The 68,252-nt window shown below is 56.4% G+C and overlaps 4 protein-coding genes across 6 annotated transcripts; 2 read left to right on the top strand and 2 right to left on the bottom strand.

Moving 5' to 3' along the window:
- Nucleotides 1–764: 764 nt before the first annotated feature.
- Nucleotides 765–2,647, bottom strand: Jund (JunD proto-oncogene, AP-1 transcription factor subunit). The gene has a single exon (XM_047531032.1). It carries the CDS (start codon nt 2,492–2,494, stop codon nt 1,454–1,456), a length of 1,041 nt encoding a protein of 346 aa, XP_047386988.1. The 5' UTR covers nt 2,495–2,647; the 3' UTR covers nt 765–1,453.
- A 442-nt stretch (nt 2,648–3,089) lies between these two features.
- Nucleotides 3,090–26,120, top strand: LOC124968510 (uncharacterized). 2 transcript variants are annotated; one of them, XM_047531033.1, is made up of 4 exons: nt 3,090–3,986; nt 20,071–20,360; nt 21,430–21,600; nt 24,820–26,120. In XM_047531033.1, the coding sequence occupies exon 4, from the start codon at nt 24,935–24,937 to the stop codon at nt 25,901–25,903; it is 969 nt and encodes a 322-aa protein (XP_047386989.1). In that variant the 5' UTR covers nt 3,090–3,986; nt 20,071–20,360; nt 21,430–21,600; nt 24,820–24,934; the 3' UTR covers nt 25,904–26,120. The 2 variants fall into 2 exon arrangements, with proteins under 2 accessions (XP_047386989.1, XP_047386990.1); XM_047531034.1 differs by lacking the exon at nt 3,090–3,986 and adding an exon at nt 12,315–12,365.
- Nucleotides 17,152–30,457, bottom strand: Lsm4 (LSM4 homolog, U6 small nuclear RNA and mRNA degradation associated). The gene is made up of 5 exons (XM_047531035.1): nt 30,343–30,457; nt 25,673–25,714; nt 22,944–23,042; nt 19,683–19,866; nt 17,152–17,639 (listed from the first exon to the last, which is right to left on the bottom strand). The coding sequence occupies exons 1-5, from the start codon at nt 30,343–30,345 to the stop codon at nt 17,548–17,550; spliced, it is 420 nt and encodes a 139-aa protein (XP_047386991.1). The 5' UTR covers nt 30,346–30,457; the 3' UTR covers nt 17,152–17,547.
- A 9,778-nt stretch (nt 30,458–40,235) lies between these two features.
- On the top strand, nt 40,236–65,445 carry Pgpep1 (pyroglutamyl-peptidase I). 2 transcript variants are annotated; one of them, XM_047531727.1, is made up of 5 exons: nt 40,236–40,368; nt 42,536–42,588; nt 57,204–57,320; nt 60,046–60,278; nt 61,320–65,445. In XM_047531727.1, the coding sequence occupies exons 1-5, from the start codon at nt 40,335–40,337 to the stop codon at nt 61,510–61,512; spliced, it is 630 nt and encodes a 209-aa protein (XP_047387683.1). In that variant the 5' UTR covers nt 40,236–40,334; the 3' UTR covers nt 61,513–65,445. The 2 variants fall into 2 exon arrangements, with proteins under 2 accessions (XP_047387683.1, XP_047387684.1); XM_047531728.1 differs by having other exon boundaries at nt 60,160–60,278.
- The last annotated feature ends 2,807 nt before the right edge of the window (nt 65,446–68,252 follow it).

A 68,252-nucleotide genomic window follows, 5' to 3' on the forward strand; every position in this document is an offset into this window, starting at 1 on the left:
GGCAGGGGAAGTGGGCTGCCTGGGGTCCAAATGTCCCTGCACAGCCCTCTAAACACGCTGACTTGAGTCACTTGTTCAACTCCTCCGAATCTTAAGTTTCCTCCGAATGGGAGAACAGGATGTTGGGAGAAGGTCGTGTTTTGTAAAATCCTGTTTGTAAAATCCTGACTTTTAAGTCCATGTGACCACACCTCCAGTTCTAGAAGCAGAACACTTGGGTCACAGGCCACACCTACCACCTTCCTCTTGGTCCTTGGGGCCATCAGGTCGCCCTGAGTTGCAGAACCTTCACCCGCTTCCAGCAAAGGATAATAAACATTTACACTGTGCACCAACCTCAAGCCAAGCACGCTCTGAACGTTGACTCTCTAAAGTCAGAACAATTTTAGGGAGCAAGATCATCAGTTGTTCTACCCATTTCACAGACGGGGAAAGAGACCCACAAGGTTAAAAGTCTGTTTCCTCCTTCCCATATTGGGCTGGAGCAACCCACCTCCCAAGCTCTCCTCCCAACAAAGGAAAAGAAAGGGTCTGACCAGAAACTGGTCAGAAAAGCTTAACTTTCCCCCCCGCAACCCGACATCAGCTGGCCCCCAGCGCCTAGGTGGCGCTAGCTGTGCGCCAGATGTGCAGGCCCCTCCCAGACGCCCACTCTCTGCTCCCTCCCCAGGAGGGGAGGAGCCGCGAGGGGGCGAGGGCAGCGGGCCAGGCTCCGCCCAGCCCCTCAGGCCCCGGCGGGGGAAGAAGGAGGCGGACTGCGAAGCTGGCGTAAGGAGACTTTACTGAAAACAGAAAACCGGGCGAACGAAGGATTACAAACAGGAATGTGGACTCGTAGCAAAACAAAAACAAAAACAAAAGAACAAAGGGAGGGGGGTCGGAAGGACAGAAGGGGGTAGCGAGAGCGAGGAAAAGGAGTAGTATTTTTTTTCTTCCCATTTCTTTAAAAAACCAACACAAGGAAACACACACGCACACACAACCGTTTGTTCCCGAGTAGAAACATAAATAGGGCAGAATCGAACACTCTGTTCTTCTCTCTTCCAAAGGCAAAAAAAAAAAAAAAAAAAAAAAGTAAAAGAAAAGGCAGGCTGGAGGCTGCGCCCCACGCAGCCCCCTTCCGCAGCGGTGTGTACGAAGAGGCGGCCGGGGCGCGCGGGTTTGTGCAACACAGGGCGGCCGCGCGCGGGGTACAGAGGCAGCGCGAGGGGGGGGGTCATGCGCTCGCCCCCCCAGGGAGCAGGGGGTCCAGCTTGTCGAAGTCTAGGGCGCCCTCTCCGAGTTCTGGGCACCCTCCGGGATATCCCTGGGGACCGCGCCCTCTTCAAGTCCTGGGCACCCTCGGGGAGGGGGTCGCCGGGGCCGCACCCTCTCCAAGTCCGGGGCGCCCACGCCCCCCCCCGCGAGCCCGCCCCTCGAGGAGGGGGGCCGCGCATGCGCCCCGTGCTCGGGCTCAGTACGCGGGCACCTGGTGCTGGGGCAGCAGCTGGCAGCCGCTGTTGACGTGGCTGAGGACTTTCTGCTTGAGCTGCGCCACCTGCTCGCGCAGCAGGCTCGCGGTGGACGCCAGCTCCGTGTTCTGGCTCTTGAGCGTCTTCACTTTCTCCTCCAGGCGCGAGATGCGCTCCAGCTTGCGCTTGCGGCACTTGGAGGCGGCGATGCGGTTGCGCAGCCGCTTGCGCTCCGCCTTGATGCGCTCCTGCGTGTCCATGTCGATGGGCGACAGCGGCGGGCTCTCGCCGAAGCTTGGCACGTCGGGCACCGTCTGTGGCTCGTCCTTGAGCGCGGCCAGGCGCGGCGGCCCCAGTGCGCCGGGGGGAGGCGGCGGTGGGAAGGGAACAGGTTCGGCGGCGAAGGCGACCGTCGCAGCGCCCCCAGCACCCCCGGCGCCACCAGCGTAGCTGCTCAGGTTCGCGTAGACGGGCGCCTCCGGCGCGGCCGCGGCTGGGGCCAACTCGCCGGGGGGTGCGGCGCCCGCTGCCGTACCAGAGGGTCCCCCGGCGGCGGCCGCAGCAGCGGCGGCCGCACCCGCGCCAAGTTGGTTCTGCTTGTGCAAATCCTCCAGGGCCTTGACAAAGCCCTCGGCGAACTCCTGCTCCTCGCTGGCCGCCACCTTGGGGTAGAGGAACTGCGTGCTCGTCGGCGTGGTGGTGACCAGCCCGTTGGACTGGATGATGAGGCGCTCGAGCTCAGGAGAGGCGAGCTTAAGCAGCCCCAGGTCGGGCGACGACAGCAGGCCGTCGGGGGGTGCCGCGCTGGGGGCGCCGTCTGCGCGCAAGGGGGCCGGAGGTGGCGCCGCCGCCGGCTTGAGCGCCGCCGCCACCTGCTCGCTCAGGCTCAGCGTCAGCGCGTCCTTCTTCATCATGCTGCCGGCCGTCGCCGTCGGGGGCGCCCCGGGGAACAAGCGGCCCGGGGACGCGAAGTTGCCGCCGCTGCCACTGGCGCCGCCGCCCAGGCCGCTCAGCGCCTCATCGCCGTAGAAGGGTGTTTCCATCCTCCGCCTCCCCCGCCGCGCCGGCCCGGGGGGGAGTGGCCGCGGCCTCCCGGGGGGCCCGCGCCCCCCCGTCCGCTCGGCCCTGCGCCCGCCCCGGCCGCGGCCCGCTGCGCCCGGCCCTCCGCTGGCGGCGGCTCCTGCGCCGCGCCGTTTGGGCGCCCCCTTATAGCCTCGGCCCGGCGCGATGAGCTCACCGCCCCCGCTCGCCATTGGGTACGGGTGACGTCGCTCATTTGCATGAGGGGGCGGAGCCAAGGTGTAGGCACCCGCCCGGCCGCAGTTGCCCCGGCGACGCGCGGTAAACGGCACAACAGCGCGCTGCCTTGTGGGTTGACGTCATGGGGGCGGGCCGCACGCTCAGGCCCGGTCACCCCGCCCCGGGAGCACTGTGTACGACCGATGCCCCCAGCGCCGCCTCCCGCCAAGGCACGTCCCGGGTGGCGTGATGGGCTCGGCCACCAGACACCAGCCCGTCGGGGCCCCCGCCCTCCCCGAGGCCCCGCCCCGCGTCCGCGCGTGGGGCCCCAGCAGGGCGGAGGCGGGGGTGGTACCGGCCTCCTGGGACAGGAGGGGATGGGATCCCGGGCGGATAAATAAGTCCTTGGCGCCTCCAGCTCCGCTGCGCCCACAGTGCTTGCCTTCCTTCTGGCGAGGTTTAGAGCGGACAGGGGGCTCTCCCATCCCCGTCTACCCTCGCTGTTTCTCCCACAAAGAGAGGGAAGGGAAGAGGAGGGTCGCCCGAAGTTTCTGGAAGCGCTTCGAACCTGATTATTTTCACTGCGTGGAGTCTATAGATACCAGGAGTCGGATTTCTTGCCTTTACTGATGGGAAACTCAGGCTCAGCAAGGTGGGAGCGACCTGCCAGCCCGAGAGGTAGCTAGGAATCATGGCAGGGCCCGGGCTGTGACCCCATCCTGTGACCCCGTCCTGAGTGTTTCTCCAGTGGAGCCCGAGAACCTGGGAGTCCAGGCCCCAAGGCTGCTGCTTCCCTCAGCCGCCCACGTTTTTAACCTGGAGTCTGCCAGGGCCTGATGTGGGGCCTTGGGCAGGGTTCCCGACTCCAGGGGCTGAGCTGATGAGGCAGGAATCCCAGCTAGTAATTATTACCTGCTTATTAGTAGATCATGGCTGTTAGGGCTTAATGGGCCACCATTAAGGCTCGCTGGGAAAGGGCTGTAAGGGAGATGGGAAGGACGGCCCCATCAGCACTTCAGATATCCTGGAAACATCTGGATCTGACAAACAGCCCCTCCACACAACCCCTCAGGCTCCCCACCACCCTCTAGATGAAGCCACTCCTCAGCCCCTTGACCCCTCTCTGACCTCTGTCAATCTCTCTAAGCAGTGGACTCCCAATTGCAGGACCCAAGTCTCTCTCACCTCAGCTGGGGTGCCCTCTCGGAGTCCCCACCCTCAGGCTGTATTCCCACTGTAGCCTTGGAATCATCCAGAATGATGGGATGGGCCGCATGACCCTGCAGGGGACCTCAGGTAGGACTGTGTGCTTTCCAGGATCTCCTGCAGAGGCTGGGATCCCTGGTGAAAGGAGATCCAGCCTCAGCCTGGCCTGGGACTCCCACTAGTGGGACTAGATTGGAAGAGATGGGTCATGCTTCTCCTGGAGTCGGGCATGATAGGAGGCCTAGGGAGGTGCAGCCCCCCGACCTTGGCAGGTGGGGGATGGATGGTCTGGTGAACTGGGGGCCAAGCCAGCCTGAGCCACATGCCCTTTCTCAAGGCAAGTAGGCTTTCACTGGCCAAAGTGAGTTGCCTCAAAGCGCCTCAGTTCCACCCTTATGAAAAAGGAATGAATGTGTTTCTACCATGTGGACTATTAGGGTGGTCATGGTTTTTTTGTTTTTGTTTTTTTAATTTTTTCAGTTGTAGATGGACCCAACACCTTTATATTACTTATTTATATGTGATGCCAAGGATCGAATCCAGTGCCTCACACGTGCTAGGCAAGTGCTCTACCACTGAGCCACAACACAGTATTGTGGTTTTTATAGGGAGGATTTGAAGAAATAGTAAAGACTCAATAAATGTTTTACTTCATTATTAGTTGGCCAAGCCTAACTGCAGTTATTTGGTTTTGTGTTCTCTTAGCTTCGAGTGCCCTTAATTAGCCTCTCTGCCAACTCCTACTCATCCTTCAAAACCCACCTCCACTGCCTCCTCCCAAGAAGCCTTTCCCGACCATGCCTCCTGGGACTCCCCTAGACTCCCTTCTGTTGGCTACCCCCTGTCCCCTGTCTGCATCAAGCATTGTCTCCCCCAGGCAGGGGACAGGGGGGGAGATGGGCGGCCCTGGCCCACCTACTTCTTCCCAGCTAGGGAGTCCTCCAAGACACTCAGTTTGTCACTCATCCCTCCATTTGTCCCAAACCAACCCCACAAAGTTGAGAGCAGCTGTACCCAGCTTTAGACTCCCAGACTGGGGACTGATTCCTCAGAGATGGGTCTGGGAGTTCCTTGGGGTGTGTGGGCTAATCCACACAACACATGAGGAGTAACTCATGTATTCCACAGGCACTGACTTGGACACACGCTGAGAAACCCCCATTCCTTCCAAGCACCCAGACTAACAAACTTCTTAAGTGCACCTTTGGGACAATAAATGGTAACTTCCCTGGTGAAAAAGAGGATGTCTTCGGGTCTGTTAATGTGGTGAGGGCAACCTAGAAGATGATGCTGAAAGAGAAGTTGGAGCAAATAACCAAGGAACAGGGGATCAGATTATCGCAGGCAGTTGGTACAGCAAATGCAATGGCCCTGGGGCAGGGCCCAGCTGCTCACCCTGATGGTGAGCTGGGAGACAGCAGGGTCTGGACTGAGTTGGCAGCCACTGGAGCCAAAGGGGGAGGAAGAAAGGTGGTGAGGCCTTCACCAAAGACCAAGTGATATTTGTCCTGAAGTCGATGAGGTTCCAGATGAGGCTGGGGGAAGGGACACTAAGCAGCTCAGCCCTGGACTCCACATTTTCACTTTGATCTTCGCAGCAAGTTGTGAGAGATTTTAATCTTACTTCCTAGAGCAGCATCTGTAGAGGACTGACATCTGACCTGCCTGGGGTCCCCCAGCCCAGGCTGGAGAGGACCTGGCCTTCCCAACACTGAATCTGATGTGCGCCCCCCCTCCACCTTTCTGTGTGCCCAGTCTAGGTTCTAACCTCTGCAGCACCCAGTGCCAGGACCTTGACTTTCTGGTTTAAAGTAACCTGCAACTTGGCTTAATTTTCAGTCTTTATTCGAATACCCAGAAACCTACAATCAACTTGATAAAACGGAAAGCCCCAGAGAGAGAGAAAATAGGAGTTAAGGTGGGGATGTGGGGTCCTGGGGGCGGGGCTTGCTGCGGATGCCCCCCCAGAGCTCAGACCCTGCAGGGCTGGGACAGGGCTTATGGTGACTGAGTGCCCTGAGAACAAGCTGACTAGTGGGGCAGGGCTGCGGGGGCGGGCGGGAAACAGCCCCCCAGGTGGCAGGACCCGCGGGGTGGCTGGGGGAGGGGCGGCCTGGGGCTGGGGGCGCGTCTGGCCTCCGCGCATTCCTGAGGATCAGGTTACCGCGGAGGGCTGCGCTCCCCGCTCCACGCTGCCCTGCTTCCGCCCTCCCCTGGCGCCGCAACCGCCGTCCTGTCCCCGCCCCTGTGCAGGTGTCTGCCTAGCCACACAGAGGGGACCAGGTTCAGCCCTTTGGGTGGCACCGGCTCCTTCAGCCTCCTAAGAGCGTTTTACAAATAAGGAAACCGGCGGGGGCAGCCTGGAGGAAACTGGATTGAACCTGGCACATCCCACTTTGATGACAGCAGAATCCAGTTGTCCCTGAGACTGTGGTGTCCCCAGCCTCCTCGAAGGCCTCACGGAGTGGCTCAGAGCAGAGTTTGTTGAGGGACTGACTGACTCCAGCCTTAGCTCTGGGAGTGGAGGGCTCCGGCAGAGTCCCCCCCCCCCCCTCAGTGTGCAATGAATGCGCACTTGCTGTATGCACGGGTGGGGTTAGATCCAGATGTGCGTAGGGTCAGAAGGTGAATTCCCTTTCACTAGATCACCTTGCCAAGTAGGTGTGATTTGGGATTGGGGCAGTGGTTGGTTCACTGGACCACGCGCCTGGGTGTGCTGTGCTGGCCACGGCCCTGCAGCCCCCAGCCCTCTAGAACTGACGTGGAGGAGTTACAGGAAGTAAGTCATAGTAAAGAAGCGCCCTCCAGGCCGATGTCACTATCTACCCCCTTTTCTGTTTCTATTTCAATAGAGATATTTCAAAAGGGAATCTTCGTGTCACCACCAGGAATGGAAAATCAGTTTCTCTTGCCATAAATAGCAGGAAACTGAAAAAAAAAGATGAAATGAGAGCAAAGCCCCAGCATTCCCTCCTCAGGGACACTTGGTCTAGCCCTGGATCTCAAGCATCTGAGTGGCATTAAGGAACAGAGGCCCCAGTCCAGGAAGGGTGGGGATGCACAGCCCCAGGGGTAAGAGTTCCTGGTCAAGGGATCCTAGCCTGAAGTAGATCCTCAGGAGTGTGACTAGTTGACACTGGAACTCTAGAGGTGCGGGAGCCCTCTGGTGATCTGGCCTGCATCAGCCCCAGGCGCCTATGGATGGCTGAGGAGGTCCGGGACCCATTTCCAGCGCTAAGACTGGAGTGACAGGCAGCTGCCTCTGGCGACCCTATGGGGCCTCTCTGGGGAGGATTCAGGTTGGTTTAGTAAAATGGAAGTTCCCACCTTTGGGCCTTGGGGCTGTCCCCACCCACATATCTGTGGGCCACGTCCTTCCCAGGCTGCCTGTGGTTTGTGAATCAACGAGTGAGTGAATGAATGAGAAGATAACATACAGAATGAAATAGTGCGCAGGAGGGAGAGAAGGAATGAATGAGCAGATGTATTCCTGCTGCCAAAATGGGAGACGGTTTCTAGACGCTGTTCTTTGGAGGGATGCTTGTCCCAGCGGAGAGGCAAACTCTGAGCAAAGAATGCCTCTGATCTTTGGAGGGCAGACTGAATCCAGGTCCCCCCTGGCCCGCACCAGGAGGACCACAGCTCAGTAGGACGGGCCCGTGCAGCTCAGTGGTCCGCAGGAGTGCAGCAGAGCAGAAGGCGGACCTCTGGCCTGCGGGACCTTATAGGCCAACCCGAAGAAAGGATGGGAGGATCTGGGACCCAGCTGGGGAGTAGACTGAACAAGGGAATCCGAACGGACTCCCGGTCAATTAATAAGGGGGCCCAAGGAATGAGCAGATTTGCCACCCGCCACCCCAAGTGCATGGGGCACTTAATGCGGGTCTTCTACCAAATCAGGGGTAGGAGCCCAGAGACCCCATCCCGAACTAAGGCAGGTTCCCTGAACTCCCATACCAGTCCTCACCTCCCCCTCCCTCCCCGCCGCCGCCTCTCCCCGGGAGGAAGTGGCGAGAATGCGGGGGAGGGCCCCCAGTCTCACTTCCCCTGGGGCAGGGCGGGGCCTGCGGGGTCCTCTCCCGCTGAGAGACAGTCCCCGCCACCGCACGGGGTGGGGGCGGGGATCCACAAGAGCTGGGCCCTGGTCCGGGCCCGCAGCCCCTCGCTGGGTGACGTCCTTAAGTTCTCTGGACTTTGTTGGTTCTTATCTGAAAAACGGGGGGAAGAAACTGACCTTGAAACAGCGAGTGACTGGGGAGAGGACTCACCCCGGGCCCGGGAGAGCCAGCCAGACGCGGTCACGCCCAGCCTCGGAGGGGTCAGGGCCCGGCCGCAGGGAGGGATGTCACAGTAAACACGGGCTTGGACAGGGACAGGAGACGCATTCCAGGCGAAGGGAACGGCACGGCCAAGGGGCCTGGCCCAGGTCCGCCCAGGGCACTTCCGACGTCGGGGCCCCCAGCCTGGACCCCCTCCTGGCAGGGCGCGGGGGAGAAAGGACCGGGGGTCTCGGCGTGGCAGCGTAAGGGTTAACCACTCTGGGCCGCAGGACCCCGCGGGGAGGGGGGCCGGTGGCGTCAGCGCGACGTCAGGGCCAGGCGGAGCGGCGTAGACACGGACGTCTCGGCCTCGGGGCCCGCAACCCACGCGGCGCTGGAGCCGAGATAGCGAGTGTTGGGGGATCTGGTCTCCAAACGTGTCGTGCGCGCCACGCGGAGGGGCGGCCGAGGCACAAGGAGGGCGCTGCCTGACCGGTACTCAGGCCCGGGCCGCAGGCCACCTGGTCCCCTCCGCCGCCTCCTGTACCCGCAGCTCCCGGGGCTCGGAGGAACTTGGGGCGGGCACTTGGGGGTTCGTGCTTGTTCTCCAGTACGCAGACGCATCCCGGCAAAACCACCCCCATGAACCCCAGCTGCGTCCTGGCGAGCGCCCAGTCTGCGCGAGCCTCAGTTTCCCCAGCACAGCGACAGGGGGAGGCAGCTGGTGACGTCTCCTGCGGGCGCGCGGCTCCGCCTCGGAGAGGGGATGGCAGAGAACCGAAGGCCGAGGCTTCAGTGGGGGAGCCAGCCAGGCGGGACTCGGGTCCAGTGTGGGTTCCAGGTTCCCGGCCTCGCCAACCCCCACCCCTCCAGCCGCCTCTTCGCCGCCTCGTCCCGCCCTGCGCCTCCCCCTCCTCCCCTCCCCCTCCTCCCCTCTCCTCCCGGCCCCCCGCCCTCCCAGCCAGGGCTGCTAATTAAATGCAGGGCTGGGGGGAGGGGACTGCGCGCAGTTAACCCCTTCCCGTGTTAACCCCTTCCCCACCGGCGCCCCGGAGGGGACCCTGAGCAGGGGAGGGGACTGGGTTTTGGCCGGTGGAATTCCCCCCTTCCCCCCCAGGCGCGCTTCGGGGCCCAGGCCAAGCCCCTGGGATGAATGGACAGATAGGTGGAGGCCGGCTGGCGCCCCAGGCCCTGCTCCAGGCTGGACGAGCTAGACCTCCTGACTGGAGCCTCAGAGCCCAGAGGTAGCGGAGGGAACAGCTAGATAGTGACCTGGAGATAAAGAGCGAGGAAAAGCAGGGATGGAGGGAGAGAGGAGGAGAGGAAGGGAGGCAAGAGGGCCCGAGTGCCAGGAAACCGGGTGAGAGGAGAGAGGCCTGGAGAGGGCCGCGGCAGGAAGGTGGGGGTGCTGGGGGACCTGGGGGTGCAGGGCCCTGAGTTCCATCCCCAGCACCAACAGGTAGATAGAGTGAGATTCGCCAGTGTTTTTTAACCAGATCCATGTTTTTCACAGGGACTGTGGCCTTGTCTGAGGACAGGACACCACCCCTCAGCAAAAAGAGGTGACCATATAAATACTTCTCTACAGCCAAGATAACGTGACCGAACCAGGGCAGCACAATCAGGGTTGGTGGGGACCCTGTGACCCCAGATGATCAGGGGGAGCTGTAGGCATCAGGAAGGCTCCCTGGCAGAGGAGTCCTTGGAGGTGCCTCCCGCCCTGGGCTTGGCGGGCTGGCCTGATCCGATCAACCCTGCCCAGGGAGCTATCCATGTCCTTAAGTGCTGGCCCCGGCCCCACAGCTCTGGGTCATGCTGGAGGAGGCAGACACCCCGCTGCACTGCCTGGTTGTCCAATCCCTGCTGCACACCTGGCTGCTGCTGAGCCAGGGGCCCAGGAAGTGAGCAGGGCAGCGGCAATAAGCCAGGCTCTGCAAGGCTTATGTTCTTAGGGTGGGAACAACTGAAATGATGGGCAGTATAAAGTCAGATGAGGACATCACAGCAGGGAGGGAAAAGCTTGGGGAGGGGATTCAGAGAGTCCTTGACATCAGCAGAGAGGGTACCAGGAAGATACCAGAGGAGAGGATGCTGTGGAGCTGGAAGAGCATGTGCAAGGCCCTGGGGTAGGAATGTGAGGATTGTTGGGATATTAAGGAGGGGTCCTGGAGTGGGGTGAGGAGAGATGAGAGGGGGTAGGATCACAGAGGTGCCCTGATGCTCTCCAGCTGGGGTGAAGGGCAGTTCGAATCCTTGTGAGCCCAGGTGTAGCCCGTGACTGCTCTCCCTGCCTCAGTTTCCCCAAGAGTATCCATACCCTAGAGGAAGCAGGGGAGGCTCAGGTTTGGGGATGACTGAGTGCCACCCCGGTCTCTCCACACCTCTGCGTCTCCTTACTGGGGCCCCTCTCCCCACCGCCCCCCAGCTATGCCTGCCCCTTCCTATCTAGTATGCAGACCTTGTCCTCATCGCTCGCTGCATGCGACACCCTGCCCTGTCCACTCCCAGGGACCCTCGGAGCTGGTGTGGGGCTGGGGAAGGCCGGCGTGTGGTCCCTGAGTACTGCCCGAAACCTGGGTGGAAAGATCTGCTTCCCTGTCCCCGCCCGGCGAGGAGGCGGCCGTGGTGGTGGCTGCGGTGAGGGGGATGTGCCCGAGGAGCATCCTGCGGGGCCCGGGTTGCCATGGCGACACTGACTCAGCGGCAGAGGCAGTAGCAGCATCTGGTACCCGCCGGGCCGCCCCTGCCTGGCCGGTGCGCAACTCCCTGCTCTGCCCGCCCGGCGGCCTCCATCCGGACCTCGTGAGGCTACAGAGGCGTGGGGGGACCCGAGGCTGGCTTGGCCAGTCCCTCCACCACCACTGCATCGCACTGCCCGGGCTCCTGCTGGAAGGTGGGCGGTGCTGCTTCTCAGGGCAGCGGCCTTGACACCACGTCTAACTCCGCCCACCTGCCCACCCATCCCAGCCACACCCCCCGCCTTCCATCTGTTCCTCCTCTCGCCGCCCAGCCACCTGCCCGTCCACTGCCCATCTAAATCCATCCGCCTACCCATCCACCCATTTGTCTGTCCACACCCACTCATCTGTCCGTCCCTCTGTCCATTCATCCAGCATCTACAGAGTGCCTACTGTGTGCCAACACTGTTCTGGGCACAGGGGTGGGTTGCAAGATGAGGATGAAGCCTCCGTGGCCACTGAGGCCAGGGTCCCTGGACGCTCAGTCCCATCTCTTCCTTGGGCTCCCAGGCTCTCTCCCTGTCCTCCTGAGTCTTTGTCCCTGACTACCTCTTATACTCTTTCCCACAACGTGCAGGTCCCACAACAGCTGCCATCCGGCCGCCTCCTCCCGTCTCCCCAACCTGCCCTACTCAGTCATAGCAGCTCCCGCCCACCTCAGGGCATTTGCACGCCCCACTGCCTAGAAGAGCCTTTGGTTCTTCGCCTGGCATTTATGGTATTTCATTCTTGCTTTCCTTATTTTCTGCCTCTACCCCCATCTTCAGAGTATAAAAGCCTAGGAAATGACCTGTGTTTCCTTTTTGGCTTGTGCCTTTATTTCCCCAATGAAATCTGTGCTCACGCGCATTCGATAAGAGTATGACGTACTAGCTGGGGAGGGGTTGGCCCTTAGCACTGCACCTAGTGCTGGACATGCACTTCCTTCCCGACAGCCCGAACCTCCCGGAGCCATCTGGTGGAGGAGAAACTAGCAGGGGCCAGGGTGCAGCACGGTGGCCCAGCGCTGCCTGGCCTGCACGTGGCCCTGGGTTCCGTCCCCAGCAAGCAGAAACAAAAGCGAAACCTGTGCTCCAGCCTTACGGTAGAATATGCTTCAGCCATGAGGAATGAGGGCACGGCGGGCCACCACGGTGCATGCCTGTCACAAAATAAAAAAATAAACAAGGCTGGGGACGTGGAAGGAACGGAGCGCTGGCACTTGCCACAGTGTGGATAGAACCCAGAAGTGTCGTGTTGGAGACCTGGGTGGGGCTCAGTGGCAGGGCGCTTGCTTGGTTCCTTCCCCAGAGCCAAAAAAAAAAAAAAAAAAAAAAAAAAGTTAATTTCATGTTGAGACTCTGAGCCTCAGTTTTTACAAACAGAAACATTACATTTGATGTTAAAACTATGGAAATCTTGTCAGGCACAGTGGCACACACCTGTAAACCCCGCAACTGGAGAGGCTAAGGCAGGAGGACCACAAGTTCAAGGTAAAAAATGAAAGGGCTGGGAATATAGCTCAGGGGAAGAGCGCCTCTGGGTTCAATCCCCAGTACCGAAGAAAAAAAGGCCAGGCACTGTGGTTCTTGCCTGTTATTCCAGCAGCTGGGGAGGCTGAGGCAGGAGGATCCTGAGTTCAGAGCCAGCCTCAGCAACACTGAGGCCTAAGCAACTCCGTGAGACCCTGTCTCTAAATAAAGTACACAATAGGGCTGGGGGTGTGGCTCAGTGGCAAAATGTCCTTGGGTTCCATCCCTGGTACCAAAAACAAAAACAAAAAAACCCTGACTTCGTAAGTGTTAGCACAGGGGCTCAGGGACCTGGCTCTGTCCCTGCCTAGCAAGGGGTAAGGAGCAGGGAGGCTGCTGGGGGCACTTGCTGCGTTCCAGCCCAGCCAGCTGGCACCTGCTCCAGGGCTTCTGCACCTGCTGCTCTCTCCAGCAGGTGGATTCTGTGTGCTAGCCCCTGCCCGACCTTCTCTGGTCTCCAGGAAGCTGAAGTCCTTGGTGGTTGGCCACTGGGGCCACAGGGGCTGCTAAGTGTGATCAGGAGGTTGATGACGGTGAGGACATTGGGGTGGAGGGGACAGTCCACACACCCTGGGGAAGGAACAGGACTTCCAATCTATGTGGGATCTCATAGCAAGTGGGTGGGCAAAGGGGTGGAAATCAGTCCAGCTGGGCCCTGCTTCAGGTCATCTCGTGAACACAAACAGAACCATTTCTCAGTTGTATTTATTTACTTATTTTGATACTGGGGATCAAACCCAGGGGTACCTAACCACTGAGCCACATCCCTGGTCTTTTTATTTTTGACACAGGGTCTTGCTAAATTGATGAGGGCCTCGATAAGTTGCTGAGGCTGGTTTTGAACTCGAGATCCTCCTGCCTCAGCCTCCTGAGCCGCTGGGATGGCAGGCATGCGCCACTGCGCCCAGTGTCATTTTTTTTTTTTTTTTTTTTTTTTTTGGGTGCTCCCAGTGTCATTTTTCAGTCCTTAAGGAAAACCTCTGAGGGATACAATTCTCCCCGGACAATGTCAAAGAGGCCAGACCTTCTCTCCCCAGCAAGAGAGACTTCTGGGGGTTTCACAAAAGCCTACGTGTAGAGAGGGCTCTGGGAGAAGGGTCTGGGTAGCTCCGCAGCAGCAGAGGAGAGGCAGGCCCGGGCCAATTCTGTTTGCTGGGGACAGTCAACATGCCAAGGGGCGTGGCGTGAAAGGTCCTGGCCCATGGGGTACAGAAGAGGGAATGAGGGAGGGAAAGACACTCGAGGACGCGGGGATTATTTTTAGGCATTGAACGCAGCCCTGAAATATTTCCACGGCCACTCCCGAGAGCAGGCTAGGGTGACTATTTCGGTGCCTGGTTCCAGTGGAGGTGGGGCAGGGGTGAGTCATAGCTGTGTGGCCACAGAGCCTGGGCCTGGCCCACAGGGTGTTCTGGAGGCAGAATCCTGGGCCTGCAAGGGGAATGCTCACTGGTCCAGGGTCAGGCTTCCGGTCACAAAGGACAGGGACCTGGCTGTTGTTTCCAGCAGGGAAATCGCCCAAGTTCCCCTTGGACAAGGAGTGCCTCTCACCAACCCCCTAGCATTAGAATCAAGAATGGGTGCACACACTGCAGGTGTTCTCGAGTTGCCAGAGGGGTTTATGCATTTATTGAACACCTGCTGTAAACCAGGCTGGTCCTGTGGTGGATACCGGCCTCTGTCCCTGTAAGGGAAGCTGCTGGTATCCCTGCTGACTAGGGAAGAAACCGAGGCGCAGGTTACGCCTGTCAGGCACCTTCCGAAAGGGCCTTGAACCCTGCGCCTCACTGATGACTGATGCTCTAGCCAGGAGGAGGAGGATTTCTTTCTTTCTTTAACCTTATCTTCTGAGGCGCTGGGGACGGAACCCAAGGCCTCCTGCTAGGCAAGCCTCTCCTACGGAGCCTCGCCCCGACCCAAGGGAAGGCATTTTTAGGCAGGAGCCAGTCTCTGATCTCACCTGCCCCATCCTAGCCAGTTCTGGACTCCTCATTTTGTGCCTGACACACCTAAGGCAGGAGGTGGTCACTGGGTCCTCTGGATTCAAGAGGCAACAGAGGGAGGAGCCCTGAGGTGGCTCGGGAGCCGAGGGCTGTATAACCCAGGGCGGGTTGCTCACCCTGTCTGTGCCTGGGCGAGTGGGATGCCTCCCTGCGGTTCGGGAGCTGCTCAGCCCACGGTTGGTCAGAGAGCAACACTGTCCAGTGCTGCCAGGATCCACTCCTGTCCCTGGAGCCTCTTTCTCTATCTGTGAGGACCCTCGGAGGCGCCAGGTTGAAGCGGCTTTGGGCGCCCACAGGGACCAGCGGGAGGGCCCAGTGGCCGCAGGAGGGGCTCTTAAGAAGTGGCTTCCAGGCTGGATGCTACAGGTGGGGCCAGGCCCGGGGCCAGGAAGACAGGCCCGCTCTGGTGGAGGCTGTAGACCACAGCTCAGCTCGGCCCCAGCCCACTGGAGTGGCTGCCCCTCAGGCCAGTGTGGCAGTGACAGCCCCTCGAGGGCTCCCCTCCAGGGTGGGGGAAAAGGTCCCTGCCTTTGTGCTGGACCCCACGAACCTGTGTTCTCCACCCTGGGCTGAACCCCTGGCCTCACCTACTCTGGTCTCGGGATTTCTTGCCTCCAGCAGTTCCAGAAGGTTCCTTTCTCACCCAGGGCCCTCTCTTCTCCATTTCCTGCCCCTCTCACTCTGCCCGCATATCTCTGGGGAATAGGGCCTTTGCACAGGCCGTTCCTCCTCTGCGACATTCTCCCCTGATGGGTGGCCTCCTGGCCTCCCTCAAGCCTTTCCCAACTCGCCTCCCCACCTGCCGCGCGCCCTGCCGCCCGGGCTTCTTCATCAGGCATTTCCCAGGTCTACGTTGGTCCTGGGAAGGGAAGGGCTGTGGTGGGGTTCCGCCTGGCTTCTGGAGGTGCTGCCAGTGCCTGGGGACAGATTCCCTTGGCTCCTGTTGTGGTCATCAGTCTACCCTCCACCAGACTTCTGTCCCCAGGGAGGGATGGCAGGGGACACTCGCTGCCCATCAGGATGTGCAGGGCCAGACCCAGCCACGTGGGCGGAGGAGGGGATGCGGTTGAGACAGTGGCTCGAGCCCCGCAGACGGCCCAGGTGAGGCAGCGGCAGGGGGCGCTTCCTGCTGGGCCTTCGCACTGTCCCTGAGACAGGCTGTGCTTCCTGGTCTGCAGGGGTGGGGGCGGCTGAGTCACGGCTGCAGCGCGCAGGAGTGCAGGGCCTCCCTGCCAGAAACCCGCTCCAGGGAGAAGGTGCTGGGGGGGCACCGCCCGCGGGGGGCGGGGCTGCTCAGGCGACACACAGACCCTCGGGAGGAACTAGCCGGGCTCTTGGTTTCCCTTCTCGCGGAGGAGCCGAGGCTGTGGCCTCTTAGACCTGGGCCGTCCCCACGCAGGCGCAGGAGGACCTGCGTCCTGGAAGCCCGCTGTCCGAATGGGCTGCACCACCTCGGGAGGCACGGCCGCGGGGCAGGCCAGGGACTGTGCTCACGTCACAGGCCAGGCGAGGGGGAACTGGGCTGGGAGCCTGCGGCTGCCTGGCTGGAAAGGTCAGAGCGGCTCTGCGTCTGGCCACGCAGGCGAGAAGCCGCGATTACGCAGGCTGGGCACCCGGGGGCTAGCCCGGGGCTGAGAGGCCTGCTGACAGATCCCGGGAGGCTCACAGGAGCCAGAGACCCTGGACTGCAAGGCACTCGGGGCCCCTGGACACTCTGGGTTCAGAGCTCAGTGAGCGAGGACAAAACCGAGCAGAGGCCAGTGGGCAGGGGCAGCCTCCAGGGCTCCTGGACTCCGCCACGGCCTTCCCTGACGAGCTGACCCTGGCAGGGAGGGCCCCGGGAGTGGGGCTGCCAAGGAGCCCCCTCCCCACTCTCCGCACAGCGGGGTTGGGCCCATGCCAAGGGCCGTCTGTCTAGTGAGCAGGGGGCTAGTGGCCTGTCCACCCTGATCCTTAAGCCAGGGCCACGAGTACTGCCCACGTCCCTATGGGGGGAGGTGGCTTTGTGAGGCCTGGGACTGGCCACCCCCCCGACCTGCTGACCCCACGACTCCACCTCCATCCTTCACCAAAGAGCTGCTGTCACCACAAAAGGAGTCCCACAGCACCAGGTGTCAAGAGGGCCAGGCCAGCGCCGGGCACCAGGCTAGAAGGACCCTCGAGGTAGAGATGTGTGAGGCACAGAGTCCCAGGGTCCCAGAAGAGCCGGGCACAGGGCAGCAGCCCTTGGCCTCAAGGGTCCGCAAGGCCTGTCTGGGGCCCTCCTGCCGCGCCTCCCTTTGCTGGCAGGGAGACGGCCCAGACGGCGCTACTGCAAGCGGTTTTCAAAGGCGCTGACTCCACGTCTCAGGTGGACGCGGCACCCGGGGCTGTGCCTTGGAAGGGCGGCCGCGGTCGTGGCTTGCCTCTCCCGACCTCCAGGTGGAGTGCTGACCAGACAGGCAGAGGTGGTGGAGTCCAGGCCGCAGGGGGCGCCACGTCTGGCTGCTGCCAGGACCACCCCCTTGGGCTCCACGGGGCACCCCCTACTCCACAGAGGGGATGGGGCCCCAGGACTCCCAGGCCCAGGCGCCAGCCTGCCTGTCCCCTAAGGGTGAGGGGAGGCCAGGAACCCATGTCCTGGGGAGATGCTTCCACTTGAAGGGAAGTGGCCTTGTGGGAACTGACTTCCTGAGTCTGGGGACAGCGGACACAGCACACAGGTTGCCTGGTGGCTCAAAGGGAAGGATGGATTCGCATTTGTGGCTGTACTTGTTTTTATTTTTGTAACACAAAGAGAAAGGAAGCGAAAGGAACAGGCTCTGTGGCGTCCGGTCGTGCCTGTCTGTTTGGAAAAGGTGACTTGGGGGCTCCAAACAAAAGCTGGCCAGTCTGGCCGCCATCAGGAGGGGCTTGAGCGAAAGGCCAAACAGACCTGCGAGAAAACACGCCCAGAGCGAGGGCTTGGGACATGACACCAAGACCGTGGGGTGACATTCCCAACAGCACACGGCTGGTTTAAAAAACAAAAACACCCCGTGGGGGGACTTCACCGAAAGAGGGTCCCCAAATGCAGTGGGCACTGTCCCCAACGCATCTGGGCCTCCCCTTCTCTGCAGCTCCGGGAGCTGCTGGCGGACACCCTGCGGCTCTCTGTGCGCTCACTGCTTGCCCGCCTGCCGGCCTGGCTTCTTCTCAGGTTGGCCTCTGCCCGTGCCAGGGATCCCACCTCGGCCCCGGCCACCGAACACACCTGTGGGGCAGAAGGAGGGGGCTGCAGCTGGGTCCAGCGCCTGGGGCCTCTGGTCAGGTCCCAGAACCCCCAAGCCTCAGCTGAGTTGTGAAGCGGGGACAGCAGTCCTGCCCCTAAGGTCCTCCACCAGGGGCTGGGCACCTGACCGGGCGAGTGAGGGTGGGTGCTGCAGAATGTTCTTATGGTGACAAGGGCTGCTACTGCCTCATGGGTGCCAGGGAGGATACAGGATGTCCCCAGGTCACATGGGGGCTTGGGGAAGGATCGGAGAGAGGTCCCAGGGCCGGGCGTTATTGAAAGGACAAAGCCAGGAGGGTTCCCAAGAGGAAGAGGGAGCTGGGACAGGGTGGGACAGAGACGCGGGCAGCAGGGTGAGGCTGGGGGAGCACCGTGCCCTCCATCTGCCCGCCTGGGAGAGGAACAGAAGAGGGATCCTGTGCCTCCAGTCCCAGCAACAGGGTCGGGGAGGGAAGTCTCCCCGCAGGCAGAGGCTGTGGCAGAAAGGGTCTGAGTTTTCAAATGGCATTTTGCATGAAGCCCCTGAGGTGGGAGGGACCTCTGCAGGGAGACAGGACAACTGTGACACTTCCTCCCCAGGGAGGTCCTGGTAGGATGCAGGTCATACAAGGACTTGCTTAAGACTGAAGGTCCTGGCCTCCCGCCTCGAGCCTCCCCCTCAGGGTGCTGGAGGCCCCAGGCTGAGCCGAGCAGGTCCCCCTGCACCCTGCATGCCAGGCACCCCGTCAGGCTGCAGCCGCGTGCCTCCAGAGCAAGCTGTGCGGGGCGAGCGCTTGAGAAAGCCAAGCAGAGCCTGGAACACCAGGAAAGCTGACATGGACAGCGCCGTGTCAGAGCACCTGGGCCGCATGCAGCCAGCCTTGGGCCCCTCTGCAGAGCCTGCTGGGGTGGAGAGCCCAACCTGGGGTCTGAGGACAAGAATCACCTCCTCCTTGGTGACCTTCAACCTATGAAGATGGGCTTGGCCTGGCTGTGCTGAGACTCTCAGGAGTCCAGCACTGTGGGGACAGAGGACGATACCAGCACAAGGGGCTCGACCTCACACCTCGCCAGGCAGACCAGCTCTGCCAGGGGGCCAGGCACGGCGGGGACCACTGTGAGTGGCCGCTGCAGTCACAGGCTGGGCCCTCCCCTGCTCTCCACAGTGGCCAAGCTCAGAACCAGGCTCCACACCAGGGGGCCTAGGACCCCAGGAGCCTGCTCCCCTCACCCTCCCTGCCCCTGCTCCCAGCCGCTCCTGACCGTCCCATGAGCCTCGGCTCCACGCTGCTCTGGTGTCCTCCCAGCCTGTGGCCCCAGTGAGCCCAGCTTGGCCTGCAGCCTGCCAGGCACACAGGTGTCCAGAGTGAAGACACAACCCAGGTCCCTCCTGCACAGGCTGGGATGGGGCAGTAGGAGGGACACGGTCTGCAAGGCCTGAATTTTATGCCAGATTTCCAGTCTCCAGTGGGGGAAGAGGCGAGGCCAAAGTCTATTCAAAAGGGCACAACCTTGGCTTTCTAGAGTGGTCAGAGCACCAAGAGGGACCTATGCCAGGCCTGAGCCAGGGGCCTGCCAGCAGCCAGAGAGGTGGGCACTACAGAGGAGAAACTGAACGTCAGGGAGGTGACCCTTCGTGCCCACCCCACCTGCCAGGAGGAGACGGCAGGATCCAGGCCGCGGGAGCAGGGCTCGAATCCGAATGCCCCCAGCTGGGTCAGAAGCAGCTGGAGGCTGGACCCGGAGCAAGGGGCTCCCCACCACAGCTGTTCCCTGACAGGCGGTGCCAAGGACCACTGCCAGGAGAAGGCTGGGTAGGTGGCAGTGCCAGGGGTGACCCAGACTAGCACCATCAGCTGCTGCCCAGAGGAGCCCTGGCAGTCGTAGCCTGTCCTGACCCAGCTCCCTGTGGGAGCAGGAGGCCTGTGATGACACAGGTCAAGAATGTCAACACCAGGCAAGGACAGACACCACAAGCTGCAGTCCCTGCAGGGGAGGCCCAGCAGCCCCAGGTCCAGTGCCTGAGGCAGCTCCGGGCAGGCCTACCTCGCCCAGCGCCCCCCATGCCTCGGCCTTTCTGCTGCTTCTGCTGCTGCAGGCCACCACGGCCCCGGCCCTTGGCCACCACCTCCTCCTTCACCATGTCAATGATCTCGTCAGGGATGCGCAGGTACTTGATGGTGCTGCCTCGAATGTAGCACTCAGGCATCCGCCAGAACTTGTCCCCGTCCTGTGTGAGGAGGAGGTCGGGGTCACTCACCTCTGCAGGCCCAGTGTTAGTAGGAGTCTCAGATCTGTTAGGGGATGGTCCCTGCAGAGAGGGGTCAGGGAGCCCTCGTCCTGTACGGAAGCTGCCAAGTATCAATCCCAGGAGAGGATGGGGGGCCAGTCTCCAGTGGGCGCTCTCCTGACTCAGCGATGCTTTATCCACCAGGAGGACCCCAGAGGCCGCTGACATCGCCTCCCGACTCCTGGGCCTGGCTGGTGGTGGCTGGCCGGGGCTCCCGCAGTTGGGGACAGAGCCCTCCCCAGACTAAGCTGAGGCTCCTGCCAACCTGAGCTGGAGCTTTGCAGCTCAAAGCCTAGAGAGGGGTGAGGGGCTCCCCTACCCCAGATGCTGCCCCAGCCCCACTTCCGTGTGGGACCCTCTCTCTCTATGGACCCCCACCCTTCATTCATCCAGGACTGACCAGAATTCTGACAGGGTCTGAGCTGGGCACGGAGGTAAGGGGGCGCACAACGGTGACCTGTACGGTTCCTGCAGAGCCCCGAGGTGGGTGGGCAGTTTTCAGAGGAACCAACTAGGGTGGGGGAGGGGTCTTGCAAAGTTGGGCCTTAACCCAGGGTCAACCCGGAGGACCTGGCGGCCAACTGCCTCCCTCAGCAGGACACACCAAGCCAGGCACACAAGGCTCCCACCTGCCCCCTCTCCCACTGCCTGAAGGCAGAAGCCTGCAGCTGCTTCTGTCAGAGGAGCTCCCAGCCCCTTTCCCTGCCTGCCTGTGGACAGATGCAAACTAGGTGGCTGCCTCCCCTGCCCACACCTCTAGACATCAGACCACAGCGGCTTCCTGCTGAGCGCCTCCCCGGAACCAGGGAGGAGGTCCAGATCCTCAGCTGCAGAGGTCTGAGGCCAGCCCCGCCCGGCTGCCCTCCCCAGAGGCGGCTCCTGCCTTTCCTCGCCCAGCTAACTCTAGCCCCCAAGCCCTCCATGTCCTGCCTGCCACCCACTCTCCCTGGTGCCTGCGTCTGTCTGGTCCAGCCCAGGGGAGGCGCCTGGCAGGGACACGTGGGCACAGTCTCCCCGGAGCCCAGGACTCCCGAGGCCTGTGATGTTCACCCTCCTGGAGGGGTGACGGGCCGTCTCTCCCTCTCGAAATGGCCCTGTTCTCCCTTGAACGTGTACTTCTTACTTCACCCCAAAAGACATGTCTCCCCGACAGCGTTCACATCCCTCTTGAACTTGTATTGCATTCCCAAACAAATATGTAGGAGTCTGGGGGCGGGAAGGGCAGGTGGGAGGCCAAGTCCACGGGGATACTGAGCCCAGGCAGATGGACACAGGCTCTGAGGAAGTTCGGGGTGCAGGCTGGCTGTGTGGCGCTCAGCTCTCCCTGGGCCAGGGCAGGGCCAGGCGGGGTTGGCGTCCTTGTGCAGATGGAGAGCTGGGGCGCTGGGCGCAGGGCCTAGTGAGAGCAGGGAGACCACGGCCTCCCAGCCCCCGGGGTCCCCACAGAGCGGGCCTGCCACCCGAGGGAGGCCAGTTCTCACCAGCCCCTCCTGCCCACTGCAGGTGCTGAGTGGACTGCTGGGGGAAGCCCAGCATCTACCGGGCAGGCCGTGGGACCTGACCAACACTGGGGGATAAGGGCACTGTCGTGTCCCGTCTGGAAGCTGGCGGTATCCACAGAAGCCCAGCCCTCACGCCCTCTGACGCACCCAGGATCCCAAGGCCTGAAGGGAGGTAAGAGGCCTGCCAGCTACACGCAGGAGGACCCCAGGCTCAAGCACCTGGCACTGCTGGTCACGGCCGGGTGGACCCAGCCAGACACCTGCTGACAGGAGCACAGGAGAAAACCAGGAGGCAGTGACTAGTAGCCCACCGGGGAGCCCCCACCCAGCGCCCCCACTGACCAAGGATCCTGTCCACAACGGGCGGGGCCACCCATGCCTGCCTACCCAGATGACAGAGGCCCCTTCTTTTATTTTTATTGGTACTGGGGATTGAACCCAGGGGCACTCAACCCCTGAGCCACGTCCCCAGGCCTGCTTTGTGTTTTATTTAGAGACAGGGTCTCTCTGAGTGGCTGGGCCTAAGTTCTTGAGGCCGGCTTTGAACTCCCGAGCCACTGGGATCACAGGCACGCACCACCCGGCCTGGCAAATGGTCCCCTCCCGTAGCCTGCTGTCTTCTGTTGAGGCGAGCCCTGCGTGACACCTTTGCTCCCCACTCTACCACTTCCTCCCTCAGACTACAGGGAGGACAGACACGGGCACCAGTTGACGGGAAGGAGCCGCTGTCCCCCACCCACCCCCGTCCTCCTCAGTGCCGTCTGGGTTACGCCAAGGGTGGGGGAGGCCTGAGCCCCCAGGGGAGCTGTCTCCCCGCCCAAGCTCACTAGCCAGCGCTCCTAGCCAGGCACTTCCTGGTTCAGGGTCTGGCCAAAGGCTCCTGGTCGGCTAGGCTTCAGTGTTGTCCTCGCCCCCTGGTGGCTTGGACATTGCCTGGCCACACAGACCCTCAGAGTCCAGGCAACATCAACAGCTGAAGGCAGCAGAGGTAGACAGGGAAGGTCAGTCCTCCCCTGGAGGTGGCTGCCCCCTGCCACACAGCCATGCATGTGCCATGAGTGCCCCCAGGCCTACATCCTTCCAGGCCAGGGTGGCATCCACAGACACACAGCAGCGGAGGCGGGCTGGGTAGACTGACCTGTGTGTGGTCAGCAGCCCTCAGGACAGCTTCCCTGTGCCACAGGTGCAAGGCCCTGCGTGCTGTGGACACAGAGGCCTGGCCAGCACACTCCCTCCCACAGGTCCTCTCGCCCTTGGCAGGGTGACCAGTACCTGACCCCTCCCACCAGGTCCAAGCAGGGCTCCACGCCCCACTTGGAAGTGAGACCGCTGAGCTGCAGCGTGAGCCCCTGGCCAGGCTGCGTCCACTCCAACACCCGCCCCAGCCCCCTATCCCATGACAGCAATGCCAGCTCAAAGGTGGCCCTTCCCAAACTGCTCGCCCAGGGGCAGGGCCACCCCCCGCCGTGCCACAGCCCCCGAGGGCCCCAGGGGTGGGCCAGGGCCCCCTCTCACCCTGGAAGTGCAGATCACCTCCCGCAGGTTAATGTTCATCCAGTTGTCACAGCTCACCAGGTGCCCATTGTATGTCTCCCCATTTTTGAGCTCCACCAACTAGAAGCAAAAGGGACGATGGTCAGCTGTGGCCTGCAGCCTGACGCCTGGGCCCCGGCCCCACTGCAGCCGCAACCAGGCCCTTGCTGGGACCCCTCACGGGACACGCCTGCAGCACCAGACCCCAGAATGGTCCTTCCTATGATGACAAGCTTGGCTTCCTCTGCCCTGCGGCCGGTGTCAGGCTCTCTGTAAGGAGCCTGGTTTGGTTGGTTTTGATAACTTTATTCACATGCAGTGCTGAGGATGAACCCAGGCCTCGCATGCCAGGCAAGTGCTCTACCACGTTTTTCTTTCTAGATGGCCTTTTTAAAAAATATCTTGTTCTTTTCAGATATACATATCATACATACAAGGAGTATAACTTCCCATTCTGTGGTTGTACGTGATGTGGAGTTTCACTGGTCATGTATTTATATATTTGTTTAAAAAAAAAAAAAAAAAGAGCTCAGCGGGTAGAGTGCTTGCCTTGCAGGCACACGGCCCTGGGTTCAATCCCCAGCACCGCAAAAAAAAAAATTTAAGCCCAGTGCAGCAGTGAATGCCTGTAATCCCCGCAACTCGGGAGGCTGATGCAGAAGGGTGGCACATTCGAGGCCAGCCCCATCCCCGGCGCCTCAGTGGGGAAAGAGAAAAAAAAAAAAAAAAAAAAAAAAAGGCCAGCCCCAGCAACTTAGCAAGACTCTGTCTCAAAATTAAAAATAAAAAGGGCTGGGGATAGAGCTCAGTGGTAGGGCATTTGCCTGTCTTTTTTTCCTTAAACTTGTGGTGCTGGGGATCAAACCCAGGGAGTTAGGAGCACAGGTCAGTGGTAAAGCATATACTCAGCAGGCCTGACGCCCTGGGTTCAATCCCCGGCACCACAAATAGATAAAAACAAACAAAACTTAAAACTTCATATTGAATATTTAATAAAAATATTTGAAAACTTTAAATATACTAAAAAATTTAAACAGACACACAAATTCTTCTTCTTCTTTTTTGGTACCAGGGATTAAACCCAGGGGCACTTAACCATGGAGCCACATCCCCAGCCCTTTTTAATTTTTACTTAGAGACAGGGTCTCGCTAAGTTGCTTAGGGTCTCACTGAGTTGCTGAGACTGGCTGTGAACCCTCGATCCTCCTGCCTCAGTCTCGCAGGCTGTTGAGATTATAGGTGTGCGCCACCTCGCCCAGCCATGTGTAGATCCTTAGAGGAATGAATATTTAGGGCAATGGTGGTCACTGTTTCAAGGTGCCAGGTGTCAAGCTGGCATGCCTGAGCTGGTCCTGACTGTACCAGCTACGTGGGCTTTGGTGGCCTGGAAATGGTGTTTCGCACAGCAACAATAATGGCCTCCTCGATGTGTTCTGAGGACAAGGGTAAGTAGCACATCGTTCTGAGGGTACGCCATGCCAGGAAAAGGCTGAGACTGGGAAAGGAATCAGAGTGGTGGGCCCAGCTCAGGGCTAGCACTTACCAGCAGCAAGGCCCTGGGCTCCCCCCAGCACTCCCGCCACCAAAAACACCCACCTGTGACATCTGCCCCAGAGAAAAGAGAAATAAAGGTGTACGGACACCTTCAGGGCTGGGGCTGTAGCTCAGTGGTAGAGTTCTTCTTCACACGTGCAAGGCACGAGGCTCGATTCTCAGCACCACAGAAAAATAAAGATACTGAGGCCATCTCCAACTAACAAATATATTTTTAAAAAAGATACATACTTGCAAAAGTGGAAATAGTCTGAAAGCCTATCAACAGATGAATGTGTGAACACAACATGGTCCATCCACACAGAATCTCATCCGGCCGCAGGAATGAAGCACTGACACTACAATAATGAACCTCGAAAATGTGATGTCCACAACGAGGGCCAGACACAGGAGACCTCGTGCCTTCCATCCACGTCCACATGGGATATCCAGAACAGAAAGCAGGTGAGCAGCTGTCACAGGCTCGGGGAAGGGAACAGGGAGTGTCCCCTGATGGGGACAGGGTCTCCTCCTGGGGCCATGAAAATGTTCTGGAACTAGACAGAGGGGCCTTGCCCAACACTGAATGTGCTAACCACCACTGGGTCGTGCACTTTAAATGGCTGGACACGGGACCTGCTGAGCGGCTAGACGCACAGGCCTGGCGTGAGCTGCAGCACGGAAGAAATGCACACGAAGAAAGGGCTGAATCATGTGGTGTATCACTTACACTTGCAGAAGAAAATTTAAAAAGAGAAACGACTAGTGGATGTGGACAGAAGCCATCACGTATTATTAAGGACAAAAGTAGTTCTGGAAGCAAAGTTCCCTACAGGATTCCCTTGTTTGTGGTGGGGACTGACCCTGTGGTGCTCTGGAGCTACTTCGGCCAGTTTCATTATTTTGAGGGAGGGTCTTGCCGAGCTGCCCAGGCTGACCTTTATCCTGCAGTCTGCCTGCCCGGCTGCTCAAGTCCCTGGGATTACAGGGTGCTGCTGCGCATGGCAGCACGCATCACTTTCCCAAGGAGCAGAAATGACTTGGGTCACATACTTGGGAGGGAAGAGAGAACAAGCCACTGTGTTCAGAGAAGCAGGAAATCCTCTACCCAGAGGGGCCTGTCACTGTCCTCAACAGTGTCCCCTCAGAATACACCACCTGGGCCAGCACCTACTCACCATGGGATGGTTCTGAGCCGTCTTCAGCAGCGACAAGGGAAGCTGCAAGGCAAACAGTCACATGACTTGTCTGACTGGCACCCCAATGCCTCTTGGGGGCACAGGAGTGAACCTGGACCACCCCCAGATGAGAGTGCCTTCTCCTCCCTTGACCCAGGGGCCTCTTGCCCCTCCTCTCACAGAGGCAGCTGCCGCCTGGCCCTGGTGCTGACTCTTCTGGTCATTTCTTGACACCTCTTGCTACATTCATCCACACCCAGTACGGAGCAGGGCGCTGCCCTGTGTTTACAGGCAACATCACAACACAGGTCCTTCTGTTGCCTGCATTTCCTATTCAACTAGACAGTTTCTCTGAGATGCCTCCAGGCCTGTGACTGGCCTCTGCGCCAACAGGTTCCGCCTCCAGGTCCCCAGCAAACCGCAGATGGAAAATATTGAAGAAAATAAAACGGTGTCTGTATTGAATATGTACATTTTTTTTGTTATTCCCAAACAACAGAGTATAACAACTGTGCACACAGCATTTCAATTGTGCTAGGTACCCTAACTCTAGGAAGAATTCAATGTCCCCTGTTCCATGCAAATCCTATGCCACCTTACAGAGGGACTTGAGTACCCACAGGGGCTTGAGTGTCCAGGAGGGGCCTGTACCCCATGGCCCGTGGACACAGCTGGGGCTGCAGTCACCACACCCAGTGCAGGACCATTCCCCCTGCCCAGAACAGAAGGATGGAGGTGAGGCTGCTCCAGCAGAAGCCGAGGGACCTGCAGCACAGTTGCAGAGAGGAGGATGCAGGCCCAACTTGACCCTGTCTGTCCTAAGTTGGCATAAGGCCACGCCTCACCAGCCCACAACTGATTCTGCCAGGCCCTACTGAGGAGCCAACCCAACCTGAAGGAGCCACATCTGAGCTGGGTGTTCGAAAACATTCACCAGGTGATGGCAGAAGAATATTCCAGAAAAAGTTGGGTTCTTTTGGCAGGCACTGGCAGAAAAGAAATGGAATCTTTAAACACATCCAGATAATTTGATTTTTCCTTTTTCTATTATCACTGAATTCCTCTTTCATGACAAACATGTAATTTTTTTGTTTTGAGATGGGGTCTTGCTATTACCCAGGTCACTGCACCTGGCCTGGGAGTTTTGGGTTTTCTGGTCTCCAGCTCGCCAGGCAAGTGCTCTAACCCTCAGCCCCGCCTCCAGCCCTTGGGAGTATTTTTATAACCGGGGGAAAATAATCAGCTCTTTTCATTTTGGAAACACAGAGTATGACTCATTCCCTGGGGACTGCCTCTAGGCTTCCAGAAAGAAGGGTGACTCAGGTGGCAGTGCTGGAGTCCAGAGTCCACTCCAGTGTGGCTGTGATGGAGGTTCTGGCTCTGAGGGGCCCCATGGCTGAGAAATGCCTCACAGAAGACAGGCTTCAGTGAGCCCTGCCCTGGTGACTTTGGAATCCCACTCAATCCCAATCCCAGAAGTCTCTGCAGGGGCGTCCTAGCCCCCACCAGCAAGGTGGCTACTCCTCCAGGGGGTGGAACTCGAAGGCCTTGGGGAAGGAATCCTACATCCCACAGGCCCTTCCTGAGAAGAGCTGCCGGGAGGAGGTCCCAAGCCAGCAGGAAGCCAGGCCCAAGCCCACTTCCTGTGCTGGCTTCCTGGAAAGGCCCGATAAGGAGGAAGAGGCTTAGTACTAAAGGAGAGGCTGCTCAGAGACACCCAGTGGGTGGGCTGGTGCCCCAGGGCTCCTGCCTTTCCTCTGGAATGCATCCCTGTGACACTGCCAACCAGCTGTGGTTAACTAGGAGCCTCGCACTGGCATGGGCTTTCCTCAGCAAGCCTGCTCTTTTCTTGAGTCCACAATGGGAACTGGACCCAGGAGAGGGGATACATGGGCCTCCTCCCAGATCACTGGAAAGAGGGCAGGGAGCAAGCTAGCCCTTGAAGTCAAGAAGAAAAATGGGCTTGGCAGCCACTCATTTTAGATGAAATGCCAACACTCGTCGTGGGAGGGCTCTGCCCAGGAACACCTAGCATGTCTCTGGTAAAGTCCAGCAGGGACTGATGCTTACTGCCAGCAGGTAAGCAGACGTCATATTACAGGGTACACACACCTTCCATGTTGGGGACAGTTCTTGGGACATCACCTGTCCCAACTACCAGAAGCACAGCTCAAGAGGACCATAGCTTCCTCAGTCGTGGCTGGCAGGTCCCTATGACGATGTATGCAAGAGTGGATCTGGAGATGGGGCCCAGAAGTAGGCTGCGTACCTAGCATTCACCAGGCCCTTGGTTTCAACCCCAGCACCAAACAATAAAGTTCAATAAAATAAAAACAAACAAAAAAACCCATCTGAAACCCAGATGAGACAGGAACAGCCTGACAGCTCGCCCCCAAGTGAGCCCAGCAGCAGAACCTGGTCTATGAAGCCCCAGCCAAAATGGCCAACCTTCGCGACTGCTGTTGCCTCCACCCAGGGTGCCCTTCCCGTGGCTGGTGGTTGCTACGTCACCGTCTTTGGCCAAGCCCTCCTAATGGCCACCTTCTCCTGGACAGCCGTTTGTTTCCATTATAGACTGCAGTCAGTCTCTAATTATCTTGTTTATTTACTACCTGCCTCCCCGGCTAGACTGGAAAACTCACAGTGGGTGTGGGCTTTGTCTAGTGCCAAGTACACATGGGGCCAGGGATCAGGCAGAAGAGAGGGACTCGGTAAATGTTTGCTGAATAAATACAGGAGAGAATGCACACACCACCCAGGGAGGCACACAGGGCAGGCAGAATACTTGCCCCACCCCACAGGTAAGGGAAGGGTGGCTCTGATGGAGAGGTGGCTTTGGGACAGGGAGCCGTGACTGCTAGGTCAAGGATCTCTCTGAAAGACTGCAATGGCCTGCAGCAGTGCCTGCATCTTGCCTTATTCTATGTCCTCATTCCCAAACCGTGCTGGAGACAGAGATCAGAGGAAGGGGTGGGTGGTGGTCAAAAGACGGATGAAAGGGTGCAGCTCAGTGACAGAGCACTGGCCTAGCAGGTGTGAGGTCCTGGGCTCCATCCCCAGTACCATACACAAAGCGAATCAAATCAAAACAAAAAAGCATGAAAGTGTCTAAGTGAGATAGGAGTCTTCTACTACCCAAGTGACGAGAAATGTTGAGCTAGAAAAGTTGTTTAGGGTAAGAGAATTCCTTTTTTCTAGACTTTCTTGGCACTTCGGAGGCCTAATTCTCTGGTTTGGATAGATTGAGGACTAAAACCAATGGCTCCTCATTCAGGATCACCCACCACGATGGCTCACCAGGCTGTTCCTTCTGACTCCAGCCTGACCACAAGGAACTGGGAATGTGTGTGATGGTGTTTCGCCTGTCTGCTCTTGGCATGCCTCCAGGAAACTCCTAGAAAGTCAAGACATGGGGACTCTGTGGATGTTCAGAGGGTGGAAAGAGGCTGAATGAGTCTCAAGTCTGTGCCTTGTGCAAATACTTTGTAGACTCTGGTGATGTGTTGGGGATAAAAATGAAGACCCTGCTGTCAAGGAGCTTAACAGAGATGGATCTTTCTGGTGCCAATCCTGAAATGCCAACTCCACCCGCTGGATGGTATGCAGCAGCAGCTTTGGCTAATCCTTAGTCCTGAGAAATGTGCAGCCACCCCTTGGGGACATCTTCTGGTTCTCCAGAATCCCCCCACCCCCATCTCACAGAATGACTGGAAGTCACTTCCCCACCAAGGTCCTTGGTTTCTCTCCGTAAACACATAAAGGCCGGGTGCTGATGGGCCAAGAAACTTCCAGTTTTGAATTCCTGTCTCTCTATCTAAATATATCCTGTATCTTTATCCCTGTTTCACCAGGGTCACCAGAACCTTCCTACCCAGACCCCAAATTTCCAGGCCTTAATTTTTCTTTCAGTGAACTATGAGGATTCACTTTATCCACCTCTGGCTTAAAATGCGCCTTTGTTGAGCGTGTTGGCACACGTCTGTAACCTCAGATACTGGGGAGGCTGAGGCAGGAGGATCACAAGTTCGAGGCCAGGCTGGACAACTTAACAAGACCCTGTCTCAAAATAAAATTGAAAACGGGCTGGGGATGGAGGCCAGCGGTAGAGCTCTCATCCAGCGTGCGTGAGGCCTTGGGTTCAAGGGGTGGGGGCAGGAAACCCTGCTTCCCCTGGAATGAACTGCTGTGACCCAGGGAGAAACGATTCCCCTCCCTGCACCTGTTTTTCGGTCCTAAGCATGTAAGTGTGTGCTGCTAAGATTCTACACATTCGCAAGCCCCCTAGTTCCCCAAACAGGTTTCATCTGAGAACTCAGACTGCTTCTCCGCCCTCTAGCTTTCTATACTCCATGAGATTGGCCTGGTCCACTTCGCTCCCCTTCACTCACGGTGCCTTTCGGCGGGCCCCTTCACCCCACGGATAAATCGGGACGACTGCCGCTAAGCTGCTATATTGTGACTATGTGTCCATTCAATCCCAAATTCCTGATAGCGACGTACCGGGTACCCTGGAAAGGCACCTGCTGCCCCTGGCCTCAGTTTCCCCGCCTCAAAGAGCGGGACACGAGGCTTGCAGTGCACGTTTATCCCAGCCCTTAGCGCCCTCCCCGAGGGTCCCCAATGGCCACGTCCCCCGCCTCGAGGAGAACCCACCGTCGACCTGCCCTCACCATGTTGTCGGCGGGGACCGGGCTCGCCGGCCACTTCCGCCGCTGCCACAGCCGCTCACGCTCTCGCCGGTAGCCGCCCCGCCGCGCGCCACCAAGCTGAAAAGGAGTGGCAGAGACGCGAGCCAGTCAGCACCGGGCTTGAGGAACAGACAACCAATCCATGCTGAGTAGGGCGGGGCCTTCCTGGCATGGTGGGCGTGGCAGGCCATGTTCCCGCCTGAGAACCAGGGGAAAGGGCCGTAAAGTGCCCCGGCGAGTGATGCAAAAGGGGGTGAAGCCCCGCGCGCCTGCTCAGGATGCACTGTGGGTAGGAACGCATGCGCAAATGAAACCCGCGGCGGGTCTCCCGGGCTCCTCGCTGTGGGCAAAGCCCGTAAATGCCTCCAAGGTTGCTCTGGAGAGAGAGAAATCGAAGCCCTGTGGTTACTGGAACGTTCCTGATGTCACCCTTGGGGATCCTAGTCTTCTGATTCTCCTTATTGTTATTATCCTTGTTATTATGAAGTAAAATAAAGGTCCCTTGAAAACAGGCACTGGCGTGCAGTGACCTTCCGTCTGATAATCCTGATGTTTAACAGGGCAGGTGGAGAGGGCGGCGCAAGATCTCGGCTCGCTGCTCAGAATGGCGCACGGTTTAAAACTCATGAGTTGGTTATTTCTGGACTTTTACATTTAATATATTTTAAATGATTTTTTAAATAGTTTTTTTCCATTAGTAGTTTTGAACTGCAGTTGATTATGGGTAACTGAAACTGGGGAAAGCAAAACCGTGGTGAAAGGAGCTGCGGTGCCAACAACCGGGTGGCTTTCCACCGGAGAACTCGAGCCGGGCGCGGGGGCGCACGCCTATGACCCCAGCCACTTGGGAGGATCCCAAGTTTCTGGCCAGCCTTGGCCATTTAGTGATATCCTGTCTCCAAATAAAAAGGGCTGGGCACGTAGCTCAGTGGTAAAGCGTCCCTGGGTTCAATCCCTAGTACCAAAACAAAATAACAAATGGGTTGGCGGGGGACCAGAAAAAAGCCTCCGATATTCTCACAGTTTGTGAGGCCAGAATTCTGCAAAGCGTCAACAGGGTTGACTCCCTCCTTGCCTCTCTCTCTCCTGGCTTTTCTGGTTATCTCAGAAATCCTTGTTCCTCAGCTTGTAGATGTCACTTTAATCTCTGCCTCTTGTCTTCACACCTCTGCCTTCTCGGTTTCTCCTCTCCTTTTCTTGTAAGGACACTCTTTTGTCTCACTAGGCCCACCCTAGGGCTGGGGAGATAGCTCAGTTGGTAAAGTGCTTGCCTTGCAAGTACAGAGTCCTGGGTTCATCCCCAGCACCGAGGGGAAAAAAAAAAAAAAATTACTAGGCCCACCCTAAATCCAGAGCAATCTCATCTCATGGTCCTTGGTTACACTGCAAAAGCCCTAGTTCAATTAAGACCATATTCACAGGTACCAGAACATTAGGATTTGGATATGTTTTTAAGGGATACCACTCAACCCACTACCTCCAGTGTTTGCTACGGTGCCTTTAAATGTAGCCATTTTGGGGGGATAGTTCAGGTCTCCAAGGTGACCACAAGTGTACAGGTGTCTCTTGGCATCCACAGGATTGGTTCCAGGACCCCTTGGAGATAGCAGACTCCACAGATGCTCAAGTTCTTTGTGTAAGATGGTGTTGTATTTGCATAGAATCTACACACATCCTCCTGTAGACTCCTCATCCCTAGATGGCTTCTGCCTGATACAATGTAAATGCTATGTAAATAACTGTTACACTGTATTGGGGAAGGAATAATGGGGAGAAGAAAGCCTGTGCATGATACAATTTTTTCTCAGATATTTTTGATCTGTTTGGTTGAATCCATGGAGGCAGAAGCTGCAGATAGGGAGGGGGATTGTAGTTTCACACCTGTGGGTACCTAACTTCCTAGGAGAGACACAACTGGGTTCCTATGGAAGGTTTGGTCAAATGCTTTGATCTTCAGGTCTATAAATGAGCACTAGGGGTCTTTGTCCTAGCCTCCGGAATCTTAGGACTGGCTATAGACCCTTTTCTTAACATACCCAGGACTAGTAGCTTCCTGTTGAAAGAAACCTTTGTCTCTCTGAGCCAGATTGGGGCATCTTGATGCTTGACTTCTCAATGAGGTCGACTAGACCTCCTAGATCGGGGGAGAAAAGAATAGGAGTCCACAAACCTAGTTGCCTCCCACCAAAGGGCTGGGGTACTACAGTCTTGGTCAGGGGAGAAGGAACTGGGTGCCCAGTTCTTTTGTGACGGAGCCCTACAACCAGGGATGCTGTGCTGATCCATCAAGGAGAAGCTCGTAGGAAGTACAGTCCCCCGTATTCCTGGACCAGCAGAGGCCTTGCTGAAGTCCGCGAATGAAAGCAACCTCCAGAAGGAGGGAGAGGAAGGCGGAGGATGCAGCCATGCCGGAGGCCATTTCACCCTCATCTTTGCTGTTCTTTGAATCATGACATTTTCTTCTTTGCTTAGGCCAGTCTGAGTTGAATTTTCAATCAAAACTGTAAGAAAAATCCCGGCAATGGTAGATGGTAGGAGAAGCGACAACACGGCTGGAGAAGTCAGGTCCACTCAGGGGCCGAGGGAGGACCTTCGTGGTGACCCCGGCTGGATCAGGATTGTGGCGTCAACTTCCTCAGGCAACTGGCACCAAAGGGAATTTGTGGGGAAGATGTTGGCAGAATTTAGGCAACATCTGCATGAAGTAAAATCAGGAAATCAGAAGATGGACAAGACTGGAGATCCAGTTTTGGAGCATCTGACCATAAAACTTAGTTTTTTTTTTTTTTAAGTTGTCAATAGATCTTTTACTTTTACTTTATTTATTTCTATACAGTGCTGAGTATCGAACCCAGGGCCTCACACATGCGAGGTAAGCACTCTCTACCACTGAGCCACAACTCCAGTCCAAAACTTAGGTCTTAAGTTGGGGTTTCCCCCACCCCCAGAAGCCAATTCTGAGGTAAAGACTCAAGGGCGGGGCTGGGGCTGCAGCTCAGGGGTGGAGCGCTCGCCTAGCACGGGTGAGGCTCTGGGCTCGATCCTCAGCACCCCATAGACATAAGAAATAAAATAAAGGTATTGTGTCCATCGACAACATTATATATAATTAAAAGACTCAAGGGCATGTGGTTTATTCTGCAGGTGATCCCAGGCCCCAGGGAGCCCCCTTGGAGCTGAGGACCCTAGACAAAGCAGGAAGGTGGATCGGGAGAGGTGGGAGATGAAGTCCTCATCCGCGTCCCGCTTCCGTGGAGAGGTCTGGGGGGAGCAGGGGTTCCCCAATTCCAGGCCTGAAAGGTGAAGCCGACATTCAGATGAGCCCCGCGGGCCGCCCAGACCTGCTGGCGGGGTCTGAGATGGGGAGGATGCGTGTGGGACGCCAACTGGGGTGGAGGGGTCCAGGCCCCAGCCCAGCCCTGTCTGCCGAAGGCAAAGCCCGCGTGACGTCAACAAAAGAAACCGGGTCCGTGAGCTGTCCCAGCATCAATATGGCGATGGAAGTCGAAAGAAAATTGAGCGCTGGTTCACCATTTTATGAATTCTTCTAGACTTTTCTATGCGTAAAGTCTTCATTTCACCCAACAGGCAAACACCGATTCATTCTTGAAACCCTAGCTGGGGTGACACCGTGTGGCAGGCTTCAGTCACTGCAGTTTTTGTTGGCTCTTTCAACACAGGCGGGCCCCTGCGAGTTCACCCTCCCCTGGCCACACTGACTGGTTAAAAGAGGATTTACGGAGCCAGCTGAACTCTGTCCTGGGAGCCTGGGGGCGGAGTTCAGTGGTGCAGCCCCGGTCTAGCATGTGTGAGCTCCTGGGTTCCATCCCCAGCACCTAAAAAACAGCAAGAATATTGAGAGCTGGGAGGAATAAGAGTTCATTGTTAAAACGAGATGATGAAAATTCAATGCCATCAAGATAACCTTGTGGTTGAAACTTTCTGCAGAAAGAATTCTATATTTATAAGACCGTGGAGTTACGCAGTGGAGGGCACAGGTCTAGCCCCTGGATCCAGCTATACCTGAAATCATGCGTTGTAACCTTCCACTTAGATGAGCCCAAGAAGTTTTTAATCCTCCTCTGGTGCTGGGGATAGAATCCAGGACTTCATGCATGCTAAGCAAGTGCTCCACCCCTGAGCCACATCCCCAGCGCTAAGTTGAATAATCCACTTGGAGTTTGGAGCTTATTACTTGGCGCTTAGAAGAACCCATGCTGTCAGGAGTGGACGGGGTACCAGGATCTCATGAAAAACAAAGAGAGATCAGTAGACAAGAGGAAAGGGACTAGGAGAGAGGAGGGAAGGGAAAGGGGAAATACTGAGAAACGATATTGGCCAAATTATATTGTGTACATGTACGGATATGCAACACCAGGTTCCGCCAGTGTACAACTATAGCACACCAAGAAAAAATGGGGGGAGAAAAGAACCTACAGAGTCGGGTTCTGTGGTGCACACCTGTCATCCCAGCAACTTAGGAGGCTGAGTCAGGAGGATTGCAAACTTGAGGCCAGCCTCAGCAATTTAGCAAGACCCTGTCTCAAAAAGAATAAAAAGAACTGGGAATGCAGCTGCCAGTTTGCTCCCCAATACAAAACAAACAAAAAGCCCTCAACAGTGCCTACCTGCCTCATGATCTCTTCCCTAGCTGCCCTCCCAAATCCCATCATCTGTCACTACTCTGAACTTCAGGACCTTGCCCTGATTTCCAGCATTGCTTTCTTCTACATTGCAATTACTATTTCAAGTCCTCTGGACCCTGACTTGTAGGAGCAGAGAGTGAGAGTTCTTGTGGGTCTCCAACAGGGGTCTCTTCAGTAGTTTCCCTTCTGCCTTCATGGACACATGACCTAGGACTGGCCTGTCTGGGGGCTTCCCTGGAAGTGTTCTAGAATTGTAGAACTGGAGGGATGTGGTTCATGCACAAGACCCGACCATTTCCCCTCTGCAGAGTCATCCCTTATTTAACCCTGGATCTAGTCATACCTGATGCTTCATAAATCCTCATCCTTTCTTTTTCTTTTCTTTTTTTTTTGGGGGGGGGGTGGGGAGTTGCTGGGGATTGAACCCAGGAGTGCTCTACCACTGAGCTACACTACATCCCCAGTTCTTTTAATTTTTTTTTTTTTTTTTGTCGTTGTTGTTGTTGTTTTGAAACAGGGTCTCACTAAATTGCTGAGTCTGGCCTCAAACTTGGAATCCTCCTGCCTCAGCCTCCTGAGTTGCTGGGATTATAGGCCTGCACCACCATGCCCGGCAATCTTCATCTCTTTTTTATTTTTTGTTTTTTGTTTTTTTGGTTTTTTTTTTTTGGTACCAGGGATTGGACCACTGAGCCACAACCTCAGCCCCTATTTTGTATTTTATTTAGAGACAGGGTCTCACTGAGTTGCTTAGTGCCTCACTTTTGCTGAGGCTGGCTCTGAACTTGCGATCCTCCTGCCTCGGCCTCCTGAGCCACTTGGATGACAGGTGTGCACCACTGCAAGCGGCCCCTCATCCATTCTTATATGCGAGTTTGGTCCTGGAGTGTCCCCCCAAAGTTCCTGTGTTCAAAGTTTAGTTTCCAGCTTTGTGGTGGACCCCTTAAAAGGTGGGATTGAGTAAGAGGTCTTCCAGTTACTGGGGTGTGCCTTTGAAGGGGACAGTGGGACGTTAGTTACTTGGTCTCCCTTAGTATCTTTCGAGTCTCAACCATGAGGTGAGTAGTTTTGACTGGCCACCTGTGCCCTGCCATGATGCACTGTGGCCTCTCCCCAGGTCCAGAAGCAATGGGGATGACCCACCATGGGCCGAAACCTCTAAAACCATGAGCCAAAATAAGTCTTTCTCTTTATAAGTGAATTATCCCAGGTGTTTGTTACAGTCACAGAAAGCTGGCTTGCACAATATCCTCCAATATTTTGGCCCAACGTTTTTATATTTTACTTTTTTTGTACTGGGGATTGAACCCAGGGCTGCTTAACCACCAAGTCACATCCCCAGTCTGATTTTTATACTTTATTTAGAAACAGGGTCTCACTAAGTTGCTTAGGGCCTCCCTAAGTTGTTGAAGCTGGCCTTGAACTTGCAATCCTCCTGCCTCAGCCTCCCAAGCCGCTGGGATACAGGAATGCACCACCTTGCCCAGCACTCAGCATGGTTTCAAGGTTCACCCGCATTGTGGCATGTGTCAATACCTCACTTCTTTTTTAGGGTTGAGTAATAGTCCGTCCTATAGAGTATGCCACCATTTACATCCTCAGTGCTAGGAATTTGTTTCACTCAAAATTTCAGCCGTTGTGCTGTCATGAACATTTCTATACAGGTATGTGAATGTAATGTACAAAGCTGCTCCCCCGACCTTTCCGTTGCAGTCATTTTCCCCGCCTCCCAACCACTTGTCAGTCTGTGAACATCCTAGCTAGCTATTGGTTCATCAGTCAGCTTGCAAGTGTCCTCTGATATTGGTTCCCTGTTAGCCCTGCGGAATTCAACTGCTTCACGGTAGCTATCCCACCATCTTTTCTCATCCCTCTCTCTCCTACTCACTTTCTCTCTCCTCCTCACTTTTCTACTCTCTCTAGCATGCACCCTTTCTTGTTCCCTTTCTTTTCCTCTCATTTTCTCTCTTACCCTGCAGGGAGACACTCTGTTTGCTTAATAAACTCCCTTATGTGATTTCCCGTGTCCGGCGTGGTTTCCGTGGGATCCCTTACACTGGCAAGCTCCTACCACTGAGCCTCACCGCCAACCGTGACTTTTTTTTTTAAAGAGTGTACCAGCCTTCCAGTGCCCGCACCCTCCCTGCACCGCCCTCCGCCTGAACCCGCTCAGGCGCTGTTGCAGTGTGTGACCTGGGACTCAGCTACTCTGGGTTTCAGTTACCTCACGTTGCAGAATGGGTTAAAAGTAGTCCCTCCCAGCAGGACGTGGTGGCGCTGGCCTGTCATCCCAGCAGCTCGGAGGCTGAGGCAGGAGGATCTAGAATTCAAAACCAGCCTCAGTAACTCAGCCAGACCCTGTCTCTAAATAAAAAAATAAAATAAAAAGGGCTGGGAATGAGGCTCAGGGGTTAAGCACCCCTGGGTTCAATCCCTGGTTAAAAAACAAAACAAAAAAACCTCCCTCCAAGAGCAAAAAAAAAAAAAGCACTTTTGTGAAGTGCTTAAAATCAAGCCCGTGTGTGGTCAGTTCTTGAACATTAGCCTTTACCAGCAGTCACACGGGACACTAGTGTGGGACTCAACTTCTCCCACTGAAGCCAGAACTGGGGACAGGCAGTTAGTGTAGAAATAGGGGATCGGGTCAAATGGAGGAAACGGAGGCCATGAGAGCCATCTGCCTCTGGAAGTTGGAGGCTGCCCCTGGGAGAATGGAAGGTCAAGGATCTCCGGAGTCCATTGATCACCAAATTTCCCTGCCCTTGTCAAGGACTGCAAACAAGGAGCTGCTAACTAATGCCCCCTGGGCCCTCCCCCTGCCCATTCGCTTCTCACTAGTCACTAGGCAGGAAGGACAGAAAAGGGGGGAGAGAACTGGAGGACAAGAGACCTTAACCTATAAAAGACGTAGGGTACGCTCACTTCTTGGGACCTTAGAACATCAGCCGTGGTCCCCTTCTCCCTCCTGGGAGAAGTCTGTATTATCGCCTTTCAACAAAACCTGCTTAATATGCTTGCCTTGGCTGCTTCTCTAGTGCTCAGACTTCAACAGGAGAGGGAGCAGGACTCGTCACTGGTAAACGGCGGAATCACCTTCACCTCCGACTGGGAGTTTTGCCTCCTGTCACCCCTCTTTTTCAGTGCCGCAGGGGCAATGGAAACCTGCCTGGGTTCCCTGTCTGCCTATCCCTGCCCTAGCAATGGACTCTGCTCCGGGGCATTTATTACAGTCCCCCTCATCCTGGGCTCCAGGACCCCCTGTGTATACCAAAGTCTGTGGATGCTCAAGTCCTTCATATAAAGAGCATAGTATTTGCACAGAATCTACACAACCCTCCCACAGATTTTATTTTATTAATTTTCCTATGCGGTCCTGGGGGGTCAAACCCAGGGGCACTTTACCACTGAACTACACCCCCAGCCTATTTATTTATTTATTTATTGACCAAGTCTGGCTAAGTTGCTGAGGCTGATCTTGAATTTGTGATTCCTCCTGCTTCCCTCTCCCAAGTAACTGGGATTACAGGCGAGTGTCACCAAGCGCAGGCGCGCCCATAAATTTTAAATAATCTCTAGATGATTTGTAATACTTAATGCGATATAAGTGCTGGGTGAATAGTTGTACCTCACTGTTTAGGGCATAATGAGAAAGGAAAAGTGTCCTCTATGTGCTCAATACTGTTCTAGTGAATTTTTTTTTTCCAAATAGTTTTGATAAGGGGTTGGCTGAATCTGTGGATGCAGAAACCGTGGGCAGGGAAGGCTGTCTATAACTACCGGAGTTATGAGCCGTGACTTTGGGTGAGTGTTTTGGTCGGCTCTCTGCTCCCGTTCGGCTTGGGTGTTGCTCTCATAACCGGCCTAGGCTGGCTCTCAGATTTTCTGAATTCTACCTGAAGCTGCCAAACACCAAAATAGCTTCTGAGCATGTGACCTCAGGCCTGAGCTTGCAAATAAAGCCCCGGGGCAGTCCAGAGAACTCTGGCCTGGATATTGGGTGGGTGCTGCGGGGAGACAGTCCCCGCCCAGTGTCCCGGTGAATGGGGGCGGGGCCAAGGCCGTTGGAATGAGATGTCAGAGATACAAGTCCAAGGTCCAGCCCTGTCTCTGAGGACGTGGCCAGAAACTCCGTTTTATTTTTCTGGCTGTTTCTGGAGGAAATCTGCACATGGGCAGGGGACTTCCTGTGTGCTCGGGGATGTGGTGGGTACCAGGACAGGTACCAGGACGGAGCTTTAACAAACACTTCCTGCTCTGGAAGTTCTAATCTCCTTGTCAAAGGAAATAGGAATCAAAGAGAAGCAGAAAAAGGAAAAAAGAAGGACTTCTGAGCTTCACCGCTATTAAGAGGATAGAACCAGGAAATGGGAAGGACCCACGGGGTGGGTGGGGTCATTTCAGCCTCGGTGGGAAAGAACCCTTACGGGAGTAGAAGACCCTCAGAGGAGGTGACAGCCAGCCAGGTGGGGAGGTCCCCTAAAAGGGAACTGAGGTCTGAAGGAGGAGACACAGTCAGGTTTGCAGGGACCCGTGGGGCTGTTCAAGGCAGCGGGAACGGCCAGTGCAAAGGCCCTGAAGTGTTGGCCCTTGGAAGGCAGCTGGGCTTGGAGGCCAGCGTGGGGAAGAGGGAGGAAACTGAGGTCTCTGGGGCCACGTTAGCTTCCTCGGCAACAGCCAAATGTACTCAGTGTTTTTCCTCTTTAATTCCGTTCTTTCCCTCGCCCTTCTGGCCTGAAGGCAGCGTCTGTGACCCCTCCAATTCGAGAAGTGGCCTTGGGCAAATGGGTTTCCGATCTGTGCCTTAGTTTCCCCATCTGTAAACTGTTGTGACTAAGCGGAGCGGTGATCTTTTTCCCGTTCCTCCCGCTCCCAAATTTTGGCAGTGGGTATTCAGCAGGCTCTTCATGTACACCGGCAGGATAATGATCTGCAGGTCCACAGCGCCAGGCTCCTTGCGCTTAGCGGCCACACCCCACCGTGCGAACCAGCTCCCTCGCAGGCAGGGTAACCCGCTGATAGGACCCGGCAGCGGGTGTGCGGGGTGCGCGCGCGGCGTCTGGCGCCCGGAGGCGCGCACGCCGGCCGGCCGGGGTACGGCTGGGACGGCGGGGGCGCGCACGCCGAGCGCCCGGCCGGGGCGGGACTGGGGCGTGGCTGGGGGCGCGACCGGGGCGTGGCCGGGGGCGCGCACGCCGAGCGGGCGCCTGGGGGCGGGGCCGAGGGCGGGGCCGGGGCGGGGCTGCACGGAGTCCCGGCGGCGGCGACCGCGGCGGCTGCGGACTCGCTAGTCCTAACGCCGGCGGGTCCCAGGCGCAACCGGATCCCGCCATGGAACAGCCCAGGAAGGCGGTGGTGGTGACCGGTATGCGGGCGGCAGCAGCCGGGGGCTGGTGGGCGGCCCCGGGGTGGCGGGCCGGACCAGGCAGGTGCTTCGAGGCGTCCCAGGCTGGGAAGATGTCATCGACTGAGGGAGTCCAGCTCAGTTCGGGAGACCTAGAAAGTGGAGGAGGGGTCGCCTCTGCGGTCCGGGGTTCGGGGGTCAGGACAAGCGGGACTTGCTGGGGGAGGGCCTGGGCAAGTGCCGCGTGTGGAGCAGCCCCTCGCCCCCGGCGTCCTTACTTAACCTCTGAGGACAGTGACCCTCCAGGGACCTACCTGCTTGTTCTGTCTGCCCAACCAGCAGACTGGACGGGACCCCGCCTTCCTGCCCCTCCCGAGACCTAGCCTGTCCCCACCCCCTTGCCCCAGGGGACAAAGGCTGACTTGCGGGCAGGAAGTGCCCCGTGACAAATGAACCTCCCAGTCGCTGCTCCCTGAGCCCTGAGTTAATGGGGGGCTGCTCCCCTCGGGCAGGAGCTGGTAGGGGTTCAAGGTCCGAGGTCGCCGGGCTCTCCCCCGGCTGTCCCAGGGACTGTCTTAGCCAATACCGTTTCTGCCTGGATTGTTTGGGGTGAACCAGGCCCCAGCTGTCACCGATTCTCTTGAAACCAACTGTTCCTCCTCGTTGAGACTCCACCTCGGGGCCAAATGGTCCGTCAACATCCTCCAGGCCCCAGAGTGTATGCGTGTGTGGGTGCATTTTGCTGTGCTCTCTAGAGAGGTTCAGGGGAAAATGGAATGAAAAGTTCCAACAGGTGTTTTGTGACCCAGGGAGGTTGGAGTTAGTCCTACTGTAAGCCCCAGGAAATTGGAGGAAGCCACTCACTCACCTGCCTAACAGGTGTAGAAGGGCCCTGCCCCTGGCCGCCACCACCATCCTCTGCCTGGTTGTCCATTACTCTGGCCCTCACTGTGCAGGCACCAAGCTGGACACTTTCTGTTCCACTTTTTGCCCATGCTGTGCTGGAGAGCCATCCCGGGCCTATGCGGGTCCATCACTGAACACATCTCTAGCCCCAGTGCGTTTTCCTTCATGGGTTCTTGACACCTTCACAGTCTCCATTTTGTAGAAAGAGAAACTGAGGCTCACAGAAGTCACCCCATTTGTAAGTGACTAAGCTGGGACTCAAAGAATCCGTAGAAAGAGGGAGTCAGGAGGTCCCCTCCTGAGCTGGCTGCCCCTACCTGCTGTCCCAAGGCACTGTGCCTCTCCCGTGATGTTGACATCATACGGGACCCCTTCCCAGCTGGCCCATGCCCTTAGAGACATTTAGCTTTGAGGCAGTATGACCCAGTGATTAGTAGCGGGAGGCGGAGGCTGGGAACCCCCATGGATGTGGGTCTGAATCCCGTGCTCTTCCATCTTCTTGCAGTGTGACCCTGGGCACCTGGTTTCACCCCTCTGTGCCTCAGTCCTGGCTCCTGTAAACCGGGGCCAGGCCATACCCTTGCCTACCAGGAGCTGCTGTGAGGCTGAATGCTAGATCATTTAGTACAGCCTCAAGTGACTTTTTTCTTTTTTTAAAAAAATATATTTTTTAGTTGTAGATGAACACAATACCTATATTTGATTTATTTATTTTTATGTGGTGCTGAGGATCAAGCCAGGGCCTCACACGTGCTAGGCAAGCGCTCTACCACTGAGCCACAACCCCAGCCCTCAAGCAACTTTCTTGATTGAGAAAGGGTCCCTGGGGTTGACCCCCCAGAGAGAAGGGTGATGGGATGGTGTCTGGACAGGGTGGACTGGAAAGACAGTCATATCCCTGGAGGGCCATTCCTTATTCACTGGTGACCCATGGAGTGTATCCAGAGTCAGAGGAGATGCTCACTACAGAACAGTGATAAAGTAACTATAGGTCGGGTCAAAGATGGTGAAAGAAATTGAGAAAGGAACAGGCCAGCTTTTTCTGGGTCCAAAGGAGGCCCCTAACCCCTGGCTGGCCATGAGACTCAGGTGGTGACGAAGACAAGACTCCTGGGCTTCGTCTGAAAGCAGATGGGTGGAGGAGGGGGACTCTGAAGGGCTACTGGGTGCTCCCTAGGCCCCCAGGCCTTTGCAGGTGGTGGCTGCTCCCCTCTGCTTCCCGCCTGGGGCAGGCTGGGAGGGACTGCTCTGTGGGTAACACCTTGCTCTTACTACTTTTCAGGGTTCGGCCCTTTTGGGGAACACACTGTGAACGCCAGCTGGATTGCAGTCCAGGTAACTCAGATCCCACGGGTAGGAGTCTGGCTCGGAGCTGGGCTCCTCCAGAAATACTTGGCACTGAAGAAAGTCTCCTTGGAAATATTGGAGGCTGATACACACCTCACTGTCACCTCCATCGCTTACACTTCCTGAGCACTTGTGCCTTTTTGCACCTAGCACTCTCGAATTTTCCCAATTGTCCCTGCATGGTAGTTGCAGTTATTCTTCTGACCACTTTATGGATGTGGAAACTGAGGCCTGGGAAAGCAAACAAGGGAGTTATCTGAGGTCACACAACCAGGAAATGGGAGTGGCGTGCTTCAGAAGCCCCTTCATGCTCTGGGGGGATCTCCAGATCTGGGTCCTGGGGGTTTGTGGCATGGATATAAAGGTCACTTGTTTCCAAAGCACAGGTGCATAAGTGGGGCTGGCCCCCTCTTTACCTAAGAGGCATCCAAATAGGGAGTCTCCATCTCTTTGATGAAAATCGTTTGTATTTACTCAAACTGGGACTGGTTGGTCTCCAGATGGCCAACCTGAGAAGCCCTGGTGTTTTGGTCAGGTGTCTGCAAGGTTTGGGAGACCAGATGGGGCTGTGGAGTGTGTCTTAAACTTGTAGGAGGGCACAGTAACCCTTAGTGTCACCTCCCAGTACCTGGGGAAGGAAACAAATCTGCTTGTGGAGGCAGGGAAGCGGGTGTCTCTCCCGGTGTCCTGAGCAGGGTGCCAGCCTGCAGAATCTTCCTAGTTTCTGTGCCAGATGGAGCATTCGGAGGCAGGCTCGGGAACAATGAGTGGAGAGAAAGGGAGATGTTTTCTCCTCAGATAAATCAGCCCATTAGCTGCCTGATTTAAAGTATTCCATGCTTCTCACCCAGACTCCTGGATTTGGAGAAAAGCCCAAATTGAAATCTCAGTGTGCTGCTCCCCAGCTACCTCCTCCTCTATTTTACCACCTCCTACTCTAGACCTCAAAGTCCTGGCCACTTCCCCCCTTCTTTTCCCACCCCACTTTGCAAGCAGGATGGAGGGCCGGGGTCCCGGGACCCTGCAGATGGGAGCGCGTCCGAGGCCCTTCTTGTGCACCCGCTCCCCGGAGCCCCAGACAAAAAGAAACAGCGTGTTTCTGAAGACTTGTGTGTCTGGCTTTGTACGAGTTTCAGACAGGAGCCTTCACGGGGCTGAGTGGACACAAAGCCGAGTGTCTGAATTCCTGGGCCCCAGACACTGCGATCTGCATCTAAATAGAAGAAAAATCAATTAAACAATCTTTGGAAATCCCTCTGAGCTTCGGGGCTCCTGGTGGAGGCTGGCAGCTTTTCATCGTGTGACCCTGGGGAAAGACCCCTTTCTGCTTGGTTCCTCCTCTCTCCAGATCTGAACTTCCCGTTTTCTACTTTGTTCCTGATGTTTATGAAATAAGATCTCCACCATTCCCCGGATTCAAAGATGCTGATCGTCTTAGAGCTGGTTGTTTCCCTTTAAAAACAAACACACGGACTAGAGGCTATTGTCTGTGTGATCAGCGATGTTTCATATATGTGCACCCCTGAGTCTGGATCAAGATCTAGAACATTCTGTCATTCTTCCATGTTTGCTTGAAGAGCCCTCGTCTGGCGGTTGGGCACACCCCAGGTGTTAACTTCTCTGTGGGCCTGCTCGCTGCTTGGGATCCGCCTCTTCTAGAACTCGGCAGCAGTAGTGATGCTGTCAACAGTGGCTCTTCTGTGGCTGCTCAGGATCTGTCTTGGGGGTTACTTGCAGCTGCTGGGGGTTCTTTTCTGTTGCCCCCATGAAGGCAGATTTGACTGTTAAAAAGGTGTCACCTCAGATGAATGGTCCAATCTAGACCCCAAGAAAATATGCCTTGGGCTGTTCTTGTGTAAAGTGGAAGCAGCTGCAGGCAGGCAGCAGGGGACATCTGTCTCCTCCACCTGAAGGTGCCAGCTGCGGTGGCTTCTTCGAGGTCTAACTGCATTTTCAGAAGCCCAGGTTGGCAGGCTTGACTCCCCTTCATTCTCTTTTCCTTCCTCTCTCCTTTTCTCTTTCCTTCCTTCTCTGCGGATTCCGTCTTTCTCTTTCTCTGCATCTTTTTCTGTCCGTTTCTCTGGTTCTCCTTTTTTCTCCTGTGGGGAGGACTGAACCCAGGGCTGAGCATGCCGTCCCCAGCTGCACCGCCAGCCCCTCCCCCTCTGCTCCCTGCCCCTCCCCCGCTGCTTCTTTAACCAGCTCTCCCCCAACCCCAGTCCTCCTCCTTCAGTCCCTGGGGTTTGGGGGGGTGGGTGGAGGGGCTTGCACCCCGGTAGAAAGTGAACTGTCTCCCACCAGCCTCGTGTGGGAGGTGGCAGTTGCTGGGGGGGCGAAGGGTAAGCTCCCCCTTTAATTTTTCCCCAGGTTGGTGGCCGCCCCCCAGTGCCATGCCCCCAGTGCTGGGGATGGAATCCAGGGGCTCTGCCACGGAGCTACAATTTTTTGCGGGGGGGACAGGATCTGAGTTGTCCAGCTGGCCCCAAACTCGTGATCCTCCTGCCTCAGCCTCCCCAGGGGCTGAGATTACGCCCCGCCCCTCCCCCAGCTTCTTTTGCAGGAGGGACCCGACCCTTCGTGTGTCCCATCTCCCCTAGATCCTGTGTGAGGGGCTGGGGCACCAGCTGGTGCGACCGTCTCTTCTTAGAGGCTCAGGTGGGTGTGGAGGGTCAGGGAGCCCCAGGCTCAGGGCTGTCTGCAGCATTCCCTGCCTGAGCGGGTCACAGAACGTGGTGACATCCCGGGACAATTACTGCCACAGTGAGTCTAGACAGACCTGCTAAGGATATTACCAGCGAACAAAGAGGGTCTTTGTCGTGGGGTCAAGGGAATCGGTCAGGCGCGGCCGCGCGGCGGGGTCTTGTCAGGTAGACGGGGCGGAGACAATGCCGCGTCTGGGGCTCCCCAGCCCGGGGCCTTTGACCGTGCGCGGGGCGCAGGCCACGCCCGCCGCGCTGCTGGAAGGGCTGTGGGACTTGGGGTGCGCGGCACCCCTCCTCCCCGGGGAGACCTGCCCTGCTCTGTTGGGAGAGGATGTGTCCACAGGCAAAGAACATGTCCAGACCTGGGCCACCCACTTCCTCCACAGCGGCCCGTAACTCCAGGCTCTTCCGCTGCCGGGGACCTTTTGAAAACTGAGGAGTAATTCACATAAAACAAGGGCCTAGACCCAGAACACTCCCACTCCCTCAGAACTTTCCCTCCCCGCCCCTGCCCTTGCCCATCACTCCCTAGCCTGCCCCAGAGGAGTGTCATCCTGAGCAGGGCCACCAAATGTGACATTTTCACTGTAACTGAGTGCTGGGATGGAACCCAGGACCTGCACATGCCAGGCAAGCGCTCTACCACTGAGCCGAGTTCCCAGTCCTTTTATTTTTTATTTTGAGACAGAGTCTCATTAAGTTGCTTAGGGCCTCACTAAGTTGTGAGGCTGGCCTTGAGTTTGCCATCCTCCTGCCTCAGCCTCCCACCTACTGGGATTGCAGGTGTGCATCCCCATGAGGCTTGATGGGGGTTTTCTTAGTTGAGATTTTCCCTCCTACTTGCAGGTGGCTACAGGTGGGATTCAGAGACCTGAGGAGCAAAGATTAGGCCAAGAAGATGACTCCCTCCCTGGCTTCTTTGACAGGCCACCCCATTTTCTATCTACCTCGAAGTGTGAATCAGGCAATTTGGTGCATGTCTGTAATCCCAGAAGCTCAGGAGGCTGAGGCAGGAGGATCGCAGGTTCAAAGCCAGCCTCAGCCATTTAGTGAGACTGTAAGCAACCTAGCAAGACCCTGTCTCAAAATTTTAAAAAATAAAAAGGGCTGGGGATGTGACTCAGTGATTAAGTACCCTTGGGTTCAATCCCTGGTACCAAAGCAAAAAAAAAAAATTAACGTGGGCGAGGCCCCAGGTGCTTGGGAGACATCTCCCAGTGGGGACGACGTTTGTGTTGCAGTGGGCAGGTAGTCATGGGGCGGGTCGCACTCACTTCCTAGAGGAAAGAGAGGCCAAGGGAGGATCTGTCGGGATCACCTGTCGCCCGGAGCTGGGCACCTGGCCTCGGCAGGTCACATGTCTGGTGGCCTCGGGAAGGTTCATAGAGCTGGCTACCTTCATGTTACCTGCATCCGTGGTTCCTCCGCCCACCCAGGCTGTTGGTGCCACTAAATTGAGTCACCTGGGCTGGCTGGGCTTGCAGGTGGCCAGGCCCACAGGCAGCAGGCTTCATTGAGGGACAGATCTCCCACTGAAGCTCTGAGCAAAACAATTCTTTACTGTCCTCGGTCTGGGACACTAGCATGCTTCCTGTCACCAGGAAAGTCCCCCAGGGCCACAGAGAAGGCCGGGGAGGACAGGGTCACGGTTGGCAGGGTTCAGAGACTGGCGAGAACAAACCTGGTAGATGATTTACCTCACCTCTTGGTTGGTGGCTCATCAGGGACCTGGAGGAAAAGTCTTTGTTTCTTTTCTCTCTCTCTTTTTTTTAAATCTTCAGTCTCTGTAAAGACTGTCAAAAATCGCCATTCTCTTTCTTTTTTGCAAGTCAATAAAAGTTAAAACTATTTTCTGACTCTGATAAAAATCAGAGAAACATTTGTAAAATCGCCACCATGTCCTTCTTCCTAGCAGGACTGAAATCTCCACGTGTCCCCTGGGCGCGGTGCCCCCTCCCCAGTTCCTCGTGCCCTGAGGCCCCCGGTGTTAATCTTCTATCACATTTGCTCTTTCTCTTTAAATAGAATTTTTCTGAGTCACGGAAGGGTCACTGCAGACATGCCGCCCAGTGTCCCTAAGCAATTCATGGTGAACTTCCTAAAATGGTCCCAGCGCGATGATCAGAATCCGACTTACCGAGCGTCCGTCCAGTTCTGTAACCTGCAGGCTTCATTCAGATCTTGCCACTGTCCTACGAGTGCCCCTTACAGGGAGAGAACCTTCCGGATCACGCGCTCTCGTCCCTCATCCCCTCTCTAATCTGCCATCTGCACACCCGCTCAGTCTTCCCTGCCGTCTCGGGGTGTGGACATGCTTGGTGGCTTTGTAGACTCCCTGGAGGCAGGTTTGTCACTGTGTCCTCATGATTAGACTCAGGCGGGCGTTGCGTTTCTTGGCAGGGATTCCACAGGGGCTGCGCTGTGACCTTGGTGGGTCCTATCAGGAGGTACCAGGTGTGACCATGTCTCATCCCTGGTGCCTTGACCTTGACCTCTTACTTGAGGTGGGGTCGGCTGGATTTCTCCTTGTAAAGTCACCCTGATGCCCTTTGTGACTGCAGGATATCCCGTGACACAGCTGGGCACTCCTGAAATCCCAGGAGGCTGAGGCAGGAGGATGACGAGTTTGAGGCCAGGTTGAACAGGAAAAAATTAAAAAATTACTTGGTGTCTAAGGAGTAACATGAAAAATCATTTATTTATTTTTTTTGCTGGGGGAGAGGTAGGGGGAAGTGCTATAAAATAATTTTTAAATATACATGAAAAGAACATGTGCACATGCCGTATGCAGAGCAAATATAAAATTAGGTGGTTATGTGTTTCATATAATGTGTTTTAGGAAAAAATCTCACTAGTGCATCAAGTCCAGTATTCTTGGACGTTGTCACTTGGCACAGGCTCTCTGTCTATTTTTATTTATTTTGCAGTGCTGGGCTTGGAACCCAGAGCCTCCTGCATGTTGGGCAGGTGCTGTACCACTGAGCTCCCCCCAGCCCAAGGCTAAATTTATTTAAGGAAAAAAAAATCAAGTGTGTGAGTTTAAGAAACACGCTCAGCCCATCCCCGTAGCCTGGCTGTCCCTCAGGCGCCTGGCCCCAGGGTAAAGGAAGGAGTCTCCTGACTTGGCTCACATTTGATTGAAAATGAAAAGTTCTTGCAGCCCCCTCCCCACACAAGTTGCAGGCCCGGCGTAGAGGGACTGAGGAAAGCCTGGGTAGGCGGCTTCGCACATCTGGCCCTTCTCGGCCAGGCCGCTGTGCATTTGAAATTCCTGCGACGTCGGGGGCAGGGCAGTGTTGACTCTCTAGATTTTAGATTTCCCTTTGGGATTCAGAAAAAAGGGCAAGGCAAGGAATTCCAGAATGTTCTGAAGGCTTGAAAATGGGAACCTGAATAGTTCCCAGCCTCTAAGACAAGAAGAATGTAGTTGTAGAGTCGGATTCTGAGTCTCTAAGCAGTAGACTTGAGGGTGCGAGGAACAGTGTGGAGCTGCGGGGAACAGCATGGGGTGGGAGGAATAGCCTGGAGTGTGGGGAGCAGCATGTTCTGTGGGGAGCAGGTTGGGACACGAGAGCAGCATGGGGGGCAGGCAGTGTGCTCAGAACCTAGACTCCAAAAACAGGAGCCCAGGGGCAGCCAGCTGTCCTGCTGTCCTGAGGACCCCTGCTGCTGGCACCGAAGCAGATCCTGTTGCTGTGTGTTCTCAGGAGCCTTTCAGACATAAGGTCACCCCCTTCTGCTTTTTTCTTTCCTTTTGTTTAATTGTGATAAAATTTCTTAGCGTTAAAATGTACCCTCTTACACATTTTAAAGGCCATGCTTCAAGGGCCGTAAGTGCTAGGCTGTCAACCTCTCACCATCTGTTTCCAGAGCTGTGTTTGTACTGGGGATTGAACCCAGGGGCACTTACCCACTGAGCCACGTCCCCAGCCCTTTTTATTATTTTATTTAGAGACAGGGTCTCGCTGAGTTGCTTACGGCCTCGCAGTTGCTGAGACTGGCTTTGAACTCCGTATCCTCCTGCCTCAGCCTCCGGAGCCTCGGAGATTACAGGCATGCGCCACCGCACCAGGCCCACTTCTCTTCAATCCTGATTTGTCCTGATTTTAAAAGCAGCACCTCTCACCTGGGACTCAAGACATGACTTTGAGGGGCTGGGGAGATAGCTCAGTCGGTAGAGTGCTTGCCTTGTAAGCACAAGGCCCTGGGTTCCATCCCCAGCACCGCAAAAAAAAAAAAAAAGACGTCACTTTGAGCTCATCAAGGGGAAGGGCAGGCACAAGTGTGGCCATTCCAGTCGGGAAAGGTTGGACTTCCGGATTTTGTGAAACACTGCATGGTTCACAGCCCCAGGTACACAGGAGGCTGCAGCCAGAGGATCAGTTTCAAGACCAACCTGGGTACCATAGGGACACCCCGTCCCAAAATAAAATAAAAAGGGCTGGGGATATGGCTCAATGGTAGTCTCCCACAAAAAGGAGGAGGAGGAGTCCAAATCCTATCACGTTTCTGCAGACAGCCCACTCTGTGCCTCCTCCCTGCTCTGTCCCCTCACTGTCCAGAAGGTGGCGACCTCTCCCCGTTTATTCCTGGAATTCCTCCAGGTGACTTCAGAGAAACAACAGTCTCCCTGTGTTTCCCAGACTGGCCTTAACCTTGCAAACTTTCTGCCTCAGCCTCCCAAGTAGCTGGAAATACAGGCGTCTACCATGGCTCACATTTGATTGATCCATTGGTCAATTGATTTTGAGGTACTGGGGACTGAACTCAGGGGCACTTGACCACTGAGCCACATCCCCAGCCCTATTTTGTATTTTATTTAGAGACAGGGTCTCACTGAGTTGCTTAGGGCCTCACTTTTGCTGAGGTTGTCTTTGGACTTGACATCCTCCTGCCTCAGCCTCCCAAGCTGCTGCGATTACAGTTGTGCAGCATTGTGCCCAGCTAAATAAGTACTAATCTTGCAGGACAGTGATGCTACATCTTGGCATTTGTGCCTCACACATGGATGTGAGAAATTTGCGCACATACACTTACTGCAGCATGGCATACAATTGAGGAAAAATGGAAGTCACTTAAATGTTCCAGCATAAGAAAATGGTTAAATCATGAGAGCCAGTTTCTCAGGTGGAATATTATATAGCAGAGAATGTAGAAATGTAGACGGATCTCTGAAACAGACTGCACAGTGGAGAAAATACAGTTTCTGAAGTTTATAATCAATGTAAAAATAAGTACGGTAGTGCCCCTTATTTGTGGTTTTACTTTTCTTTGGATTCAGTTACCTACTGTCAATCATGGCCCACAAATATTAAATTGGAAATTCTAGAAATAGACAATTCATAAGTTATAAGGTGTGTACTATTCTGAGTAGTTTTTTTGTTTGTTTGTTTGTTTGTTGCAGTGCTGGGGATTGAACCCAGGGCCTTGTGCTTGTGAGGCAAGCACTCTACCAACTGAGCTAGATCCCCAGCCCCTATTCTGAGTAGTTTGATGGAATCTTTTGTTGTTCTACTAGATCCCACCTGGGATGTGAATCATATTTTTGTCCAGTGTATCCACACTGTATATGCTGTCTGCCCATTGGTCATTGTAGCCATCTCAGTTAGGAGATGAACTCTCACAGTATGGCAGTACTTGTGGGCCCTCCTTTTGTTTGTCTGTCTGTTTTGTTTTGCAATGCTGGGGGCTGTGCCCTCATTGGACTTAACAGTATTCTCAGAGCATAAGAGCAGTGATGCTGGAAATTCAGCTGTGCCGTAAAGAAGCAGCACGGTGCTGCCTTGAAGTGAAAAGGCGAACGCTCTCTACGTCATAAGTAAAGAAAAAATCAGATATTGAAGCTGGGCGTGCTGGCACATGCCTGTAATCCCAGCAGCTGGAGGCTGAGGCCGGAGGATCGCAAACGCCAGCCTCAGCAACCTAGCAAGGCCCTAAGCAACTTGGCAAGACCCTGTCTCTAAAAAATAACAAAATAGGCCTGGGATGTGGCTCAGTGGTCGAGTTCAATCCCTGGTACCCTCCCTGCCCACAAAAAAATGAGATGTTGAGGTTACTGTGATCTATGTGAAGAATGATTTTTCTGCCCATTAAATTATAAAGAAGGAAGAAGAAACTCATGCTAGTTTTGCTGCAAAAGTCACAGTCACAGTGTGTGCTAAGTGCTGAGTTAAAATAGGGAAGGAGGCCAAGAGTAGCGGCACATGCCTGTGATCCTAGCTACTTGGGAGGCTGAGGCAGGAGGATCACAAATTTGAGGCTAGCCTGGGCAACTTAGAGAGACCCTGTCTCAAAATAAAATTTAAAAAGGCTGGGGGTGTGGCTCAGTGGTGGAGCTTGCCTAGTATGTGCCAGGCCCTGCGTTCTGTCCTTGGCCTAGCGGGGGAAAAAATGGAAAAGGAATACAGTGCTTAGTTAAGATGTAACTGGGTGCTATCTGAGATTTCAGCATCCACTGGGGGGCCTTGGAATGTGTCCTCGTAGATAAGGGGGACGCCCATGCTGTGTGATTAACTGGGTAGTTGTGTGTGAGATAGAGGGGAGTCTACAAGGATGTGCACTGTTGGCACTTACCAGAAATCCCAGTGGAGGCTGAGGCAGGAGGATCGCGAGTTCAAAGCCATCCTCAGGAAAAGCGAGGTGCTAAGCAACTCAGTGAGACTCTGTCTCTAAATAAAATACAGAATAGGGCTGGGGACATGGGACTGAGTTCAATCCCCAGTAACCTCCCCCACCCATAAAGGAGTATTTACCTCTGAAGTATGGAGATGGGACACAGGATAGGGTGGGGGTGAGGGGACATGGCCATCTGTCAGACTTTTAAGGAATTTGGTAACTGTCTTAATGTCCTTATCTCCTGACTCCACCTTCTGTATCATTTCTCAACCTGTTTCTATCAATTGATTTTTCTCCTCCTTTTGGGAGGTTTTCTGTTTGTTTTTTATACCAGGGATTGAGCCCAGGGGCGCTTAACCCCTGAGCCACACCTCAACTCTTTTTATATTTTATTTTGAGACAGGGCCTGGCTAAGTTGGTGAGGCTGGCATTGAATTCATGATCCTTGTGCCTCAGCCTCCCGAGCCACTGGGATAGCAGGCGTGCGCGGCTGCGCGGGGCTGGGAGGTCTTGTCCAGCTCGTTTGCGTGCCGAGTGAGTTTTGATTTGATGCCAGACATTGTGAACTTTTCCTTGCCACGTGCTGGATACTTTTGGATTTCCTGTAAATACCTTTGAACTTCTTTCTGGAGTAAGCTGTCACTTGGAAGCAATGCCATCCTTTTCAGGCTTGTGAGGCAGGACCAGAGCAGCCTCTATTCCTGGGCTACTGTTCCCCCGCTTTCCGTAAGAGGTCTTTTCACTCCGGCTGGTACAGACGCAAACTCCAGTTGTCCCCTAGCTTCGGAGGGTGGATTCCAAGATCAGCCCTGGTTAGGATACTGAAACCCATGAGTGTTCCAGGTGCCTTCTATTAAACGGGGTCACATTTCCATGGAACCCACCCACATCCTCCTGTAAACTAAATTATCTCTAGATGGCAGGATACTGTTAGCTTTCTGTCACTAGAGCAAATACCTAAGGTCATCTGCTTCTAAAGGGAAAAGGTTTACTTTGGCTCCCAGTTCTGGATTTTTCTGCCCAGGATGAAGTAACCCCTGCCCTGGGGTCTTGGTGAGACAGCGCAGGAGCAGAGCTGGGTGGAGCGCTGCGCACTCATCGTGACCATGACCAGGGCGGAAGAGGAGGAGCCCCGCTCACTCCCCAGGCCACGCCCCCAGTGACCTGAAGACCTCTCTCGCCACCCCGCCTCTTAAAGGTTCTGCCAGCTCCCAATAGCACGAGGCTTTTATTTATTTTTTTGTTGCAGGAGTTGAGTCCAGCGGTGCTTCACCACTGAGACACATCCCCAGCTCTCTTTTGTGTTTTATTTAGAGACGGGTCTCGCTGAGTTGCTGAGGCTGGCTTTGAACTCGCGATCCTGCTGCCTCAGCCTCCAGAGCCCCTGGGATGACAGGTGTGGGATTCAGGGGGCGCCAGTGCGCCCAGCTAGCACTAAGGTTTTACTACACGGGCTTTTGGGGGACAGTTTTCCAAACCGTAGCAGATGCGTAACACAAGGTATGGTAGGTATCATACTGCGTTGTCTCGGGAGGCGTGACAAGAAAAGGCTCCGTGTTGGGCTCTGACGCAGCGGAGGGAGACCTGCCCTAGAGCCGGGGCTCTGCAGTTGGGGGTGCCCATGGATCTGGAAGCCGAGTCTGTGCTGGGCCAATCTTGTGAGGCCGTCCCCTCTGCTCCTCCCAGGTGGTCTGTCTCGGTCTCAGCACGTGCCTATGTCCCTCACGTCTGCAGACCCTCAGAACTCCCCAGCTCTCCCCCACGCTCCCTTTCTCCACCTCTCTCTGCTCCAGGGCTCCACCCTGAAACCAGTCTCCTGACCCTTTTGGAATATAATCACCACCTTTTCGATTAGTAAGTGAAAACTACTAATTTGTATATCGTGTCTCTTTTCTTCTAGTTGTTGCAGACAAGACGGTTATTCTGATTGCTATATTTCAACCAGAGAGGCTTTGTTTTCTTCTTGACTTGTAGGGGAGGAAATCCAGGGTCTCATGCATGCCAAGTGCATGCATGACCACTGAGCTACCCCCAGTCCTTTCTTAAAGGAAGCACATTCATGCTAAAATAATAAGCTGAGCTGGCTTGTATTTAGGCGCTTGCCCTTCATTTTTGTTATTTTGTTTTTCCCCCTTATGCAGTGGGCACTACTATTAATCACACAGATGAGAGCACTGAGGCCCAGAGAGGGTGGGTAACTTGTCCAGGGTCACCCAGCCAATAAGTAGGGGGAGGAAGGGACAAAGTCAGTCGTCTACTCTAGAGGCAATGCTCCTCATTCCTACCCTCTGCCAACCTTGCAGTGAAGAAGTGTTTCTTCTCTTTTTCCTTTTTAAAAATTGAGGTGAGATTCACATAACATAAAATGAGTCATCATTTTGGGGTTTGGAGTATAACTTAGTATCCGAGTACGTCTAGCATGAGTGACCCTGATTCAATCCCCAGCACTGCAAAATAACAAGTCAGGAGTGTACCATGCAGTGGCACTTGGTGCATTCATCTTATAACCATCACCTTATCTTTTCCAGAACATTCTATCACCCGATCCCTGAGAGCAGCCCCTCCCTGTTCCCACCCCCTAGCCCTTGGCAGCCACTGATCTGGTTTCTGTGAGTGGACTTGGACACACTGTGTCCTTTGCTGACTGGCTTCTTTACTCAGGGTGGCTCTGGAGGTTCATCCAGCTCCGTTCCTTTTCATGGATGAATACTGTTCCACCAGGTGACCAGGTCACATGCGGTTTATCTTCTCTGTTGACGGTATTTGGGTTGTTTCTACCATCTGACAATTGGGAACGGTCAGGAGCTCCCTTTAGATGTGGCAAAGGATGAAAAGGAGAATGAGGTCCCAGCCAGTCCTGCTTCCAGCCGAGGTAGGTAGGTTCCCTCAGGAGGTTTGGGGACATGCCCAGGGCCACACTGTTCCGTTGCTGTCAAAGTGTCCAAGCTTGGGCCACTGGGTTCCTCAGCCAGCATTCACAAGTACCTGCTGTGGGACAGTGACTTACATGCGACTGAGAGAGTGGCAAGGGCTGAGCATCAGGAAGGGCTTCCCAGGAGGCCGGGCAGGAAGCTGAGGAGGAGCCCCTGGCCGGGGCAAGAGAGAGGCAGGGCGGGCAGATGGGCCCCCTGCAGCCGAGGGACGGTCCTGCCAGGAGGGCCCTGTGGCCGCAGGGCATGGAAGTCGAGCAGGCTGCGGGGAGATGGCACCCGGGCCACCGTGGGGAGTTGCAGTTCAGTCTTGGACAAGGCTGGAGCCACACGAGGCTCGAGGCTCGGCAGGGAAATGTGATGGATCTAACTCATTGTTGTTATTACCATTATTTTGCTCGGTGCCGGGGCGGGACCGGCCTCCTGCGTGCTGCCCTGTGGAGCTCCGCAGCCGAGCCCCGCCAGTGCGCAGTGATTCTGGATCCCGCCAGGCCTGCGGCCAGGCAAAGGGTTAGGGCTGTCGTTGGTGGAGATGGAGGGGTCTAGGTCTCCCAATCTGTTCGCCAAAGGAAACTTGGATGTACCTAAAAATCCTCTAGGGAAAGGTCTTCTGTCTGTCTGTGTGGCCAGCGTCCTGCCCGGGGTGCGCAGCATGCGGAAGCTGGGGAAGGTCCCCAACTCTGCGGCTTGACTTTCCCTTTCCGGTTGGGAGAGCTGTGCACAGTGGGGGTGGTGTTAGTAGGCACAAGGCCCTGGCTTCCATTCCAGCACCAAAAAAAAAAAAAAAAAAAAAAGAGATGGTGGGCCCTTTAAGGGGAGGGGCCTAGTGGGGAGTAATTAGGCCACCCAGGACACTCCCTTCAAAGGAGTCCCTGCAGTTTCATGGGACTCCGGATAGTTCTCCAGAGAGGATTGTTAGATAGCAGGGAGCCGGTGCCAGGCTGGTGGCACAGGCCTGTCGTCCCTGCTACCAAGGCAGGAGGATCTCAAGTTCAAGTCCAGCCTGGGCAACTTAGTGCGCCCTGGTCTCAAAATAACAAATATAAAGGGCTGAGGATGGAGCTTGGTGGTAGAGCAACCTAGGGTTTCAGCCTCACCCCTAACTGTCATCTGGTGTCCTGCTTTGCCTCGCAACCTCCCTTCTACCACCAAGACCTACACCAGAGCTCAGCCAAAGCCCAGCCAGGCCCTTGAACCTCCAGAACAGTGAGCTAAATAACCCCCTTTCTTTATAAAGTATCCTAGCCTCAGGCATTTTGTTATAGTAACAGAAAATGAACTAATCCAGACCTTCTCTGGGCTAATGATCCCCTTTCATGGCACTGGGTGGCGGCAGCAAGCCCAGATCCCAGTCAGCTCTGCGATCACGGGGATCTACAGGGCACTGTGTGGCTAAGCTGGTGCAAAGGGGTGAGGCAGACTCCACGCAGCTATCGGGATGTCACCACTGCAGGCAGCTGTGATGCGGGCAGGAATGGGGATCAGGGTTTGATGGTGTGAGAAGCAGTACCGTCAGTGAGGAGCAAGCTTGCAGGCTGGCGTGCACCCTGCCTGCTTCATCTTATGATCCTCAAACTCTTTTTTGTTCTGAGACAGAGTCTTGCCAAGTTGCTTGGAGTCTCACTAAGTTGCTGAGGCTGACCTTGAACTTGAGATCCTTCTGCCTCAGCCTCCCCAGTCGTTGGCATGTACACTGTGCCTGGTGATCCCATGACCTTTCCATCTCATGCCTGTGATGGTTGGAAGCTCCCTAAAGAGTTGGCTCCATCTGTAAACATAGACTGTGAGCTTGCTCTATATCAGGCACCAAGTCTAAAACTAATTTTCATCACATACCGCGAAGCGGGACAGGGGATGTAGCCCAGGGGCAGAGCGCTGCCTAGCCTATGCGGGTGAAGCCCTGCGTTCCATCCCCAAGGCCAAAACAACAACAGCAACAACAACAACAACAACAACAAAACGAATATTAGTAACGGCAGCCAACATTATTGAACTCTTAAAATGTGCCTGGCATTGCTTGGGACTGTGTCCATTAGCCTGTTTAATTCTTAACTCTCCTGCAAGGGAAGGCCTTTGTCACCCCCATTTTCCAGACGTGGAAACCTCAGAGAGGTCGAGTGACTTGCCCAAGGTCACACAGGCGGGGTTCCAACCCAGGCACCTGGCTCCAGAGACAGTCATGCCACCTTCCATGGAGATGTGGAGGGACAGTGGAGGAGCCGCTGGGGAGAAGAACACGCCTCTGCCTGATCCCCAGGATGGCCTGTGTCCTGAGGACAAGCGAGCCTGTCCCCAGGGGGCACACTGTCCCTGCCCCTTGCCCAGTACCGCGGGCCTCCCTCTGTTCTCTCTCCAGGAGCTGGAGAAGCTGGGTCTGGGCGACAGTGTGGACCTGCACGTGTACGAGATCCCCGTGGAGTACCGGACGGTGCAGAGGCTCATTCCCGCCCTGTGGGAGAAGCACAGTCCCCAGGTGAGGCGGGCGCTCCCTCAGGACTCCACACACCCCGACGCTGTGTGCCGCCTTCTCCATCCCATGACCAGTGCCAGAGCCTCGTCCTCAAAAGGGACAGGCTTTTCTGGGTTTCTTTGAGGGAGGAGCGCTCTTGCTTGGGACCTCACAGAGCCTGGTTCTGTCCCTCTGGATGTCTGTCTGTCTCCAGCAGTGGTTCCAAGAGACTTTCAGGAGCGACGGGGGACGTGCAGCTCAGTGGTAGAGCACTTGCCTGGCATGTGCAGGCCCTGGTTCCACCCCTAGTACTGCAAAAACAAACAGGCCGGGTGAGGTGGGGGTCACCTGTAATCCCAGCCACTCGGGAGGCTGAGGCAGGAGGATCACAAGTTCGACACCAGCCTCAGCAACTTAACAAAACCCTATCTTAAAATAAATAATAAAAGGGCTGCGGATGTGGCTCAGTGGTTAAGCGCCCCAGGGTTCAATACCCAGTACCAAAAAATAAAAGTGAATGGGTGGGTAGATAGACCGTCAAAACACATGTCTACATAATTTGTACAGAAAAGCGCGTGTGCTTCAGGGATGGTTCGATCCGTGTGCTCCCGCGGTGCCCGCGGTGCTGTCTGCATTCTCTGGGCCGCTCAGCTTGGCTCTGCTTTGCTCTGGAAAGAACCTCCCGGTGGCCGTGGTTGCTGGACCTCCCCCTTTGGCCACTCAACAGAGTAACATTTCCCGCAGTCATTTTCCCCAGGTCCGTGGTTGGTCCTCATTGGCCAGCTGGGGTCACGTGCTGTCCCTGAACCAATCACTGTGGTGGGGGAAGAAGGACGACTGATTTGTAGAGCCTCGGCCCCATGTCCCGCAGCAGCAGACCGAGGCCCCAGCTCCTGGGGACCTCTTCGAGCGGGGAAGGGGTTGGGGTGGCCTTGGCTAGACGTGGGGGGAAGGAAGGCCAGTCTGACGGCAGCCGTGTCCTCACATCGCAGGGAGCCCAAGGGGTCAGGAGCCTAAGCCCGCCGCGGGGCTTGCCTGGCGGGTGTGGCTGAGAAGCCAGGGTCTCGGCCAGCTGTCTTCCCAGGTGCACTCCTTCGGGGCTCCAGCGCTGCCAGGAGCTCTTCTTTTTAAATTTAATTTAATTTGATTATTGTTATTTTATACATATATATATATATATATCCCCCCAATGTCGGGTGGAAGCCAGGGCGTCCCAAAAGCTGGGCCAGTGCTCTCCCATGGAGCCACACTTCCAGCCCTTTTTATTTTTTATTTCCAGACAGGGCCTTAAGTGATGGAGGCGGACCTTGAACTTGCAGTCCTCCTGCCTCAGCCTCCAGGTCTCGGGATTGCAGGTGTGGCCACCGTGCCTGGCAGGACTCCCGCTCTCCAAGGAGGCCCCTTCTCTGGTTTCAGTGTAGTTTGCCTTGGCTTAGAGAGGGGGACCTGGGAGCTTAGTGAGACTGGACGGAGGTTCTCTAGCTGCTTTCTCCTGTCGTTCCGTTTATGTGATCTTATCTTGGTCCAGTTTATTAAAGAAAAAGCAAACTACTGTCCCGGCCTTCCTGTGCTGTGTAAGGTCGGGCATGTTTGAGAGCGCAGGGGTCAGGGATTGTGTCACTGTGCAGACATCCTAGAGTGCACCTAGGCGCCCTAGGGGTGAGAGCGCGCCCCACCCCCCTCGTTTTGATTTCGGTTTGTTTGTGCCGGGAATGGAGCCACTTGCCCTGTCACTGAGCCACGCCCCCAGCCTCAAGATGAAAACTTGCCTGGACGTTTTATGGTCTTCTGTGCCCTGGTTCCCATACCTGGTGTACCTTTTATACAAACAACACAATTCAAACATACATCTTGCCCAGTAGGCACTTTTGGCCATGGGTAGCTAGCTACCAGAAGAAAGCAAGTTCTTCAGCCCAAACTTTATTTCATGAATTATTTATTTCATTTTATTCTTTTCAGCCTAAATTTTATTTTTTGTGGCACTGGGGATTGAACAGGGATGCTGTGCCTCTGAGCTGCATCCCTGGCCCGGTTTTATTTTATTAAGACAGGGTCTCGCTAAGTTGCTGAGACTGGCCTCCAACTTATGATCATCTGGCCTCAGCCTCCTGAGTCTCTGGGCCACACTGAGGCATTACCAGCTTCATGGCTGGGAATGTTTGGCAATGTGTGTTATCTTCTTATTGGGCATTCTAGTTGTTTCTGGGCTTTTTCTTACTTTTGTTTGGTTTGGGGTTTGGGGATTTTTTTTGAGGTGGCACCCAGATTTGAATCTCACTTTTCTATAACCCAGATTCATGCATAAAACCAAGTTATTTATAAAGAGAAAGTGACCATCTTCCTTGCATCCTGGATAACTTTTAGGTTAGGTTTCTGGAAGCTATACCTTGCCTTTTGCACTTGGCAACATGTCTTGAAGATCATTCCATTTAAAACTGCCTTGGGCATTTTGACAGCTGCATAATAGTTCACTGTCTATTTATCAACCCCTCACTCATGGCTAATTAGTTGGTTTCTAATATTTGACTGTAATGACACACAAAGCAGCAGTGACAGCCTCGAGTGTTCGTTCCTGTGCGCCTTTTGCTGGCAACCCTTTCTTCGAGAGTGACTGTCAGGTCTATTCCAGCAGCAAGAAGTCAGAAACCGTGTAGCCCAGACAGAACCCAGGGAGGCTGCGGCTCCCTCCTGGTCCGGGCGCCCCCAGGCCCTGGCCAGGCTGTGCTAAGCCCTACCCATCTGTCTGCAGCTGGTGGTGCATGTGGGGGTATCGGGCATGGCGACCACGGTCACACTGGAGAAGTGTGGACACAACAAGGGTTATAAGGGCCTGGACAACTGCCGCTTCTGTCCCGGCTCTCAGTGCTGCGTGGAGGACGGGCCGGAGAGCATCGACTCCATCATCGACATGGACGCTGTGTGCAAGAGAGTCACCACGCTGGGGCTGGATGTGACAGTGACCATCTCGCAGGATGCCGGCAGGTAGGGCGCTGGGGGCCCGGTGGCGGGTGCGAGAAGGGTTTCCTTCGGCTGGCCGAGGCTGGTACTGGCAGGCCACGTCTGTTGACTGTGGCCTTTGGGGACAGAGCACTTAATGCCTAGGAAGCCCAGAACTGGTCGGTCCCCTGGGCTGCAGACCTCTGAACAGCGCTGCGGGTCGGGTGCGCGTCCTCGGCATTATTCCCTGGGCAGCACAGGACAAGGGCGATCCCGTGGTGTCTCCACCGTATCAGAGAGTCTAAGTCATCTAGAGAAGATTTAAAGGCCGCGGGAAGATGTGTGTGATATGCGTGTGAATGGTTATCCATGGGGGCCTGGAGCCGTGTCCCCGGGCGCCCTGAGGGACAGCTGGTTTAGGATTTCATCTAAGGGCTGGGGACATAGAGTGCCTGCCTCGCAAGCACCAGGCCCTGGGTTCAGTCCCCAGCACCCTCACATGGCCGGGGTCACATCCATGCATTCTCCTGGGAAGTCCCTTCCCGGTTTCCATTTTGGGGCAGCCAACACGCTCCGCAGTGGGGTCTCCACTTCCCCAGTCTGCAGCACTCCTTGTGAACGACTTCGTAGTCTTCCTCCATGCAGGGGGCCCAGCATCTCTCAAGCCACCTCCCCTTAGCAGACATGTGGGTTGCTGTCAGTTTTTCTGCCTTTTTACACAACAGTGACGGTCCTTGTGTCTGCTCTCCTGGACCCTTGTGCAGAGGTGTCCCAAGAGAAGATTCTCAAACCTGGAAGTGCTAGGTTGGAAAGTCTATGATTATAACGTCCCTCGCTGCCCAGTCGCCTTCCCCTGGGGACAGGCAGCTCTCATTCCCACCAGCACCATCCTGCTCTGCCTGCTGGCCACTCGGGCACCAGCATGGGCAGCTAGCCGGTTTTCCACTTTGGCCGCATTGGGGGCGAGGAGGTGGGCTCCCATTTTGCGGCCTTCTGCGTGGCTGGGGCGGGTCCCACGGTCCAAGGCTCTGCTGCTCTGTGTGCTGACAGGCTGCCTGGTTTGCTCCCCCCACGCCCGTGGGCTAGATACCTGTGTGACTTCACCTACTACACCTCCCTGTACCAGAGCCACGGCCGCTCGGCCTTCGTCCACGTGCCCCCGCTGGGCAAGCCGTACAACGCCGACCAGCTGGGCAGGGCGCTGCGGGCCATCATCGAGGAGATGCTGGGCGTCCTGGAGCAGTCAGAGGACAAGATGGACTGCTGCCACCAACACTGAGAGCCACTCAGGCCTTCCACGACCTTGGCCCGCTGGGGACCCCAGGAGGGACATCCGCCCTGGGCCTGGGGAGAGACAAGCTGCCAGCACGCCGAGCACCAATCTGAGCGGGTCTGGCTGGCCACCTCTCACCCCTGCTCCACGGAAGCTCCCGTGGCCTCCACGAACGGGCTGAGAAACCTCTCCTGTCCCCTGTGCATTTGGGGACCAGCTGCCCTCAGGAGGTCAGCCAGTGGACAGGTTTCCAGAGAGCCTGGGTCGGGCGCCTTCCTGAGTCTGGGGGAAGGAACTCGAGTTCACTGCTCCAGACTGTTTCTTCTCAAAGTCAAGGCTCGTGAAGACTCTCGGCCCAAAACTGTGTCCCCAGAGTGTGAGTGTCCCCAGACGGGGCCGCCTTGAGATGTGGCTGGTTTTCTGTTCTCTTTTTTCTCTCTCGTGTATTAGTTTGGAGCACAGAGTAATTTATATTCCCTTTGTTAAACAGTGGCTTAGCCAGGGACCCAAGTGTCTTCTCTTCTTCCTGGGGTGTGGCCCACTTTGGCCTCCTGCCCCCCAAACTGGACTGAAGCCTCCGTATCTTTGTTTCAGAGACCCCCTTGCTCCACAGAGGGGGCCCATGGCCAGGCCATGGTGCAGCCACGGGGTCCTGGTCCCTTGACCCTGGAGCTGTGTGCTGTCCTTGGGGGCCTCCAGCACCCCTGGGAAAGCAGCTCTGGGCTGCTTGTGACTTAAATATGCCACGTGTCGCAGCCTCGGAGGCCTCCCTGGCCACCTGGGGCCCGAGGCCTGGAGCTGGAGCCCGGCATGTCCCGGCATGCTCGGGCAGACCCCGGCAGGCCCAGCGGGTTCCAGGCGAATGGCTTTTGGAGCCTTGCCCGGGACTCAGGAGTCAGTCTGCACCTTGCCCCGTGCCGACTTTGAACTTGCCGGGCGGGTGGGCAGCATCCCTCGGGAGGTGGCTGAACTCAGCCCCACCCTGACGCCTGCCGGCCAGGAGAGAGCACCGACCCACAGCAGTGCCACGCGGGAGGAAGATGCGTGTGGGGACCGTTGCCTTTTCTCTTGGGGAGGAAGGTGGCTTTTCGTTTCCCTGGGAGGGACTCTGCTGGCCTCCCAGGTCTTCTCCACCCGAGGTGGTCGGTTGGGTCTCTTCAGCTCACTTCCCTTCCCTCCCGTCCCCAGGCCAGGTGGCGCCTGGGCCCAGCTGCCCTGTGGTCACCTGGGACCTGGTAGCTGGGCTTGGTCAAGCGTGTCCCCTGGCAGGCGAGTGGCTCGGTCGTGGGACTCGGGGTCTGCGCTGGGCAGCGGGCAGGACTGGCTGGCAGGTTAGACCATCGGTGCCTGCTGCCTCCCTGCCCATCCTCCCCCTTCTGGGCACTGTCCCCCGAGCCCCCAGCCCGAGCGCTCGGTCTCAGAGAGCCGGAGGGTGAGATGTCACCACGTGCGCCCGGCCGGCTCTGTGAGTGGGAGCTGGGGCACTTCCAAGTGTGGGGACCGGGACAAGGGGCTCCCCAGGGTCTCCCTCAGACCAGCTCCAGGCTCAGGTCTGTCTGTCCCCAGAGACCCTAGCGCGACACGGTGGGAGGGTGGGAGGGGGCCGTCTGGGCTTAGCTGGCCCCTGCCACCCCCTGGGGGCTGTCCCTGGGCTCCAGGTCCTGTGGGGCCCAGCTCCCTAGAAACGCTGCCCGTGGGTCGCGTCGTCACGGAGCTGGGCTGGTCTCCTGTGCTCAGCCGTGGAAGGGCACCCACGTCCCGCCTCCTCTTTTCCTCCCAGGTTGATTGTTTTAGCCTTTTCACTGGGGGACTCGTTCCCTGGTTGTCTGGTGAGTCTTGGCCTAAAAGTCCCTGTGTGAGAAGGGAGGACCGGGTCACCCTGACCCTTGGCCCTCGTCTTCAGACTGAGGTGGGAGCTGGCAGAGGCACAGTCTGTGAAGTGGGGTTCATGGTGGAGAGTCAGGCTGGGGACGTGGCGGGTAGGCGGGTGGCAGGAGGGAAGTGACGCTGGGTGCATCTTGTGGGACGCAGCAGGGGCCCCTGGGGGTGCTGAGGAAGGGGACCTGATCCTGAGTGGCCTCGGCCGATGACGGCTCCTTCCTCAAAGACGCCAGCCCGTGTTCCTCTGTGCCTTCCACCGGCCCCTGGGGACCTGGAGCGGAGGTCGGTGCGTGTGCAGGGGAGGTAGCTTGAGAAAGAAGGAAGAGGGCGGGCGGGAGGGGAGACGGGCGAAGGGACGGGGAAGTGGCCTGGTGGGCTGAGCTGGGTGCCACCTGGCCGACCTGCCGTGTCAAGCACTGGAGCACTCAAGGTCCCTGAGGACACTCAGGCCGGCCTGGCGGGGTGGTGGGGGTGCTGAGTCACGATTTCCCAGTCAGTGCCAGATTTTTTAAAGAAAATGTCACATTGCTCCAGGCACGGTGGCACGTGCTTGTCATTTCGCTGACTCAGGAGGCTGAGGTAGGAGGATCGCAAGTTCGAGGCCAGTCTCAGCAACTCAGCAAGGCCCTAAGCAACTTGGCGGACGCTGTCTCAGAATGAAAAGGGATGGGGATGTGGCTCAGTGGTAGAGCCCCCTGGGTTCCACCTCAGGGCCAAAAGGAAGGAAGAAAGAAACAAGTTTCAGCAAAGGGAAACCCCTGCCCTGTTCTTCGCTGGTGGGAAAACTTCCAGAACAGCAAGGGAGGCTGGAAAGTAGACTTGGGATGCCTGTGTGCTCGAGAAGCCCCCGTGGGGAGCAGGGCCAGCTGGCCTGTGTGCTCTTGTGCCTGCGCCCCTCCCTGGGGGTGGCCGGGTGCTGGGGCGGCTGGCATGGGAACCAGCCCACGACGGGCCTCTTCTTGGCTGTGGCTGTCTAGACTGTTGACCTTTGACCTCCCCACCCCCTGCTAGCGTCTGAACGTCCAGGACAAAGCCCCGTTATTCCCTGTGGCCTCAGCCTCTGCCCCAGGCTGCCGGGTAGCCCTAGGAGGCTGCAGCCGGCCCCGGGCACTGATGGCCGTCGCAGAGACAGGCACAGGGCGCCCCGCGTGGCCACAGAGTCCCTGGTGTCCGTGGGGAAGAGCTAAGGCTCTGCTAAATTTCCCTTCTCCAGGCACAGGCGCCTCGTGGGGCCCGGCTGCCGCCAGAGGGAGGGAGCGTTGGCAGAGGGGAAGCTGGGGACGGGGCCTCCAAGTCCCTCAGCACAGGGTTCCTGGGGGCAGGCCTGGCCAACCCCCCTGTGCAGTGTTCGGTCCTGAGTGGGTGCTGAACACCCTCGCGGAGACGTCCCCGGCCTCTGGGACGGTCGTCACACACTGTCTGGGGTGTCCGGACCTTGGAGGCCCAGCCCAGCCCCAGGCTGTCCCCTCCCGCCAGTCCCTCCCCTCCCTGTCCCCTGAACCTTTCTCCAGTTGCCCAGTGACCCACGAAAGTGCCTGCCCTGCTCTGGTGGTCATGGGGCACGAAGAAGGGGACAGGGCCCTGGTGCCAGAGGTGGCCATGTCCCCCTCCAGCTGGACCCGGGTCCTCTAAGCCATCAGCAGGATGGGTTGACAGGGCTTGGTCTTGAGGAAGTCCCCCAGGCTCGTCAAGGCCTGCAGCGTCCCAGTCCTGGCTGGACGTCGAGAAGGCCACACCTGGACCTTAGAAAGCAGGGTCCCTTTCTACCTGGCTTGTTTCTGGGACCCCCCAAATCTCAGGTTTTAATTTTGTTCTTAATTTCTCTCTAGGAAAAAATTCTTGCCGAAAGTGACTGTTTTCTGTCCCCAAAGGAGGGCCCAGCCCCTCCAGCCTCAGTGTGGCTTCTCCCTCACCCTGAATCCCTGCCAGTGCCTTGTCTGAGACCCCCGTGCCCGGGACCCCTGGAGCAGAGACGGGTCCGCTGGGCTCTGCTTGCGGCTGGGTTCTGGGAGACTCCAAACTGGACACCCCAGAAGCAAATAAAATAGTTGAAGTGTATTGTGTTCTGTGTGTCCTTGTGTGAGGCTGCATCCGTCGGGTCATCCACAGCCTGGGGCGTCAGTGGGCACCGGTGACATCTGTCACTAGGCTTTCTATCCTGGGCAGGTGACGTGGTGCTCATGGGTGCTGGATGAATAAGAGAAATTTATGTTGTTATTGTTGCTACTAAGGATTGAGCCCAGGGTGCTCTGTCACTGAGCCACATCCCCAACCCTTCTGATTTTTTTTATCTTGCTAAGTTGCTGAGGCCAGCCTCAAACTTGAGATCCTCCTGCCTCAGCCTCCTGAGTAGCAGGGATTACTGGTGTCGCTACTGCACCCTGGAAGAGAGGAATTCCTACTGTGTGTTCTCTGTCCTCCAATCCAGGTGCCTTGGTAGAGGTGGTAGAGAACTTGCCTAGCGTGCGTGAGGCCCCAGGTTTGATCCCCGGGATGGCAAAAATGAGCAAACACAAGTGGCCTTTATTTTAATGCACAGAGTGGTGGGGGACTTGCTTGTGGTCACACAGCAGGGGGAAGCAGGTGCTACAATTAGAACCATGATCTGGGCCACCTGGTGGTGTGTGCAGCCCTGACAGCGGGTGCTGTGACCACCTGACAGAGGCCAGGAAACTCAGGCTGCATGCCACGGGAGCAGAGGGCGCTGGAGCATGAACCAGGCCCGGCTCTCTGGAGCTGAGCAGCTGGCAGAACACAAACAGATTCTGCTTATCGCCCGTGTCTGACCTTGGCAGAGATGGAGAACCCCCGCCTCACGCCCCAGCTCTGCGGCTCTCTGAAGAATGGAGGTTTGATGGGGCTTCTGTGATCAGGAAAGCATTTGAGTCCCATGGGACGGGGGAGCCTCGGAGCCACTGAGAACCCAGAGTCTTTTTTGTTTGCTTATTTTTGAGATGGGGTCTCACCGTGTTGCCCACGCTGGTCTTGAACTCCTGGGCTTAACTGAGCCTCCCGCCTCAGCCTCCTGAGTAGCTGGGACTACAAGTGGTGCCACCACTGCCCTGGCTTAGGCCACACCTTCAAAAACCCCCTCCACTGTCCCCAGCACCGCACTGAGGACCAAGCCTTTAACACGGGGCCTTTTGGGGTCATTTAAGATCCAAACTGCAGGGCTCAGGGACAGAGTGCTGTCCTGCATGAAGCCCTGGGTTCCATTCCCAGCACCGGAGTACCTGGCCGGCGTCTGCCTGGGAGTGGCGCTCTCGCCACCCAGGCGCCTGCGTGACCATGGGTCCTTTAGGGACCTGATTTCCTTTGCTTTTCAGGGCTACTCTTGGTTTTGTAGTCTCTCAGATAATTGATGCGCCGAAGAGGTGTCCTAGGATGGTGTTCTAGGGTGAGAGACGTTTCCCCAACATCCTCTGAAAATTCACTGAACCGAAAGCAGATTGGCCAGGAAAAAAGGCACACGAGTGTATTAACATGTCCCAGGCCTGGCAACCTGTCACTCCGCTGACCCGGAGGCTGAGGCAGGAGGATCGCAATGCAAGGCCAGCCTCAGCCCTTAGTGAGGCCCTAAGCAACTCAGTGAGAGCCTGTCTCGAAATCAAAAATTTGAAAAAGAGCCGGGCACAGTGACGCACGCCTGTCATCCCAGCAGCTTGGAGGCTGAGGCAGGAGGATCGCGTTCAAAGTCAGCCTCAGCAACTTGGTGAGGCGCTAAGCAATTCAGTCTTGCTAAGCGACTCAGTGAGACCCTGTCTCTAAATAAAATATAAAAAAGGGCTGAGGGGGGCTCAGTGTGAAGCCAGAATCATAGGTGATCGGGTGGGATGGAGGAAATGGAGGCCATCTGAGTCCCGGAAGTTGCAGATGCCCCTGGGAGACTGGAATGTCACTGTTTCCAGAGCGCTTGGATCACCAAGGTCACCTGCCTATACTGCCCCTCAGAGGGCTGCAGGCAGGGAATTGGTAATTAAAGCCCCCTGGACTGCTACCTGCCTGGGTCACTCCCTTGGGCCCTTCCCCTGCGCATCTGCTTCCCACCTTTTGGCCACCCCACCGGCACCTCCTGGGCACCTCCTGGGCCTCGTCACATAGGCAGGAAGGAGAGAGATAAGGGGGAGCAGGAGAGCAAAGGAGACTTTATGAGAGTGGCAGGGCCTCTCACTTCTTGGGACACCAGGACACCAGCCGCGGCGCCTCCCAAGAAGTCTGTTCCCCCCTCGAGTAAAACCTGCTCCATCTGCCGCCTCGGCCTCGCATGTTCACACTTCAGCACCCGAGGAAGCAGAAGCCGCCACCATAACCCGCGTCAGATCTCGAGGTCCCACCGAGACCTACACCAGGGAGGCTCCTCGGCACGCAGCCCCCCTGCCCCAGGTGCGTCCTTCTGTCCCGTCCTTTCTGGAGGGCAAGACGGGCCATTGGCTGCCTAAATGCAGCGAGAGCCAGGCCTGGGCGCGGGGTTCCCAGTCACCTGCTCTGTGCAGACCGGCACGTGGGGCCCTGCCGAGGCCGTTCCCTGCACAGTCGTCAGTACACAGTGTCCCCGGTCCCCATCCACCTCGGCTGCGTGAGGCCCCTGCAGGGTCCTCAGGCCGGGCTGCTCCTGGGGGTCCCGAGGGTTCCTTCTGCAGACCCCCTCCCGACCACCCTAAGGAGTATCTAGGGTGATCGGCTGACGAATGGCACTGAGGGAAACACCAGCCACCTGTGCCTGCGTGTGGGCCACACGACCCTCCCCACATCCACCCCCTGCTGGGTGCGCCCGCCCTTCCCGCCATGGGACCTTGGCACTTCAGACCGTGGGACTAGGAAAGGTCAGTAGGACTAGGACGGTCAGTAAGGAAACCCCAGGTCCC

This window comes from Sciurus carolinensis, chromosome 17 (genome assembly GCF_902686445.1).
Source record: "Sciurus carolinensis chromosome 17, mSciCar1.2, whole genome shotgun sequence".
Classification (NCBI taxonomy): Eukaryota; Metazoa; Chordata; class Mammalia; order Rodentia; family Sciuridae; genus Sciurus; species Sciurus carolinensis.

Coding starts and splice junctions, on each gene's coding strand:
- Jund (XM_047531032.1), bottom strand. CDS start 2,494: ATGGAAACACCCTTCTACGGCGATGAGGCGCTGAGCGGCCTGGGCGGC.
- LOC124968510 (XM_047531033.1), top strand. CDS start 24,935: ATGGGATATCCAGAACAGAAAGCAGGTGAGCAGCTGTCACAGGCTCGG.
- Lsm4 (XM_047531035.1), bottom strand. Junction 23,043..25,672: donor CGGCTCAGAACCATCCCATG/GTGAGTAGGTGC, acceptor TTTTGCTTCTAG/TTGGTGGAGCTCAAAAATGG. Junction 19,867..22,943: donor AGGTGATCTGCACTTCCAGG/GTGAGAGGGGGC, acceptor CTCCTCACACAG/GACGGGGACAAGTTCTGGCG.
- Pgpep1 (XM_047531727.1), top strand. CDS start 40,335: ATGGAACAGCCCAGGAAGGCGGTGGTGGTGACCG. Junction 40,369..42,535: donor GAAGGCGGTGGTGGTGACCG/GTATGCGGGCGG, acceptor ACTACTTTTCAG/GGTTCGGCCCTTTTGGGGAA. Junction 42,589..57,203: donor CCAGCTGGATTGCAGTCCAG/GTAACTCAGATC, acceptor TTCTCTCTCCAG/GAGCTGGAGAAGCTGGGTCT.